Consider the following 70,731-nt stretch of genomic DNA (forward strand, 5'->3'; position numbering starts at 1 on the left):
AGGACAAAACGCTAGCAGCAGAGATTCTAAGGTCCTGAGAATGGAAGGAATGGACAAGTATAATAAAAGAAAGGCTTAAAGTTACTTGCTTGTCCAGCTCTCCCCTCTCCCCACTATCTTCTTCTGGCAGCACAGAAGCAAATGACCTTGTGAGTTAGAGACTACCGTATTTTTCGGAGTATAAGACGCACCTTTTTCCCCCCTAAAAAGGGGTGAAAATTTAGGTGCGTCTTATACACCAAATGTAGCCCCGCCCACCCACTGGCCCCCACCCCTTGGCCTTTGCCTCACAACAGTTACCTCCTTGCAAGCAAACAGCAAGAAAAAACACCTCCTTTCAGCTTCAGCACAGCCTAATTAGCACAGGTTGATTGGATCGGCCTCCCAACTCTCAGCTGATTTGCTCTCAGCTGTTTTGCGCAGGGCTCTGCTGCTTGCTGCAAGGAGGAAAATTGCTGGAGCAGATTTTTTTTCCTTTGTGCTAATCAAGCTATGCTGAAAATGAAAATGAAAGTAAAGGAGGCTGTTTGCTGCAACGAGGCAAAATTGCTCAGAGGCAGAGGCACATTTCTTTTTCTTCTTTTCCTCACCAAAAAAGGTAGGTGCATCTTATACTCCGGTGCGCCTTATACTCCGAAAAATACGGTATCTACCCTGAGCAGATTTCAACCTAGATCCTCCTGAGAATGCCGTCAACCGCACTACATGTCCAAACTAAGCACAAGGCATGTCCCATCCTTCCTTCATCTTATCCTGTAATACATCATAGAGTTCTGGAATAATGTAAAAGTGAAGAAGAAATCCAACTTGTTTGGCTGGTTGCCTAACCTCTTACTGGAAAGAGCCAGCAAACCTGCAGACCGGGTGGAAATGCTTCACCTGCAGTTTATATTAGTTGACTGACGTATAATCATATGCACTCACAGTATTTCCAGTCTCCAAGTGTCCACTTTACATAGTGAATAAAGTCTACTAGCAAGCTCCTTGTACAGGTACTTTTTGATTTACAACCATTCATTATCAACCATTCAAAGTTAGAATGGCCCAGAGTGACTTATGACCGATCCTCGCACTTACAACTGTCATAGCATTCCCACAGTCATGTGATCAAAATTCAGGTGCTTGGGAGGTAATTCTTTAAAAATTTCAAGTCGTGAACCCCCCACTTGTACAGAAGTATGAAAAGATTTTTGCAGGATATGATTTCTAATTTCTCTATCAGTGAAATATATCACCACATCTCTAGGCAGTTGTCTTTGTCTGGCCACCCAAGAGTTGACTCTGTAAATTTTATCTATTTTGTGAAATACCAAATCAGGACTAGCTTGTAAAATCTTAGCCAAGGCTTCAGAGCAAACTTGTCTCAAGTCCTGTCTCTCCTCCTCTCGAATTCCCCGAAGCCGTATAGCAAATTCCATCGCCCGGAATTGTATCATAACAATCTCATCTTCAATTCTCTGCATTTTATTGTCAACTTCATCAATTTTATAATCATTGTCTTTCATCTTGACATTAACTTCTGATTTAAATTCTTCAACTTTAAAATCAACTTTCCCAATAAATTCTACCAGGCCAGACGCCACTTCTGATATTTTTTTGGTCACCTTTTTTTGATTCTGATTCACCATGTCTTTAACTTCATTAATTTCCTGCATAAATTCCTGATGTGATTTTTGAAGTTTATCATCTATCTCCTGTTGGGATTTTTGAAATTTGTCATCCAAAGTTTTAGAAATAAATTCTTTTAAATCTCCCACATCAAATTCTTTTTTCTGAGTTTGTAACTGTTGAGCAGGGGGAGGTTGCTTTTCATGTTTGTGTGTGGGGGATCCCCCCCCTGACGCCTTCCCTTCCTGCTTCTTTGAAGCCATCCTGGCTCGTGATCTAGTTTTTCTGAAAAGGGAGGTTCCTTTTCCTTTCCCTCCTGCACAAAAACTTCTAAAAAAATCCCCCAGATTTAATCAAATAAAGACTGGAATAAAGCAAAGTCCAGTATTAAAAAGGGAGAAATTATTGTTTCTCTTTTAACAAGCAGGGCAACTTTGTAACAACTTGGAAACTTTGTAACAAAACAAGATAACTTCACCAATCCACATTCACTGGCTCGTTAACTCTGAGGCTAGGCGCCATATTTTTTTCTTTTCAAAGCACTTTCACTCACTCGCATTTCTCAAATTGAAAGTCAATAAAGTGCTGATACTTGCGTTTCCAAATTTCAGGATTCAGGTAGTTTCGCTGTTTATTAAAGCCGGTTCTTTCGCTTTAAGTTTCCTGCAGCCGGCTTGTTCTGCAAAAGCAGAATCGTCCCACGTCGCCCGGAGTTTCAGCAGGCTGGAAGGGAGCCACGCCTGTTCTCTCCCCAGAAACTTCCCTGGGGGGTCACAGGGGCTCAACCAGTGCCCTGCGATCTCTCTTCTTCAATCCTTTAGGATCTAGAAGTTTTCGAGCCGCTTCTTCGTTTCGAAGCGGCTCTACAGGCGGCGGGGCTGGCGGAGCTTCAAAGAGCGCCGCCGACGCCGAAGACAAGGAAACCGGAAGTCCTCCTAAAATGCTGAAAGCTAGAAAAGAATTTGGTTTTCTTGTTAAGGAATTGAAAAATTTACAGATACCCTTCCGGTGGGATGCACCAGCTGGGATAATTTTTAGATACAAGGGAGAAGGATATCGGTTGAATACCGTGGAGAAGGCACAACATTTTTATAGTACTATACTTAAGGAAAGAACTCCATCTCCACGTACATCTACAGTTTTGGAGATTAAGGAGAGTGAAGAGAGGCAATTGGAAGAACAGTCTAAGCAGGAATTAGAAACAGTGCAAGGTGCAGAAGGAGGTTTTTTGAATGAGCCCTTGCTGGATTCTTCTCCAATTTTGGATTTGATTCAGTTGGCTGAAGTGAAAGATCAACGTATAACTAGAGCTCAATCTAAGCTATTTAAACAACAGCAACAACAACAACAGGAAAGACAAGACAAGAAGGCAGTTAAGAGTACCGTACAAGAGAGTGGCGCTATGGGAGGAGCGAGATCGAAGCTTTCGGAGGAACTTCAAAGATATTGCTCCGCGCTCCAGAAAGAGGCCGATGACCTTTAAGTGTCTATCTTGGAATGTCAATGGGTTGAATTCAGCACAGAAAAGGAAGAAAATATTTACATATTTGAAACAATTTAATAATGATATAATATGTTTACAAGAAACGCATATAACTACTCAAGATCAAAAATATTTGATAAACTCAAAATTAGGAGTACATTTTATATCTTCGACTTCGCAGAAAAAGAATGGTGTGGTTATTTATGTAAATAAAAAATTAATAGCGAAAGTTATAGAAGCAGATCAAGATGGTAGGTTTGTAGCAATTGAATTGCTTACAGCAAATGGACCAATTCTTTTGATTGGAATTTATGCTCCCAACCAACAACAGGATTATTTTTATAAGATATTACATACTAAAATATTGCAATGGGACTATAGATCTATTTTAATTATGGGAGACTGGAATGGAGTAATTGATTCTAAATTAGATAAAAAGAGCTTGGCAAAGTCTAGAATTAGACTACCACAGACTTTTTTTGATATGAAAGAAGATATGGAATTAAAAGATGTTTGGAGAATACATAATTCAAATGTATTGGATTACACTTTTTTTTCTGATAGACATAGATCTTTTTCTAGGATTGACTTTATCCTGTTGTCAAATGATCTACTTGTTAAGACCAAAAGAACAAAGATTTTTCCAAGAACCTTGACTGACCATAGCCCTGTATGGATAGAAATTGAGATGGATAAGGTTGAGAGACGCTCTTGGAGATTAAATGAGAACTTGTTTAGATATGAAAAAAATATAATAGAACTTAAAAAGCATTTGAAAGAATTTTTTGAAATAAATTTGAATAAAGGTACTCCAATTGAAATTGTTTGGGATGCAAGTAAAGCTTATATGAGAGGGGTACTTATCTATATGAACTCTAAACACAGACAGTTCCGACAAAAGAAAAGAATCGAGTTGGAAATGGAAATAAAGAATAAAGAACAGCTACTTATTAAAAACCCAACAGATGAAAGAATTCGAGGTGCTATAAAACTTTTGAAAGACCAATTTCAAATGCTTATGGCGGAACAAGTTGCAACAAGCCTACAATATGCGAAGCATAATACATTTTGCAACGCTAACAAACCGGGCAGATGGTTGGCTTACACATTGAGGAAAAAACAAAGTATACGGACTATTGATAGTATTGATATTGGCGGGAAAGAAATCTTTCAACAAAAATTAATTAAAGAAGCTTTTGTGGATTATTATACTAAATTATATGCTAAAGAAGAGGTGCAGAATGGACTTATAGAAAAATATTTAAATGATAAGAGAATTACAAAAATTACTGATCAACAAAAGGAAAGAATGAATTATCCCATAACAGAGGAGGAGATAACAGCAGCAATTAAACAGTTAAAAACAGCCAAAGCTCCTGGCACGGATGGTCTGACTGCAGTGTATTATAAAACTTTGCAAGCTGAAATGGTGGGACAACTTAGAGACTTATTTTGTAACATTCAACAAGGGGGTAAAATACCCCCATCTTGGACAACTGCTTATATATCTTTGATACCAAAAGAACAAGTTGGTCCTAAAAAACCAGAGAATTATAGACCAATATCTCTTTTGAATACAGACTATAAAATTTATGCGAAGGTATTAGCCAACAGATTGATGCCAGTAATTCAAAAGGTGATTCATGAGGATCAAGCGGGATTTATTGAAGGCAGATATATGAAGGACAATGTAAGGCAAGTAATAGACTTATTGGAATATCTTGATAAGAATAAACAGATTCCTGCAGTGCTGGCTTTTTTGGACGCAGAGAAGGCCTTTGATAGAGTGGATTGGAATTTTCTATTAAAGACTTTAAAAAAGATGGACTTTGGGGACCAATTTATACAGGCAATCTCAGCAATTTATCAAGAGCAAAAGGCACAGATTATTATTAATGGAAGTTTGACGACAGAGTTTAAAATTGAAAAAGGAACAAGACAGGGATGTCCGTTGTCCCCACTTTTATTTATTTTAACATTGGAAGTCTTGTTAAACACAATACGGGATTCTAAAATTTTGAAAGGCATAATGATAAGGCAAGAGGATTACAGAATAAAGGCATTTGCAGATGATCTGGTGGTTACCCTATCACAACCAATGGAATCAATAATCTTGATGAATGACATTATACAAGACTATGGTAGAGTTTCAGGTTTTAGACTGAATTCAAAAAAGACCAAAATGATAGTTAAAAATATGACACAAGATCGTAAATATGAGCTTGAAAGGAGGGCAGGTTTTGAAATTGTACCTAAGGTAAAATATCTTGGAGTTCAGGTTGCAGAATCAAATTTGAAATTGTTTCAAAATAATTATGAGGTGTTGTGGCGAGAGGTCCAGAAAGATATGGAGACCTGGAAAAAGCTGCAACTGTCTTTACTTGGAAGAATAGCAGCAGTTAAGATGAATATTTTGCCAAGACTTCTGTTTTTGTTTCAAATGATTCCGGTGCTTAAAAGTGATAAACAATTGAAAGTTTGGCAGTCTGGTGTGAATAAGTTTGTCTGGAACGAGAAGAAGCCGAGAGTGAAACTGAAAATTATGCAAGATGTTCCAGAAAGAGGAGGCCTTAAACTCCCAAACCTACAGTTATATTATGATGCTGCAGCTTTAACTTTAACAAGTGATTGGTTTGGAAGTAAAAAGACTGGAATACTAAACGCAGAAAGTTTTGATCTCGAATTTGGATGGCATGCTTATTTATTTTATGACGACAAAGTAGATAAAGTATTTAAAAGCCATATACTTAGAGACTCCTTGATGAGAGTTTGGAAGAAGCACCGACTCAAATGGGATTACAAAATACCGCTATGGCTGGATCTTGGTCATACTTTGTGGAATACAAATATAATGTCACTCGGGGGGTTTTTATACAAAGAGGTTCTTTTTACAGATGCGGGCAGATGGCAGCTGAAGACATTACAGACACTGTTGGATGAAGGACTTAATCTAACTTGGTTACAATATAATCAATTACAATTGAGATGGAAAGAGGACCAAAAAACTGGTATTATGTTGCATGAGGAAGAATTGGTTAGACATATAAAAGAGAAAGGTCCAATGCATATTAAAAGGCTTTATAATGTTTTGCTAGAAAGGGATTCAGAAACCGAATTAGTTAAAGATTGTATGATTAAGTGGGCACAAAATTTTGAAGAACCAGTGATGTTGGAAACATGGGAAAAAATTTGGGTTCAGAATGTTAAATTTACACAGTCGCAGAATCTGAGGGAAAATTTCTATAAAATGTTTTATAGATGGCATTTAGATCCCAAAAAGTTGTCATGTATGTACCCTAATGTTCAGCCAAAATGTTGGAGATGCGAATGTTTGGATGCTACGTATTATCATGTTTGGTGGACCTGTAGGAAAGTTAAGGCTTTTTGGATAAAAATTTGGTGGGTCATGCAGAATGTTTTGAAGAAAAAAATTCAGTTTTCTCCACAACTGTTTTTATTGGGTATAGTTAAGGGTTTTACATTGGGTGAAACAAAATTGATATTGTATATGATAACGGCAGCAAGACTGTTGATAGGTAAATACTGGAAGAATGAAGCTTTGCCCACTATCGAGGAATGGACTGTGAAGATGGCCAGTTTTGCAGAGATGGCGAAGATTTCAGCGTATTTAAAAGATTGTTCACAAGAGACTTATGAATGGGAATGGAAAAGGTGGATAGAATATGTTCAGAACAAATATCAAACTAGAAAGTATCAAATAGTTTTTATTTGAAAATAATGTATTAGAAATATTTTAATGCAAAGGGATAAAGAGGAAAAACTTTATAGGGGGAGGGACGGGTTCAGGCTTATATATTAGTGTCATTAGTTATGAGTAAGTAATAGGGAAGTCTGGGGGGGGAGGGTTAGGGAGGGTTAGGGAGGATGGGAAGTTTGGGGCGGGAGGTGGGGGGTGAAAAAGGGGGTGAAAATGTAATTGTAAAACTTTTGCAATAAAAAAAAAAAAATTCAGGTGCTTGGAAGCCGGCATGTTTTTACAATGTTTGCCGTGTCCCGGGGTCCTTTGATTGCCATTTGGAACCTTCCCAGCCAGTTTCTGAGTAGCAAACTCACTGAGGGAGGATGAATTATCTTAATGACATTATTTAATTAACAGCTGCTGTGATCTGCTTAACAACTGTGGCAAAAAAAGGTTGTAAAAGCCAGGCATGATTCACTTAACAACCACTTTGCTTAGCAGTGGAAATTCTGGTCCCAGCTGTGGTTGTAAATTGAGGGTTACCGGTATGATGAGGTATGCTTTGTCGCAAAGGACTTAAAAACAAAGACCAGATTGGAAGGGATTTCTCTTAATATCTTGTTTCACAACACATCAGATGTTAGAGAAATAATTACTGCAGTACATCTACCGTGGGTCTTTATTGGTGAATTGGATAAGCATGCCACAAATATGTTTTGAACATGTCATTTACTTTGCCGTCTCACGTAGACATCTCTACTTCAAAGAAAGCAACTTTGAATGTCAGGAATTCACATATTTTTAATTCTGAGAATTTCTGAACACAGTATCCGGGAAGATAAAATATTAATAGAACGACAACTTAAAGCACTGATGCACATCTAACTTATAGTGGAAGTGTATCCAGTGAGACATTATCATGTGTGAATAAAGGAGTTGATAAAAAGGAAACAAGACAGATAAGGAAGGATGCACTGACTAGGAACAATGACGGAGTCTACTACATCTGTAGACTATCAGGTTAGAGAAGGCAAGTTTAATAACCTGGAAATCTTAGGGGAAAAAAAAATAGTAATAGCCCTTAAATTTATATACCGCCCAATAGTGCTTTACAGCACTCTCTGAGCTGTTTGCAATGTCAGCATATTGCCCCCAACAATCTAGATCCTCATTTTACTGACCTCGGAAGGATGGAAGTCTGACTCAATCTTGAGCCGGTCAGGATCGAACTCCTGGCTGTCGGCAAAGTTAGTCTGCAATACTGCATTCTAACTACTCTGCTACCACAACTCCTCCATATCTTCACATAACCACTATTGCCGAATATACTAAGATCCAAGAAGCTAAGTAATATCGGAAACACACCTAGCATTCTGAAAGCAGGGGGAAAAAAATTAGAGGAGGAAAAATATGTTAATCAAGACTATCAGACTGGGCTGAATAAGAGTTGAATTACCACTAGATGGCAGCAAATTGTTAGGAGGGGGGGTGTCTCTATCTCTGCTGCCATCCAACAATCTCCCTAAATTTTATAGTGCAAGGATAGCTCTTAGGAAAAGAAAAGAAAATATGAAAAAATGCACTGCTGTTTGTGGGTGTTATATCCAACCAGAGTGGAAGAGAAGGGAAGTCTTAGCATAGTTATTTAAGGCACTTCTGATCTGTGAGATACTATTCTTTCCCCACTTGGTACATAAAATGTATAGAAGCAGCTGTTAGTGTCTCTGGATGAAGGCATTGGGTGGCGTCTAATAACCACCCTTTGCCATTTCTCTGACATTTTTCTCCAAGATAAGAGGCATCTGTTTTTCTACTTTTGTCTCCAAGGACTTGAGAATAACTTTCACATTTCTCTTGGTGGTGATTTTTAGCTTATTTTATTGCTAGAGGTAGTGCAGGTTGCTCCTGCTAGGGCTTTTGCTTCCTGCTAGGTTTCTTTCCATAATTCTCCCTTCTCCCTGACTAGCTATATTTTCTAGACTTAAAAAAAACTCATTAGAAGGGAATTCCTTTGGGTTTTAATTGGGAGAGAGGACAATACAGTAAAGAAAGACCTTTTACACATAAGCCTTAACCACGGACAAATTCTTTTTTGAAAGGAAGTTGGAAAGCAAACCCCTTCCCTCAAATCTGAAGACTGAGAACTGAATGAGAACTCGCAAACAGAAACCCAAAATGTGTCACCATACCCTAGTAGGAAGTCATGTGAGAGGCAAAGCCCTGAAGGATGGAAAATCATGTGACCATGAGGAACAGTGGCCTACTCTTCGCACCCTGGGGCCCATCCTTGTTGCTGCGGTAAAAGGACTTGTTTCTTGAGTGTCGAGGCTTTGAAACAGTAATGTGGTCAGATGCCACATTTATGAATGATAAGTAGTCCGGGAAAGGAAAACAGGAAGGAAAGGGGTTAGTTCTGTTTAAGGCTGTTTAAGAGAGTCACTTTGATACAACGGCTAAGGCATCACACTAGGAACTGGGAGAGAATGAGTTCCAATCCTGCTTTGGGAATAAAGCCAGCTGGATGATTTGAAGCCAGTCACTCTTTCTCAGCTCTAAGAAGAGGACAATGGCAAATCACTTCTGTAAATCCTTGCCAAGAAAACTGCAGGAATTTATCCAGGCAGTTGCCAGGAATCAACCCTGACTCAAAGGCACTCACACACAGAGAAAATTACAGTGGAAGCCCAAGTAAAATGCTGGATATTTACAAGACAGAAGGCAAGGCTTCACCCCCCCTTCACCCCCAGCCCCCCCATTCAGCATAGTTACCTATGAGCTGAAGGATCCCTCTTCCCTTCGCTGAAGCTGTTGAAAACAAAAGAATGTGCAGGAGAAACAGATGCATGCAGATATTATTGCTGTCAAACAGGGATGCCTTTGAAGATTAACCAAAGATTACCTGCTTGAGAGTGGCTGCTAAGAGTAGATTTAACCTTTTTGATAATATGGAAAGAGGGCTTATGTCTCTTTTTTCCACACTTCAGTTATCTCTTCCCCTTGCCTCAAGTAGTTTCTGTGTGTGTGTGTATACACATTCCTCTGCTCTTTCTCCAAACAGTTAACGTCAGATTTCATTCATTTCATCCTATGGGTTGGGGTTGTTTGCTATTTCTGCTTGTTTCATGTGTTAGTGAAGTATAGACAACAATTTTTTTTTTTATTTGATTTATATGCCGCCCTTCTCCGAAGACTCAGGGCGGCTTACAATGCGTAAAGCAATAGCCTTCATCCTTTTGTATATTTTATACAAAGTCAGCTTATTGCCCCCACAAACTGGGTCCTCATTTCACCTACCTTAGAAAGGATGGAAGGCTGAGTCAACCTTGAGCCTTGGCGAGATTCGAACCCTGCAGTAATTGCAGGCAGCTGGTCTTAAGCAGCTTAATAACAGGGTGCCTCAAACCCTTGTACTACCAAGGCTCTTGGTTGGTTGGTATACAGGTAGTCTTCAACTTATGACAACAATTGAGCCCAAAATTTATGTTGCTAAAAGAGACATTTGTTAATGGGGAATTTTCCCCCATTTTAGGATCTTTCTTGCTACAGTTGTTAAGTGGAATCACTGTAGCTGTTAAGTTAGTAACACAGTTGTTCAGCCACTCTGGCTTCCCCTGTTGTCTTTGCTTGTCAGAAGATTGTAAAAGCTGATCACATGATCTCAGGACCCTTCAACCACCATAAATATGGATTGCCAAGCATCTGAATTTTGATCATGTGATCATGGGGATGCTGCAACAGTCTTAAGAGTGAAAAATGTTCATAAGTCATTTTATTCAGTGCCATTATAACTTTGAACGGTCACTAAATGAACTGTTGTAAGTCAAGGACTACCTATATTCAGATGGTTATTGACTGATTTTTGTACATGAGTTCCCTTATTTACAGGTAAATTTATGGGGATTGTCCCATTTATGGGAATTTACCTTTGGGGCAGTGTAGCTTCAAGGAGGAACACACACTTGCACACACGCATACTTTTATAAAAGTATGCAATCCACACAAATGATTATGCCAACTTGGTATGGAGAAGAAATTGGTGTTGTATAAGATCGTGTGTGTGTTTGTATTCTTTTCTGTTTACACTTCCTTTTGAAATATGCAACTCTGTTTGAGAAAAAAAACCCAAAGCAAAGCAAAGCAAACAAGGATACCAGTGTATTGATGAGCAGAGTTGAGGAAACTATAAAATGCAAAAGACTTCCTTTTAAACATGGCAATCTTGCCCAAGTGCTGACTATGGGGAAAAAAACAAACAGATTGCAACAAAAGTACATTGTAAAAAGGGATGGGTAGGGATGGGAGGGATGGGTAGCAAAGTGAGAAATTTGAAACATATTTAAAACACAATATACTTAAAATATTTTAGTTCCCTTTCTTACTTAAAAAAAAGCACTCAGAACTAACATAAATAAAGCAAGATTTTAAATGACAGCATTCACTCAAAGTATTATTGTAAAAGCTGCAGTCTAACTTCAAAAATAAAAACAACTATTTTGAAATATTGGCCCAAACAATGTGCTCCACCTCCTCTAGGCAAAGAAATGAGAGATAAGCAGCTCCATCCCCTATAAGGAGAAAGGAATGTCACCTTTAGTAGGGGGGAAATCATCATTCCTAAAAAAGACCATTGATTTGATCAAATAGGGGCACTTCTTTAAGTCTTGCAAGGTAAGACTGTGTGTAAAAGGAATTACTGTAACAATCGGAATAGATCACTTGAAATAAGACTTTGGCCTTCAACAGTTCAATCAGATCATTTCAGATCACAAGAGATGTCAAACCAGATTTAGAGAATGTGCGTTCATGCACGCCTGCGCTGTTAAGCCTTGCTGTGCTGGTGTAAACAAAACCTAATACCATTTGGTATTAATTTCAGCCCCAGTCCTTCACTTTCCCAAAACTATAGAGCTGGGTAGCCTCTGAGTTCAAATTCTCTTCTACTGTTTCACAGTCATTCCTATTTATTAAAAGTAATGTGAACTAAAGTGGTTAGCTGGAGGTCCCTAACCACTAGATTTTGTGTACAATTGGCTGCAAAAGAAAGCCAGTCTTCTTTTTAAAGAGTATTTCTGAGCTTGTGTATTTGGAGTTTTGTATTTGGGGGTTTTACTTTTCTAAGCCGCCCAGAAGTCACCACAAGAGAGTTGGGCTGCCATCTTTTTTTAAAAAATCAATAAGTAACAATAATTGTTAATAATAAAAAGTACCCATCTTGCATGTTCTGTCTCCTGATTTTGCAGTCCTAGAAAATGCAGAAATCATTAGAAGTTCAGGCACAAACATCTGACAGGACACATTACAAGAAAAAAGCCACTATTCCTACAAGGTCAACACAATCAAAGAGACAGATATTCCTGCCAGAGCCGAAGCACTAGCTTGTCTTGTGGCTAGGAAATAAGCAGATTTCTTTGATTGCCATTCACTGTCCAATACATTAGACTAGTTCTCCCTTCAACTTTCCCTGGCCTTAATTGGCCTCTGTCCAACAGCATCGTTTAGTGCCTTAAAATAACCCACTGCGAGGAAGGGAGGGAATCTTTGAGGTGCAAAGTTGAGGATGGCTAGGAGAGTTTCGGCCTTGGTTGAAGCTCCAATTTATTTGCACTGTCCCAGCAAGCGAGGTATTGTCTAGCTGTGCTATAGTTTATGGTAACAATTTCAGACTTTGTTTTACAGCCTTTCCCCTGAAGCCATCTGAGAAATCCACCTGTGTTTTTTTCATCCTGATAAACAAAAATGGAGAAGCAAGACGTTGCATGTTATACTTTAAACAAGCGGGTAATGTTTACCCACGATAAACATTAATGAGCAACGTTCAAGCATTTGTGAGATGCATTATGGGGTTGCGTATAAGGATGAAGGACACAGCGTAGCTGCCAACTATACTTGACTTGGGATTCCTAAAATAATATCAACGTGCAGCGCTGATTGTTTTTCCTGATCTTGTTGCCAAAACAGAGCATTGGATAGGACCTGAATGGCAAGTTCAGAGGGCCACAGAGTGCATGACTACAGCAATTCTGAGCTGTAATGAGTAACTTTTTCCACCCAGCTCACAGAAGGCTGAAACCTGATCTACCCCTCCACAGCCAGTTGTAATGCACCACAGATTTGAAGCTTTTGAGTAGGGAAGCGAGGAATTTTGGGAGAAGCAGCCTCGACACATGTAAAGGGCATCCGGCTGGGGAAAGCTAATGTTTTATGCAGATAGCGCTGCTGTTGCAGCCTTTAAACACTAACTGATCACTGCACTTCTGCCTGGTAGCAGTCACATGAAAAGCCACAGCCTATGGGAAGCGCAGCTTGAAGTCGGCCCAATCCCTAAAGAAAACCTGCCTGTTATTGCCGGAACAAGTGGTGTACACATTAATCCTAACTGAATGCTCAGGGTACCCACCCACAGCCTTTGCTTTGCTAGCTAAAGTTGCCTCTCAGCGGGCAGCCCGGTTGAGAATAAACTGTATTCCTGTTCTTCTGTGTTAAATAGGCAGGGCTAAGGAAAGAATAAGGCTTAAAACCATTGTAAAAGGTACTGTGTGTGAATGAGCCTGCCAGCTTCTATTGCCTCTCTGAGGAAAGTAGCATGATGGCCAAATCCTGCCTCTTCCTCTCCATGTTGGTTCATTAAATACCTGAGCAGATCCAGTCTTGAAGAGAGAAGAAATAAGTATATATAAAAAAAAATTAACAAAACGAATTAACCAAAAGAGATCAGTAAGAATATAGCTGTTAGGCCTCCCTCTTAGACAGCAGATGCTTTCCTTATGCATTTGTGTGTGGGGAGTGTGTGTGTAAACACACAATAGGACTGAATTTAATCTACTCTGTGTTTGCATTTCCACAGATCTTAGACTATTATACTCTTGCTAGCAGGAACATTCAGGCAACCGGGGGAATGTTTGCTTGCCCCTGAACTAATTTCAGTATTCCTGGTACTCCTTCAGTTCATTGTTTAAAGACAAATGGGTGGTATTTAAGATGAGTGGAAGGATTTACACTATTTTCAGTAGGCCAATTTTCTATGTCCTGAACGTGTGCTAGAAAAGGGATAAATATATTGGGCTTTCCTAAAGCCTAACACATTAACGCTGAAAAGTAAAATATTTGCAAATGAGTGGGTTTGCGCTTTTTAACAGGTACAAGAGGTAAGTTATATAAGAAAAAAAAATCCAATTATAGAAAGAAAGCAAAATCAGAACATGGCATATAGAATATGTATTTGGATCCAGTTTTGGATTTTCTCTGCATTTTATATTGCACTCTGTAGCAATTAGCCCTGAACCTGGGAGCAAAGCAAAGCCACTTAAAGGGACCTTTGCGAGAGGAGGGAAGAAGGTAGGAAGGACAAAAAAAGGGAAGGAGAGAAAGAGAAAGAGAAGAAAGGTTGCTGTAAAACAAAAAAGATGAAATGGAAGAAAGGCATCCCCGAACATGTTTAAATATATTAAGATAAAGATTGAATTAATACAAAATAAAATTAAGGAGAATGTATATGATTAAGAATAGAAAAAAATAGAATTTGAGGGTGAAAGAAGATACTGTTTAGAAAAATAAGAATAGAAAAATTAAGATTTGATTAACAAATATGGAAAAAGAACACTTTGGCAGAAACTGTAACTAAGGTAAAATATGTTTGGATATGATGAATTATATATATGATGTGATATGGTCAATACTCTATTTCAAAAAATATATGGGTGTGTATTGGGAGGGAAACAATAAAACTTGTCAAAAAAAAGGGGGGGGGACTTTGCCTTGCAAAAGCCAGAACGGTTAAATTTCCTGGAATATAAAAGCAAGAATTTGGAACAGGGGACTTGGCCAGTGGTTAACTCAATCATGAATCTGCTAGTTATCATAATACTAGACATGAAAGGAGCAAAAAAAAAAAAGTAGGCATTGTATAAAGGAAAGCCTACAGAGTGTCATCTGTTAAATTGTGTCAGTTGTGACTATGTAGAGACAGTTGCCTGATAATTCTGAGCAATCAAAATGTATCTTTAAAAAAAAATCAGCTCTTTAGGTTGAATTAATCAAAGGGATGGTTACATGCATATTCGGCAGGTAACTTGATTTGTCTGTGACTCACAGCTTAATGTGCGTGCAAGACGGTGTTTGAGGAGACAGTGATGATACCCACGGTGTTTGATCTCCAATGACTCATACATCACATGCAAAGTTGCCCAGGATAAATCTGCATGTGTGAACTAAATCTGAAGAAAGTCAATGTAGTATGCAGGGGAGGAGGACACAACCCTGATTGGATCTTAAAACAAATCTGTGTCTCTGAAGCATCCATATCCAATGCAAACGAAGGTTGTCCCAAGGAAAGGATTGGAATACACATTGAGACAATGACCATACGCTCAGCTGTTTTGTGTACACAGTATTCAGAACCTTTATGGCCACTCCATATCAAATATAAAGCCTGTCATAAATGTATTCCTGATAATGCCTGCATTGTGGTATATGGAAGTAGCTAAATGCTTAGGACAGAGCTGTTTTAATCCCTCCCCACAATCCACTTCCTATAAAAATGGGGTACACTGATCGTATCAGTAGCAAGGTCTCTATACGTATCTGTTTTTATCAACAAGATGTAGCTCTCGTTTTTATGTTTATTTTTCCCACTGTCCTTTTAAAAATTAAAATATAGCAAGTATACATTGAAAGAAAAGGTTTAAGGAAATATAAATCAAAGCGAACAGCAACCGTAGCATGAGGGGGAAAAAATGTGACTGGGTCATCCTGACCCTTATGCTAACAAAAACAAGTCTCAAGACAAGGAGGAAGGCCTGCTACTGGGAAGTGAAAATCTTACGCTCCGAATGAACTTTCGTAGAATCTGTCACAATATGGACTGCAACATAAACTGAAATCCAGGAAACCTTCTTTCTTGTAAGGAACTTGATCCATGTTTCCTAGAATCTACACCACATAGCAGGAGGAGTAGAAACAACCTTGTGGTAGGCTTCAATCAGGGCTTATGCAACAGATGAAAGGCTTCCTTATAAGGGCACAGACGGCAGCACCTGCCAAACAACTATCAAACAGCGGTGATTCCAAGTTCTTGGACCACGCCAGCCAACTGGGACCAGGTTTCTGAAGTGCCAGAGATGAGATAGCATGTAATGATCGCTGAAAGTGTTACCAAGTGCCATCCTTGAAGCCATTGGGTGCTGCTTTTTGCACTTCTTCAGCTTCCTATTGGTTGACATTCTGTAAGGCTATTTTCAGACTTGTTTCCAAAGCCTAGCCAAGATGCTAGCTTACATTTCAGCTTCTCCCCCCGCTGCCTCCTCCAGCCCTCTTCACCGTACCTTTGGATACAAGGTTTTGAACAAATATCCAGCCAAGGTTTCATAACATTATGTCAACTCCTGCTCTTATAGGGACAGCAAGACTCCCACCAATTGCGGTGTGCCCCAGAAGTACCAACGAGAGAAAAATAAACACAAGGCCGATACACAGCTTTTGAATGTTGAAAACATTGATCATGCCTCTTACAACCACTTGTAAGCTGTTCCTATTGCAAGTTAGAACAAAATGGTGGTGGTCACAGTAATAATCTGTTTGCCAAAAGCCACCTGAAGAGGTCCCAGAGGAGAACGGCGGACTTATTTTTCAGACTCAAAATCCTACTTCATCAAGGGGCAAGATATTTAGAAGGCTAGGAAGTCTTTGTGGTTTGGAGCATTGTCACCACAAGGAATTTTTTTTTCTTTTCTAAAAGATGCAAGCCAATCCCAAGAGTGTATGGTGAAGGTGGATGGAACTTGCAAAGATGGCTCAACAGATAGCCTTGATTAGAGAAAAAACACTAATTAAGTTTAATGCCTATTGGAAACCCCCTTTGGACTTGCACGAAACAGGGGAAAAAAAAGAAATTATGACAAATGGGTTTGACAATTAGAATAATAGAAAAAATGAGTTATATTGTAACTATAGTTTCTTTTAAATTTATTCCTATAACCATTGTAGAACAAAGACAGAAAATTTTATTTCTCTTCCCACCCCCCCACCCCCGTACTTTTGGCATTGTTCATTCTTTCCTTCCTTCCTTCCTTCATCTTAAATATTAGTGTTTAATCTTTCTTATTTAAAAATCCAATAAAGTTATTATAAAAAAAATTGAGTCACTCCTAGCACACGATTTCGATCATGACTGTACTCTTTTTAAGCCCTTATTTCAGCTCATAACGTCAGCCAGGTCAAGCTGCATTTAGGCCTGATCCCTATCTGTATTGACAATGCAGGTGACTGTGGCGCCATCAGCAAGCTTAATTAAAAGGCTCCTACCGTCATTACCCAGGTTACTACTAAAGTATTTCCTAATATGGGCCCATGACTAACTCTTGAGGAATGCCACTTCTGACTTATTTAAAACACGAAAGCACTTTGTTCTCCCTACTAATTTCTTTCCAGTTGCACAATATCTGCACAAAATGTCTGAATTTACAAGTGTAAACAGTAACAGTAGTTTTCCATTCTTCAACAAATCAGTTGTTTCGTTGAACCAAGGAAGCGATGGCTTTTCTTCACAAATGATAAATGTAAACTTTGATTTGGTGTTATCCAAAGCAAGGGGGCTCTGCCCACTTTGCCTTGATGAATAGAAACCGTCCACTGTTTTGAAAAACAAAAGTAGTCCTTGACTTACGACCACAATTGAACCCAAAATTTCTGTTGCTAAGTGAAACATTTGTTAAGTGAGTTTTGCCCTACTTTATCACTTTTTGCCATAGTTAAGTGAATCACTGCAGTTAAGTTAGTAACCAGGTTGTTAAATGAATCTGGCTTCCCCATTGACTTTGCTTGTCAGAAGGTCACAAAAGGTGACCATGTAGCCCCAAGACACTGCAGCCGTCATAAATACAAACCAGTTGCCAATTGGTGGGCAAATTTTGATCACATGACAATAGGGATCCTCCCTATGGTCACAAGCGTGAAAAATAGTCATGTCACTTTTTTCAGTTCCATTGTAACTTTGGTCAGTAAATGGAACTGTTGCAAATCAAGGACTACCTGTGAACCACATAGGCCCAAACATTTTGTCCTTGCAGGATCCATTCCATAAATATTTATCACACATTCACTTATTTTGACCTTTAACCATCAAATCTACCTACTTAGCCAACCTATTCTCTCATAGTTCTAAGCACAGATGCCAAGCACTTGGCAATCAATTTGATTTTGAAGTTGAAGTTTCTGGAGACGTTTTTTAAAAAAAAATAAAAAAAAATCTGATTTCTATTTAGAAATCTAATTCTAAATAAATGCCTTGCAACGCACCTTACTGAAATATTTTAACAGCCTGATACTTCTAAACGGCTGAATTAGAATTTCAAACTTGAAGCTCCAGGACATTGTTCTTAGCAATGAATTCCCCATCCACAACATCATAATTATGACACTGGATATTACAGTAAGGAAGATTTTCTGCCTGTCTCTCTCTCACACACACACGCATACTTGAAGCAAGATGTGCAGAGAAAGCCATAATATTACCATTTAGATGCAGTAGCACCTTATTCTAACAGTAATTCAAATGCAAGAGACAGGGAGAGAGAATTAGATGGTAGAAATTAGCAGGCTTCAGAGAACATTGAAGTAAAAAAAAAATAGAAAAAGACAATAGATAGAAAAAGCCTCAAATAACGTAAAGTGGTCTGGAAATGCCCAATAGCCACAATACATCAAATAAATTTAAAGGGAAGAAGGATGCAGCTAAATGCAGAGTGGTGCATACAATGGGATATGCCACATATCACATCCTAAATAGAGGCACTTTATATTGTATCCGTTTAACACAAGCCCCATCAATATATGTACATTCTTGAAAAAGTCTTTCAATCTTACGTAGTTACAAATATTTCTATTTTTTCAAAGGAAAATTTGGTTTATTTCTACAGCGTAAGCCTGGATGACTAAAACCCTCCTTGTCATTTTACCCCTAGACAAAGTACAACAAAGCCGTCCAAGGGTATAACAGACAGAAGCCAAACGTCTTATAATACAATACAACCAGCCAGTTCTTCTTTCCTTCCCAAAATACCTTTTGCCACAGCTGCTCACTGATGCTTTCAAAGAGCAATAAGCAGTCCATTAGCAACAGCTGCCCAGTTAACTCTTGTTTACACACTGTGTTGCCTTGTAATTTATCAGCTGCTTCTTGAACCTGGACACAAAGAATCATCCCGAATCTCCTTTGTGAGTAGAATAAGGAAACATCTTCTTTAAAAATATATGGACATCAGCAGTCCAAAGCTCTGTATTATGGTAACAAATGCCGGTTGGTTTCCTTGCTGTCACATTTTATGCCCACTGAAGTTTCTGTTGCAATTTGAAACATGTTGTATTTTTTTTTGGGGGGGGGGGGGGAGGGAAGAAATGGGGTTATTCAGCTCAATCTAATTGCTTATAACACCCTGCTGGCTGGACTCTAGGCAGAAGATCTGAAGTTTGCACAATCAGAACTCTCTATTGGGGGAGGGAAGCCATGTAAGTTTAGCATGGTCCTTGGCAGGGGTGAAATTCACAATTTTTCTCTACCAGTTCTGTGGGCATGGCAGAGGAAGGATATTGCAAAATCTCCATTCCCACCCCATTCTGGGGCTAGCCAGAGGTGGTATTTGCTGGTTCTCCGAACTACTCAAAATTTCCGCTACTGGTTCTCCAGAACCTGTCAGAACTTGCTGGATTTCACCCCCGGTCCTTGGTATGAGAAGCAAACCATAAATTAAAGAAGTTACCTCTGAGCACATTCCCACTCTCCCATGCCCGCAATCCTAACTGAATTACAGAAACAAGTGTAAAATGTACATCAGAGTTATGTAAGTCAACAAGCCAGTTCAACAAGCATGCAATTACAGAAAACAGACCCTTCTGCCCCATGTTATGTGGCAAAATTTTTCATTTGAAGCACACGGGCAGTAGAGGCTACAAACACATTTTAGACAAGCTACAGCTTTCAGCCTCTTTGGTTTACATGATGAGCTGACTGTTGACAGCATTCATTTCAAGCCACACTCCAGCAGAGCTGAGAATCAAGGCTCTGCTCTGGCTCATTCAGCTATTACTGCGGCCTTAGAACCATATTGTCAGGCTTTTGTGTTAAATCCAGGTCACCAAAATCAACTTTCAACTGACATAAGGCGATTAGGCAAAATGTTAACATTACTACTGAAATTCAACTTAGGCTGATCAACTCCATGGCTGAATCTGGTTCTTCGCTTCTTATTCTAACGTTATCATCTCTGGACATCAACATGCTGCCTGGGGACAACAATCAGCCTGCCAACAAGATCCTCAGCACTTGCCAAAATCCCTTCTCTACCAAAGTTTAAATCATTTGAATTGAAAATCATGCACAGGAAGCTGGCACCCTCAAAGCAAAGCAACAGCCTCAAGCATAACCAGCACTTTCAGCAATGCTTCTGGGCCCCACCTTATTCCCACAAGGATTGTTAAAAAATAGAATGGGGGGAGATGGTAGCTCAAAAGCTATGCTTTCCATTACAAAGACATTTTGTTATTGGCCACACTCAAGAAGGCAGCTGGTCTGACAGCACCGTTCATACCCTCTCAGAATTGCTGAGATGCCACTATTCTGAAAAGACTGAAGATCCCTTTCAATCAGAGGTAGACAACTGATAACATATGGATGCATCGATGTTGTCCCTCTACATTGTAGTCAAAATACTCCCTGAGGGATGAAGCTGAAATTCTCAAACCCAGCTTTCTTCTTTGGGTGATGTAGGTAGGGTGAAAGGTTGGTTTTAAGGGTGAAATTCATTTTTAATACTTCAGAAAGTTTAAGGCACTCACTGCATCCCTTGCTAAGGGAAGCTCTCTGTCACTAAAAGATATCATTCGAGACTCTGGAGAAAGAATTATGTCAGCTTTAGAGGTAGCACATATTGTTTCCTGGTGGAACCACAGGAAACTTTTTAAAAGAAAAAGAAAAAAAACCCAACAACTCAACAAAGGCAAAGTGCCACCACTCCCTCTGGCCTTCTCTGTAGGTTACTGGGTTATTCAGTTTATTCACCGTTGGCTCTTCCTGATCCTTCCTGGGCAGACTGCTCTGTTAAACTGTTCTGGCTAAAGAATGTGGCATCAAAGTGTTTATTTTTTTTTAAAAAAAAAAAAAACCTGCCATGTAACAGTAATTCTGAAGGAATGCAAATATAATACTGACAACTATTGGCTTGTATGCACAAACTCAGCTGGCAGTTGCAATGTTACCTGTTGTCTTCTTATAAATTCTTAATTATGAGATTTAAGAGACAGCTTCTATTTTTACGTTGAGGGTCTCCAGCAACAAAGAATTGAAAGGACAAAAAACAAGGACCAGTCAGATTAAAAAAGTGTTTTTTTTTATTTTTAAATTAATAAAAAACCTTCAACCTGTTTAAGCAAGATTCTGATTTTAAAACCTAAAAAATGTAGAACCTCAACTCTTAGCCTGCCACTGGATTGAAGGGAGCGTTCGGGAGCCTTCCTTCAACAGATCCATCTTCTATAATAGCTCGTGTCTCCGTGATGCATATGCCTTTGAAAATTTCAGCTGTTTCCCCTTCTGGATGAGCCTCCCCAATGCTTAAACATTGTCCTTTTTAAAGGGAATCAGCCCGAGAGTTGAAGGGGGAAAATTTTTCCAAGAAGGGAGGGAAGGAGGGAGGGAGGGAGGGAAGGAGGACAAGAAGATATTTCAGTTCATGGTAAGATACAAGTTTTAGTGATTTGGGATGTACCTGTTGCAGCCATCATGAAAGTTTCAATAGGCCAAAATGGGGAAATGTAGATAAAAATTTGTACTCAACTTAGAGCATCTTTCCCCTTCTTAAAAGAAAGGAAAAAAAAACAACAACAGCAGAAGAGAACACCAGCAAGGGGGAAAAATCCAGCCTGCTGCAAGGAGAAAGAGCTAGCTGGCTATCAAAATTATTTTGTTAGAGTGCACATATATTAACTCCTGTCCGAGACATGAGAGAGCAAAAAATAGACTTCTTATGTGTACACAAAGTTGTGGGCCAAGCTCAACATGCTGTTTGAAGAGGAAAGTCCCCAAAGTGTCTAACAGCAGAGGCATTTTGCCCTAATTTATTTATTATCAGATTCTCCTGTAGCTCACAGGAAAACTCTGTGGAGCAGCCTCTGCAGCATAAAATTAACAACAAAAAATCACCCCCACTTTGATGGAGAAGGGAGGCTGGATTCTTTCAGCAGATAATCTTCTGCCGAACAGGCCTGAGACAGGCCCATGTCTCAGCTGCAACTTCTTCCAGCCCTGGTCTCTTCATACAAGGACAAGGGCAGCTACAATTTTGGACGCGTGGCTTCCTTCAATGACTCTTTTCCCAAGGCCCCTCAACCCTCTAGCTGCTACAGGTATTGCCACATCCCCGGGAACCAATGGGAAAAGAAGAGGACAACAAAAACAAGAGAGCCCCCGATTTTTGAGCCCCCCCCCCACACCTACATGTTTCAAGGGAGGCACCTTTATCCTGTTTTCAAAGCAGCTGCCTCTCTTTCCAAGCAGCGTTCTTAGAATACCACCTGGATCTTTGCAATTCCGTTGCTTTCATTTGTGATGTATATATACATTAGATATATTTATATATTTATATATTATAGTTATATATTTTTTTTTCTTTTTAAAAAAGAGAAGAGACCAGTTATTAACTCTCCTGAAGAGCGGATAGGGGAAGAAAAGAAGAAAAAGAAGAAAAGGATCATGGGGATAACTGATGACATTTCATCAATTAAAAAAAAAAAACTATAAAATATTCCAGTGCGATCTTCAGAGAAAAAAAAATGCCCCCCCTCCCATTTCCCGTGCCTCAGATTTGCCATATCCTCTTCCCCCCTTGCCCCATCTTCTTTCCCATTCCAAAAACGTCAAGTCTTATCTCTGGCCATCCATTGCTGCCATGGCTTTCTGCTGGGGGGGCGCTGGCTGAGACACAGGAGGCCACATGGGCTGCTGATGGTGGAGATGATGGTGGAGATTGTGACTGGTGGGTGATGAAGGAGGGATCCAGGCAGGTTGGTGGTTGGGAGGCGAAGAGGCCCAGAAAGGGCTGAAGCTCCCTGGAGGAGAACATGCCATGGACGTAATGGGACTATTGCTGCTTTGGAGATTCTCTGAAGTCCGCAGCTTGGAAAACATTGCTAGAGCGTCTGGGAAATTGGGTGGTGTGGCTGGAGTATTGCTGGGTGTGCACATCTGAAGAAGACAGAAGAAGAACAGAATTATAGTTAATGACTCCATCACTTGATCAACATGGTATCAATATGGCAGCACTCAGAAACAGTATTTAAACTAGTCCCAACAACTCTCTGAAGATTCGGTAGTTTTCTCTTGCCAAACACATGATACCTTCTAGCTCAACCTTTTACATCTAACTCAAGTGAACAGACCCAAAGGTGCTTTTTTTGAGGAGGCAATTGGACTTTCGTGTTTTTTCTCTGAAGATGTTTCACTTCTCATCCAAGAAGCTTCTTCAGCTTGACAGGATAGTGGGGAATGGAAGGATTTATCTTCCTTGCAGACAGTTGATAATCTGCATCCTTTTAGATGGTCCTTGAAGCTCTTGGAGGTTTATCTTTGGCCTCAGGGTTGCCGCCCATCGCCGCTGCCACCTATCACTGCCTCCGTGCACCCCATTTTTGGCCTCCACACGCCCCATTTTCAGCCTCCGCGCACCCCATTTTTGGCCCATTCCAGGCGGCGGAAATAGGCAGTGGCAATCCCCACCACCTGGAACGGGCCAAAAGGAGGCCGAAAATGGGATGTGTAGAGGCCGAAAATGGAGCTTGCAGAGGTAGCGATAGGTGGCAGTGGCGATGGGCGGTGATCCCCGCAGCCTGGAACAGTTGACGGGCTGATCCAACCGCCAATCAGCTGCTCGTGCTAAATCAGGCTGTGAAGCTGACCAGGCTGTTTGCTGCAAGGAGGCAAATTGCTGGGAGGCAGATTTTTTTCCTCTTGTTTTCCTCTCCAAAAGCTAGGTGCGTCTTATAGTCCAGAGCGTCTTATAGTCTGAAAAATACAGTAAATCCTTCCATTCCCCACTATCCTGTCAGAGCTGAAGAACCTTCTTAGATGAAAAGTGAAACGCCTTCAAAGAAAAAACAAGAAAGTCCAGTTGCCTCCTGAAAAAAAAGCACCTTTGGGACAACCATGTCCTGGATGATTGAGAATCTCTACAGACATCAAGTGAACAGAGTTATAATTTACTGTTCCACATTAAAATCAATCCAGTTTGACCATCATCCTCTATTATGTATTCCACATTTGTTAATGGAAACTGAATAGAATTTTTATTGGCTAAATGTGATTGGACATAAAAGGAATTTGTCTTGGTGCATATGCTCTCAGTGTACATAAAATAAAAGATACGTTTTATTTTAGGAAAAAGATATGTTTTACTTTAGGAAAAAGGAAGAGAGGAAGAAGACACTATCTGTGGTACCCCTATATTCCGAAACAACTGGTCTGTAGAAGATAACAGCAGCAATAATTCAGAAATTAATAGATGTTTTTCATAAATTGGCTAATAGCTTGCTAGCTTTATCATTTAAAAATTCTTCTTGAGAAGCACAATTTAAAGGAAAAGAAAATCAGGCTGGAAAAAATATCAGGCTGTAGAAATAGCTGTTACAGCATCGATAATAGGGAGAAGAGCAAGGGGCACGTGTTTAAACCAATAGAAGAACAGCTTGGCCCATTGTCCCTTTTTTTGTCCCCTTGACCAATCTAGTTCTGATCAAAGCGCTAAAATCTTTCACTTGATATTAACATAAAAGCAATCTCATGAGTGATACTTTTCACAAGCCTGCAGTTATGAATAGTCAGGGTTAAGCAGGGTTTTCAAAGGATAGTTACTCTTCTGCTAAAGGAGGAAAAAACTGGCTCTCTCAAGCCTGACTTTTATGGCAAGAAAGTTTAAGATCAAAGCTTTAATTTGAAGGAAGCCTGAAAATGAATAAGGGAGGCAAGAGTGATTGACTGCAAAAGTATTCACACTAAAGCTAGATTCTAATGAATATATATAATCAAGCATATTAGGAGTTAAGTATTGCTGCCCAGATTATAAATAAATTGCAGGTGTTCCTGAAGCCGGTTAGTCAGTGGAAGTTAAGCGTTTTCTGCAACTGGAGAGAACTGATGACATTTCTATGGATTGCAAATCACAGGAATATTTTAGCTGCAAGGAGAAGCGTACGGGTAAGTTGTACTGCAAATTTTCACTGACCCACAACTTCTGACATAATTCCAAAGAATGAAAGAGAGTTCCATATTCTATGCCATCAAAGCAAAGCATGCAAATGAGCATTAATGCATACACTTTGCATAATTTCCATTAACACAAAAGTACTGTAGAACTGGTGATTTACAGTCATGGGCATCACCAATGAGTAAACTCGCTCTTACCAGGACACTTATATTTTCCTATGTGGAAAAGACAGCCCTCTTGTATGCTGTATCATAACCAGGTTCCACTTAGAGGGAGGGGGAATTCCTGGACTTGCCCTTGCACTGTTATTATTATATCTCATTAGCATCCCTTCTGGCCCTGGGTGCTGCAGTACACTTCTCAATCCATCGAGTCTCCTCCCTTCTAGCTCTCAAAAAGAAATGATACTTCTGAGAGATAAGAAACGGCAAGATATGGTGGAGTTTGGAATTATGCATGTAATGAAACACTCCCAATTAATTGCCCCATCCAGTTTTCAGTCTATTGTACGGCATCTTCACTGCGTCCAGCACTGCACAAAACTCTCCCTTGGTGACTCAATCGGGGAACTAAATAGTAGGTTTTGAATAGTTTAACCCAAATCAAATCATGTGGTCTTCTGGTGTTTCGGTGCACACAGGAACCAATTCAAACATTTTTGTTCTGAAAATAAATTCTGTGGTGGAGGAGGAGGGGGTTTCCTTGGGAAATGTCAGCAACAGCTGGGAAGGCAAGAAGACCTTGAGAAGATGGTGGAGGTGGGGTAGTGAACGAGCCATGTGAAGAGGGACCAATGCCCACCATCTTACTCTATTTGCCCTGTAACATCAGTCCGAGATCCTGCTAGGTAAAGCTTCTGCTACCTGCTAAAACAACCAAGAGTCCAGGGTTTTTTTCAGTTGAGCTGCAGCTAATCCAAAAGAGTTCAGCAGAAATTCTGTAGTACAATCAGTTCAGGTTTCAAAGAAAAGATTTTCTGTTTTGTGCACCTCCCAATTTCATCCTTCTACTTTGCAATCCACTTAGATGCTCTCTCAAGGATTCCTTTTACTAAAAAGACACTCTTGCGGTTACAGAAATTCCAATGAATTTAACAACTGGAGTGGTCCGGATCTTCCATTCTAATTTAGGTTCTAAAAAAGATTAGCTACCTGGACAATCAATTAATGATAACACTGTCATTCCAGTAGGTGAGAGAGTGGATGTTAAAAAAAAAAAATTAATCTACCACAAGAGTCAATCGCAGCAATTATTGTTCTCCCCAAAAAAACTGTCCGCAGAGAGACAGCCATAAAATGACTAATGTGATGGGGCACACCATCTTTCCTCTCACACTCTTTGCATTCTGTCATTCAATTCGGGATGCAGAAATTCATTTTGTGCCTGACCTCTGCATTAAAAGCTAACTATTCCAGGGCAAGGATGCCTTGAAATAAAACTAAACCCAATATAAAGATGCTTTAAGACTGCTAAAAGCATACCATACAAACCTACTGCTGGATAGTGATAAATGTACAATAAAAACATGTTAAGAATTATTAATCAAGGAGTGTAAACAAAGGATAACGTTTTGGTTCTATAAACTGCAGGACAAAAAAAGCCTGACCTGAACACTTCCCTTCTGCATTGAGCAGATTCCTCCAGAATGCTCCCATCCCAAGATTTAATGCCTTCACCCAAACTCTTTGGGAGGGCCATGCTTTTCATGCTATATGCCAGTGATGGTGAACCTTTTCAGCACCGAGTGCCCAAATTGGAACGCATGTGTGTGAATAGCCATGCGTGCGCCAAAGCACTAGAAAACTGAAGACCAGCTGGCCGATGAGCATACATGCACTGGCCACCTGGTCTTTGGGTTTCCTGCACACGCATGCGCACCCGCCAGCTGGTCTTCGTGGGTGCTGGAGCTGGCCAGCTGGTCTTTGGGCTTCTGGTGCTCCGGTGCGCGCAAATACCAACTGGCCGGTGTGCATGCGTGTGCTGGAAACCAGAAGAACAGTTGCTGATGGCTAGCATGCCCACAGAAAGGGCTCTGCGTGCCACCTCTGGCACACGTGCCATAGGTTTGCCATCACGGCTATATTCTATATGTGAGCCGTGGTGGCACTGTGGTTAGAATGAAGTACTGCAGTCCACTTCTGCTGATCACCGGTTGCCAACAGTTTGGCAGTTCAAGTCTCACCGGCTCAAGGTTGACTCAACCTTCCATCCTTCCAAGGTGGGTAAAATGAGGGACCCAGATTGTTGGGGGGCAATATGCTGAGTCTGTAAACAGCTTAGAGAGGGCTGTAAAGCACTGGGAAGCGGTATACAAGTCTAAGTGTTATTGCTATATTCTAACTGGGTATTTTAACACTGTTTTAGAAACATTCTGCTATTCTGATGGCACAGCCTGGACTTGGTCTACCACCCCGGCAAGTGTTCAGACCCCTCAATGCCTTCTCACTGTCTTTTAAAAAGCTACATTGAAGTCCTCAGTTTGAGGTGCACCAACTTGAAACAGCAAAGATGGAGGCCTCCCAGCCTACATCTGGCTGTTACACAACATGCTTAATTGTTGTCAGTGCTACCATCTATCTTCCCTGCTGGGTGAAATTCACACACATCCCTTTGTTTTGAGAATGAACGTAGGCCTGCTGTATTCAGTTTCCTAATTTTTATATGTTGCATCAACTCAACTTTTCTTTTTCTTTTTATAAATGAGGTTCTCTCTCCCTCCCCTTCACCCTTTTGAGAAAAAGACCCATTTTAGCTTGAACGGCACACTAAGAAAACTACCATTTCATTCTGGGTACTAGCCAAGGCTGAATCTATAGGGTTAGAGGACAGGCACAGAAGAACTGTACCAAACCGCTGTTCCGCATGCATTACCCTCATTCCTCCTATAAAATGAAACAGGTTGAAAATTAAGTGGATTTATATGCTCACCAGTCATTTACATTCAATGGCATACAGGAAAGCAAGTGTGCCCATTCCCCAACCCTACTAAAAACAAACACTCCCTGAAACTCTTCCAGCCAAGAGACTGAAAGCCTGCCAATAATGTATGCTTATTAAGCCTTGCTCACCCATTATGATGCACCTGCATAATGAGATGTACCCATTTATTTACACAACAGTGTCTTTCCTAAACAGCAACCAGTCCAGCACTGTCTTTCAAAAGATATGATCTGCAATTTCTTCATACCATGGGAATGGCTTCTGTATGTTTTCATTTACTTAGCAAATGTTCTATATGATCATTTCTGTACACAAGCTAGAGAACTGTACATCCTTTCATGGATTAAAGCTTATAGATTGAAGCTCAGTTGCCTCCTATGCAGTTGAGTAACAGCTACTACATGTTTCCATCAGCTGAAAGTATATTTTAAAAAAATCTTCATATTTTGTGTCCTTGGTCATATAAAACATTTCAGGGTGTAACTTTTTCTTCAACAGGCTAGTTCCAGGACTAGTTACAATTTCACCCTGTTCCTCGCTAGTATCCTGAATTTTTACTAAGCTGTTTACAGATTTTGCATTAACTTGTTTTAGACTTCTGAAAACCCTAGGATTCCCCAAACTTAGATATATGCATGGTGTGTATGTGTGCGTGTGTGTGTGTGTGTGTGTGTGTGTGTGTGTGTGTGTGTGTATACATATACATACAAATATATACATTACATACGTGTGTGTGTGTGTGTGAAAGAGTGAGTGATAAATCAAATGATGTAGTTGTTCATCTTGACACATGATTCTGGGTAGCAAACTATTTAAGAATGAAAACAATTACAACAAATGCAAAAAATTAAAATACGCAGCATAACATAGCCCACAATCTCTAATACAGCCAGGAGACAGGTCCCCTCACACACCTGGAGCCACAGGCTGAGGCTGTATTGTGGACAACGCTTTCAGGAATCACAAAGGCTGCAGACAGTTTCACTTCCGTCGTTTATCCTGCTCAGGTTCTCTCTACCCATATTCTGAATTGCTATCTAACCCTTTGCCAGGCTAAGCTAACAATGTGATATTTCAAGGTCAAACACAAGGAAGACTTCTAGGTGACTGAAAAGATGAGGCTTGACAGTCTTGTGACTTTAGGGACAGGCCCAGACTGTTTGCCCAGCAACAATATGGAAGTGCTTTGCCACTTTCTTCCTCTATTTGTTTGTTGTAGTTGTTTTACTCCTAAACTTGTAGCTTTCAGGTTTCACAGGGACCTCCTAACCGGGTGTCACCTAGGCTTCATTCTGCTCAGCTTTTTCAAATCGGCCAAGGCGAGCCAACTTTTGCCATTTGATTTCTAGCGATATTTAACCCCATTTCTTCAGTGTTGTTAACGCTGTATGGCCATTACTTCTTTGATGTTTTGTTATTCTTTATGGTACCAACTTGCCAGCTTAAATTCTGGGCAAACGTGCCCTTAATGCAAAAATTTTAGCCTTTCTTCACAAAAGACAGACTCTGGGGCTCATGTTGCCATTTCCCCCCAACCAGCAATAATAGAATAGTACATTACGAAAAACTAACATCAAACTCAAAATACAGTTGCATCTACTCTCTTTCTCTCTAGAAAGCTGGGGCCACGTTAACAATAGCATAGTGACTGAGCAGCAGCGTAACCACAACAAAACAGTTACAAAACAAGCTAACAGTGGCTCTACTCCATCTTGCTATTCTGAATGAGTTACAACCGATCTCTCACTACTCCTGTCCCCTCTCCAACACCTCCCTCCTCTCCAATCCCACATATAACTAGGCTGGGAGAAATCCATCATCGAAGAGGAAGTCTTTTACATTATAGAGAACCTCTGTTTGGGTATATACACAGACACAAATATATACATATGGGTGTGGGTCTATAAAGAGGTATGCAAACAAAATACAAAAAGTGAAGCTGCTTTTTAACTTTAGGAACAAAAGAAGCTTCCTGCAATCAGTCAGGTCCATGACTTCTCTCTCTTTTCCAGCTATGTCCCTTCACATAAATGCATTGTGGGTTAGGAGGACTGGGGCAGAGATGTGGGCTAAAGCAAAATCATCTGTTGCATATGTGGAATGAGCTAGAATGGACGTTGTCTTACCTGAACGTCCTTTTTCGGAACGCTGCGTATACACTCCAGCATAGCTCAGGGTTAAATCCTCATTTCTGCCAGCAACTGAGAGAACCTTTATTTAAATAACTTCCTACTCTGTGCTCTCACCACGCCCCTTTTGCACACAGTTCCCCAGTCTTGAACGAAGACACAGCGTGTTAAACACAACAAGTTTATTAAACCAACCAGAAACAAAACACACAAACCAACAAAAGAAACCAAATGGGTGGGAAATGGAGTGTATACGCAGCGTTCCGAAAAAGGACGTTCAGGTAAGACAACGTCCATTTTCCAGAACGCTGCTACTACACTCCAGCATAGGGACATACCCAAGCCTAATTCCCAGGGCCGGGCAAACCACCACTCCCCTCAGAGGAGCCAGAAACCACAGTTTGCAGCACTCTCCGACCAAAAGACGCCTCCGCCGAAGCGTAAGCATCAATGCGATAGTGCCGAATGAACGGCGACAAGGAAGTCCATGTGGCTGCTCTGCAAATGTCTAACACCGATGCCTGGGTAGCCCAGGCCGCCGAGGTGGCAGCACTCCGGGTCGAATGAGACTGAATTCTCGCAGGCACAGGGCGCGCCTGCCTCTCGTAAGCCGAGGAGATGCAGGCCTTAATCCAACGACCAATAGTGGCCGACGACACCTTCTTCCCCATCGAAGCTGGATGAAACGAAACAAACAATGCCTCCGTCTTACGAAAAGACTCCGTTCTGCGAATGTAGCGCCTTAGAGCCCTGCGCACATCCAGCGTGTGCCAAAGAACCTCACGGTGATGCCTGGGCGATGGACAGAAGTCCGGAAGAATCAGTTCCTGCGAGCGGTGAAACCAAGAGTTAACCTTGGGGGTAAAAGCAGGATCCAGTCGAAGCACAACAGTGTTAGCCTGGAAAATGCACAAATCCTTCCGTACGGATAAGGCCGACAGCTCCGATATGCGCCGTGCCGACGTAATAGCTATCAAGAAAGCCACTTTGAACGATAGAAATTTCAAAGAAATAGAACCCAGCGGCTCAAACGGTGAAACAGTAAGGGCCTGTAAAACCAGCGCCAAATCCCAAGAGGGATAACGGTGAACGGTGGGCGGCCGCAGGTTTGTAGCTCCATGAAGAAACCCCCTCACCCACGGGTGATGGGACAGGGATGTGTATGGAGGAAAGGAAAGCACCGTGGCCAGGGCCGCCACCTGACGTCGAAGGGTAGCCGGAGCCAGGCCTTTGCGCAACCCCGCTTGCAGGAAACCCAAAACATCCTGGATAGTCGCGGACGTCGGATCCACATGGGCCCCCGCGCACCAGCAGCAAAAGGCCCTCCACGAGGCTTCATAAATCCTTGTTGTAGAAGGCCTACGGGCCGCCTGAATCGTCCCAATCACCTCGTCTGGCAAACGGCCCTTCCTCAGGATAACGCGTTCAAATGCCAAACGGCCAACTGGAACCGCTGGGGCTCGGGGTGTCGAATGGCCCCTTGACGCAAGACAATCCGATGAGGAGGGATTCGCCACGGCGCCGACGTCGAAAGTTCCACGAGGTCCGCGAACCACTGTCTGCGCGGCCAGTACGGCGCCACCAGCAGCACCTCCGCCCTCTCCACCAGCAACTTCCGGATCACTCGCTGAATCAATGGCACTGGCGGGAAGGCGTACAGAAGGCCGGCCGGCCAACTGCATCTCAATGCATCTGTGCCCTCTGCGAGCGGCGTCGGAAATCGCGAGATGAACCTTGGGAGTTGCGCGTTGGCCGGGCTGGCGAAGAGGTCCACCACCGGCTGCCCGAAGCGAAGTGATGCTTCCTGAAACAGACTGGGAAGCAGCTGCCACTCGGCCTGATCGATCACTTCTCTGCTGAGCCAGTCCGCCCGAGTATTGGCTATCCCGGAGATGTGATCCGCTCGGATCGATGCCAGATGAATCTCCGCCCAGCTGAACAGACGCTCCGACTCGTGCATCAGTCTCCGCGACCTCGTCCCTCCTTCGCGGTTTACGTGCGCCTTGGCGGACGTGTTGTCCGTGAGTATTAGAACGTGACGGCCGCGAATCAGGGACTTGAAGTGTATCAGAGCGAGGCGGATCGCTCGTAGTTCCAGCAAGTTGATACTGTGAGTGCGCTCCGCCGGAGTCCATTGTCCCTGCGCCACTTGTGCCTCCATATGGGCTCCCCAACCATGGAGACTGGCATCCGTGGTGATCACGATCCGGTCTGGCTCCAGAAAGTTGCATCCCCTCCGAATGGCCGTCGACTTCCACCAACGTAGCGATAGGCGAACTCGTGGAGGGACCAGCACCCTTCTTGACGAATTGGAGCTGCGGTCTCTCTGAAAGGGGAGCAGGAGCCATTGCAATGGGCGAGAGTGTCTGCGCGCCCATGGCACAATGCGGAAGCATGACACCATCTTCCCCAACAACCGGGACAATGTCAGCAGTGGTACCGACCTCTGGGCTAAGATCTGGTCCAGGAGTGCCAGAATGCTTCTCACTCTGTCTTCTGACAGGAAGACCTGCCCCCTCCCAGAGTCTATCACCGTCCCTAGATGCAAAATCGAGGTTGAAGGAACTAGGTGGCTCTTGTCCAGATTGATAGTGAAGCCGTGCTTCCTGAAGGCCGAGATCACCTGCTCCATGTCTCGCACTGCCCGTTGTCTGGACGAGGAAAGGACCAGCACATCGTCCAGGTAACAGAGCGCCCTGACTGGAATGGCACTGAGTGTTGCCGCCACCACCGCCACCAACTTGGTGAAAGTACGGGGAGCCGAAGAAAGACCGAACGGCATTGCACAATATTGGTAATGACCGCCCGCATATTCGAAGCGAAGAAATTGACGATGCGAAGGCAGCACTGGAACATGCAGGTAGGCCTCCCGTAAATCCACCGACTGCATCAGGTCCCCTGGACGAATCGAAGACAGTATCGAGTGAAGGGAGTGCATTTTGAATCGACGGTAACGCACCGTACGATTCAAATCTCTGAGGTTGAGAATCCCTCGAACGCCCCCTGAAGATTTTGGCACCAAGAACAGGACCGAATAGAACCCGGTTCCTCGTTGATCCACCGGCACCGGTTCTATCGCCCTGATCTCCAAAAGGTGTGAGATCTCCTCCTCCATCAGGGTGCGACAGTCCATGGACAGGGGCACGGGGCATCTCAGGAAGCGTCGAGGAGGTCGATCCAAGAATTCTATCGCGAGTCCGTCTGAAATCGTGCGACGAACCCACTCGTCCGACGTGGACTGGTCCCACTGGCGATGAAAGGATTGAAGTCGCCCTCCGACGGGACCTGGAGTCGGTGAGTCATTTGCCCCTGCGATAGGGCTTGGAGTTGGCTCCGCGGTAGGGACGCTTAGAGGCAGGTTGAGGTCTGCCACGGTCTCTGAATCGTTGCCTGTCTGTGAAACGTTCTGACTGCTGGAACGGAGGTCTGTAAGTGGAGGGGCCTCCCTGCCCCGAGTAAGACCGAAAGGGCTGACGCTGCGAGTACGGGGTATAGCGCCTGTCTTGCTTGCGAGAAGAGGAAGGCATAATTTTACGTTTGTCTTTGTCCTCCACCAGGACCGGATCCAAAGCAGCGCCGAACAGGTGGGAGGCCCTATACGGAGCCGCCGCCAGCTTCCACTTGGCTTTGATGTCCGCCTTCCACGGGCGAAGCCAGAACAGACGACGTGAAGTAATGGAAGCTGCCATCGCCCGGGATGCAAATTTGACCGAGTTCAACGAGGCATCTGCTGAGTATTCCGTGGCGGCGATGATTTTATTGATATCATGCAGCATACGCCGCTCCTCTGGCGGCAGTCGTTCTCGGAGCTGTCGCAGCCAAATCAGAGATGCACGATTGAAGAACGACGTAGCCGTGGCCGTCCTGACCGTCCAAGCAACTGCTTGATGAGACCTGCGGAAAGCCAGTTCGGTACGCCTGTCCTCAGATTTTAGACCTTCAAGAGGATCAGACGATACCATTGACTGAGAAGTGAGACTAGCGACAGGGGCATCCACAGCGGGCAAGTCCAACAGTGCATCCAACTCAGGTGCCGAACAAAACAATTTCTTGTCCAGGTTACTGGGCGCGGTAGACGACCCAGGTTGGCCCCAAGGTGCCTGCAACACATCCGTGAAGAGTTGGGGGCACGGAATGAAGTCCTTTTCCTGCTTTACTTGTTTGAACAAGGCGTCGTGCGGGCCAGGCTCGGGTTGGGACGCCGGGGGTTGAGCCCCCACCGACCCCAAATTGGTTGTCTGCCGGGCCTTGTGGAGCAGGGATTTGAATAATGCGGGCCGGAACAAACCCGTGAAAGCCGGGGAGTCAGGAGGTAGGTCTTCATCCTCCGAAAACTCGAGGTCCTCTGGCGCCTCCTCCTCCTGATCCGAAGTTTCAGACGAATCAGAGTCCAGACGGGACGGGGAGCGGGCCCTGCGAGAACCCGCAGTCCCCAACCCCCCAGAGGAAGTCCCCGCAGGGGAAGTCAGTGCTGCTGTTTGAGCGCCAGCCGCCATAATAGATGCCAGAGCGGTGGAAAGCATCGACTGGAAATCATACTGAGGAGGGGGCGGTGGCTGATCCACAGGGCGAAGCCCCGCAGCCGTAGGTGTGAAAGTGGCAGAAGGTTGGCGTCGTGGAGGCGGTAGAGAATCCAGACCCACTAACGAGACGTCCGGCATCGACTGGGACACGCCTCTCTGCAACGCCAAAGGCCTGAGTTGGACCGCCCTTCGCTCCGGATCCTGGGGAGCGCAAGAAGACTGAAGCGCGAGCCCCGCGTCCCGGCTTGACGAGGAAGCGGAAGCCAGTCTGGCCTTCTCGTATTGTTTCTCCAAGGCCTTATGACGACGGAGCTCATCTTTGTCCGCTGAAGAAGACTTAGAAGACCGGGACTTGTGGCCATCTGCCTTGGACCGCTTGGCCGGCTGCTTTTTGCGAGATTTGCTTGCTCTGACCGGGCTGGCCTCCTGCTCCACGTCAGAGGAAAATGATGAATCCGCCATCATAGAAGCCAGGGGCCCACCTATGTGACCAGGGGGCGTGGCTTTTTTTTTTTTTTTTTTTTTTTTTTTTTAATTAATTTATTAATTTATTAATTTATTTGGTTAATTAATTGCACAGTCAATCAAAACTCTCTGGCTCAAGGAGAGAGAAAGTGACTGGATAGACCACTAACAACTTGGGTCGCAGCGCGCTCAGACACTTCAGGGCCCTAGCCCAGGCCAGGCAGGAGGGCTGGCTTTGTAGGGCAGATAGCCTTAAAGTCGCCCCCCCCCCCAGCCAACAGGGGGAAACAGCTGGTGGGGCCAATTAAATCTCCTTGACTTGGGAGAAGGTGCGAGCGGTGACACGCCTGTGGACGCCCCAGAATGGGCCCTCTGAAGGCGAACAAACTTATGGGAGTCGGGCCGCTCCACGCGGTCAGACAAAATGGCTGCCGCCCAACAATCAAAATGGCGGCCGCGCGGCTACAGCGCGGGGATGCTGCGGTCCCACGCGCTCTCCAACGGCCTCCGCTGCACCCCTGGCGCCTCTCCCTAGGTCGCCACGTGGAAGGGGTCTCCGGCCGCTTGCCCAGTCACAGGAGGGTGGCGAGCGATGTTCCGCCACGCCGCGCCCTCCGGAAGCCTTATAAATGCCGGAACGGAGCCCACGCGGCAATCCAACGGCTGGCCGAGACGCCGCCCGCAGGCACCTGACGGGACGGTCGTCTGAAAGGCTCCGTGGCGGTAGCGCGCCCGCTAACCGCCGTTTGCGATGCCCCGCCACTCGGCTCTCTCCCCAAGCAATCGGTGTGGGGGGGGGAGCGCAGCCCTCAGCCGACTCCACCGGCAGTTCTTAATCAGCCGGATCCGCCCCGAGGGGACAGAAACCGGCAGCTGTGAGCGCACGCAGGCGCTGGCTGGGACGACCTGGATCCCCAGGCACGAACCCAGCTAACAGCAGGCAGGCAGGGAAGCAAAATAAACCAATTTACAAAAGGGGAAACCCTACCAAACCGAAAATAAAGAAGGGGCTAATCAAAAATAAACAAAGGCCTAACGCTTACCTCGGAGCACAGAGAAAAACCCTCTCAGTCTGGCAGCAACTGAGAGAAAGACTGGGGAACTGTGTGCAAAAGGGGCGTGGTGAGAGCACAGAGTAGGAAGTTATTTAAATAAAGGTTCTCTCAGTTGCTGGCAGAAATGAGGATTTAACCCTGAGCTATGCTGGAGTGTAGTAGCAGCGTTCTGGAAAACAGACTTCCCTTGCCTAAGGCTCTCCAGAGATGTGATGGACTTCAAATCCCAAGCCCTTGGCCACATGGCATTATTGATACTCAACTTACCTGAAAAGAAACCAAATTGAAGGATATTTAAATAATATGGGTTATATAAAATTATCTTCTCTACAAACGTATTATTTTATAGTAGCCTTTCATCTGAAGGGCTCTAGCAAGCTTAGACCATGGTTCTGGTAAGTCAACGTTATAAACTGTGACTTGCCCATAGCAAGCCAATTGAAGGAAGGGGATTTGACTAGATCTGGGCCATAAGGTAATGTAACGACGTCATGTTGCAAAACAAAAAACAACATCAGCTCTGTGATAGGTAGACTAATCATATTAGCAAGCATCAGACTGCTTTTCCTTCCCATGTACAAACAAATTCAGCCAGCAGCTTGCATCATCACAAATCCTCTGGAGGGGCTGAAACAAAAAGACTGCACAAGTCTTTCCCTCATCCAGCTTTTTTACTTCCTGGTAAGCTGTGACCATTCCATTCTAATTATAACTTCTCAAACACAAAAACACTTTTTCTACTGTAGAAAAACACTTTTTCTACCTGGTGCTAGGATGATTTTTTTTAAATATATATATATATATATATATATATATTGGTGACATTACACCTCCTTTTTTCAGTGGGAGGTGGGAAAATGGTGAGGTCAGGTTCAGGAGGGGGAAAAATTGAATTATTCTCTATGTAAAAGAAAAAAGAAAAAATACGAGAGAGATGTAGAACTGGGGGGCTCCCCGACCCCCGGTTCGGGGATTGGCACCGGGCTGTGGCATGCCAGAAACTGGGCCAAGCAAACAAGCGAATCCCCATCCGCAAAACGCAGGCAGCATGTGAAACCACATCCTTCCAGTCTGCAGAAAAACCTCTTTCCAAAGAAACGGTCCCTGGTGCCCAAAGATTTGGGGGCCACTGATACAGAATATATCTGAGATATAGAAATACCAGAGATATAAAATTAAGCTGATATAGAACCAAGCAGAGCTAGATTTAACCATAAAACCTCACCAAATGACTGGGGGGCAACCATGCTCTCTCAAGCCAAACTACCTCACTGAGTTATGGGATAAAACTATGTGTACTGCCTTGGATTAGATGGAAGAAAAACACTAACAAAAGATTAGAAGAGAGAGAAATATTGGTCCAAACCCTGTTCCTCAATCATTTAAATTTTGTATTAAAATAGGTGATTAAAACATATGATTAAAAAGTGCCAGGGAGCTCTTACACATAGCCTTTGATGAGCAAAGGCATCTCACATGCAATCCAGGCAATTCCACTTTATTTGCATGGCATAAATCTGGCATTCTGTCTTGTGAAAGTAATTAAAACGAAAAGGATAGATTGCCTGTCCCGGCTGCACCACCCCCATCCTTCCATCTACTTTGGCCAGCCTGGAAGCAGCAGGCCGAGAATAGGAAAAATGGAGCCTGTCACAACAAAGAGGTTTCAACCAAGCGGAAGTGATTGCGTAATGCTCCACATATGTGGCTCAACCTTCCTGCTTGCCCTATTCACACATCAACAAAAACAATTCAATGGACTGAGTTCTGTGGCATCAAAAAGGCATCATCACTAACATTTATGGGATGGCTAGTCAACCACACTTCTCTTTGGGATTTTTTCCCCCTTGCTGCAAAGAATAGAAATGTTTAACTAAAGTCGCTCTATTCCCAATCTTTTCCAAATATATTGAGTTACAGTTCCTATAATGCCCAGCCATCATGGCCAAGAGTTCAAAGTACCAGAAGGCAAAACTACAGCTAAATAGGCAGAAAAACTAGGCTTGGCCTCTCTTGCATAAAGCAGCTTAATTGCCCATGGAGGGCAAAGTCTTCTTTAACAACAATAGGTGACTGAAACACGTAAAGCAATCCAAATAGGGAAAAATAGCCTTGAGCTTGTTATGTTGGTATTTATCTCTCGCGCACAGACACAAACATCCATTTGTATCTATGCACAGAGACACCCACGAACTTCACAGACAGTTACTTTTATTTCTGGAACTTGCCCTGGAAACTGCAAAACTCCCAACAGTGTCAATAACCAAGGAAATATTAATTAGCATTTCTTGTGTGAAAGCATTTATGTGTGCCAGAATGATCAAGTTACTCAATTGACTTTTCGTAAGTCCACATTGTGCTAGCACTATCTATGTGAGAAAACCACCATTTGAACCTGAAGCAACTCTGCATAATTAATGTATTGTAAAATAAAATTTACCTTTAGGGGGTTAAAAAGGGAGACAGACAAACAGACATTTAGAACAGACCAAAAATGGCTCATTACAGTAGTTTAAGAAGGATGCAAACATGCAGATGAGCACCCCAGCAAAATCAGGGATGGGAGACCAATACCATAACTAAACTAAATCAATTCCAGACTACACTATAACTGGAGGGTATAATTTAAAAGTTCAGAAAATTGAGGATTCCTGCATAAATTAGCAGATGAGCTTGCTTTCTGCCTAGTGTGGCCCTTTCATGCAATGAATTTATGAATGTTTGAAGATTCTAATCGATAAGCATCTGATAGCCAATGCCCCACAGAACTGCAATCAAATCACACCTTCCTTATATAGGCAATTATACACTTGTATGCATTTGCTATAAAATATTTTTTACTCCGGAAAGCTCAATTGTACAAAGGGGCAAACTGATCTTCTGCACAGAAGGAATGTGCTCCTTTCACACCAAGTTCCCGTTGTCCCTAACATTCAGGAAATGTTTTGCATAATACAATGTCATTGTGAACCACAAGAGGTTTGCAAATGTTGGAATGAGAAAATGTTGCAGTTGAACAGAAAGCAAACGTTACGCTACACTGTTTTGAGTTCCAAGCCAACACTAATTCCAAGTTTATTATGGATCGGTTTGTCCACTTGCTTGCTTTAAATCCAGAAAAACATTTTCAGTGACATCTGGCCTAAGCAAAGGGTTTTCCTGATATTGTTCTTTTGGCTTTGGATTTTGTTATCCATGGAAGGAAAGATCCTTTTTTTTCTCTCCCCATTAAAGATCACAGAGCTCTTCCCCGGCTTCCAGGTTTTGTCTGTGCATTTGGTCTTTTTGAGCTGCAGGATACAACCTTTATAACATGAAACTGCAGAGTGCAGGGCATTTATGTGCACAGCACTCAAAAGTAAAAGATTCCAGCATGGCTGAAGAGATTTCAACACCATCTCTAACGTATAAATTAAATTATTCATTCTAGCTTGCACCACTTCCTATTTATCAATCTAATGGTCTCTGGCCACAATCCATGAGCCTCTTCAGCAACTTCAATATGCTATTGCTTTTTTAACACAATTTGCAGGTCGGTGCGATAAAGCAAATAAGTGGCTGTACTGGATGGTAATCATTCAAAGCATACAGGAAGTATGATTAAAGGCAAATTCTCTTGACTTATTTCTCAGAGAAATTTAGTTGGTAAATAAAGCATTTGCCTTTGTCACATCCATTTATATCATTCCTGCTCTACCTGCTGGGAATTATGCAAGGCAACCAAGCTCCCGATCCCTTGCATCTTTTCAAATGCAGTTTGTATAGCCTAGGGCTCAGCCGTATGCAGCTCTTTGGGCCCTTTGCTGTGGCTCCCTGTCAGGTGATCCCACCACTGGCTGGCTCCGCCTCTTGCCCTCCCCTCCCAGTCACTCCTCGCCTGGCCTAAGAAGGTAAGGGTGACGGGGGGGGGGGGGAGCGGCCAGGACAGAGAGATACAGAGAGGGGGGGAGGGAGAGAGAGAGAGAGAGAGAGAGAGAGAGAGAGAGAGAGAGAGAGAGAGAGAGAGGGAGAGAGAGAGAGAGAGAGAGATGCCAAAAAGATTTTGTGGTCCCAGTGTTTTTTAACAACTGGTTCTCTGCCCTAATGACTGGCTGGGTAGGCGTGGCTAGGGGGGTCATGTGACTGGTGGAAGTGAATGACATTGAGTTGGCCACACCGAGCCTGGTTTTGTGGCTCCCGATGTTTTCTCTTCTGTGGGAAACAGGTCCAAATGGCTCTTTGAGTATTTAAGGTTGCAGACCCCTGGTATAGTCCCATGATCAATCTACTGAAATCAAAAGCAGGTGGAACAGCAAACGTCTCTCCTCTTGCATCAACATATGCTTGATTCCTATAAAATAACCTATACAAAAAGGCATCCCAAGCCAACAAAGGCATTTGTCATGTTTTGTTTAGATTGTCAACTATATGCCCCTTTTAGGCTTACAGATATTTAACATCCCTACTTGAAAAAACAGCCCAGTGGGAACTGAATCGCAGATTGTCCTATTTCCTCTTGGACTCTTAATGTATATATTGTGAGCAGAACCACTAAGTTTATAATTAAAGCAGTTGAGCTAAGAACCCGTTATATCAAACAGATTAGACCATCCTGTAAAGGCAATGTATTTTTCTGAATGTCGATTCTTTGCATTTACCATTGCATTTTCTTTTATCTAGTTTACCCTGGAATTAAATCCTGTTTATTTCATTTTTCTTTCATTCTTTTGATATGCTTGTAAGACTAACCAATTAATAAACTACCTACCTACTTATAAAAAGACCAAAGGTTTGTAGTTCCAAACTGCATTCCCAGACATTGACAGCAATCTGTATCTATTTGTTGTTGTTGTTGTTGTTGTTGTTAGTTGTGAAGTCGTGTCCGACCCATCGCGACCCCATGGACAACATTCCTCCAGGCCTTTCTGTCCTCTACCATCCTCTGGAGTCCATTTAAACTCACATCTACTGTGTCTATAAGGAGTTGAATGTGGCCTCCACACATTCTGAATTTCCTATTTTTCAAGTCCAAAATGAGAAGTCATGGAATCAAGAGTGGAACTTCTTGCCTTAACTGGCCCTTTTCAACGCCATACTCAAAGCAGATTTAACCAGATTAAACCATCTCAGATTGAGAGCTACCTAATCTCCACCTGAAAATCTCCAGTTAAAAGGGGGCCTTTACTATTGGATTTTCTCACGCCCCCCCCAAACCCCTCCCAACCAGAATCTGTCTTCCTGTAACTTGAATCCCTTATTCTGTATCCTAAAGTCTGGAAAGAAAGGAAACTGGCTGGGCTTTTTGTTTTTGTCCCTTGTTAGCATTTTGCCATCTTCACTTGGCAACTGAATTGATGGTGCTTTTCTCTTTCTTTTAATCTGGATGTGTCTAAAATGGCACTTTTTATTATTCTTAGCAGCCAACAATCTCAGTTCGCTCAGTGTGAGAAAAGCAAAACTCAAGAATGAGCTGAGAATCATCCAAACTAATCATTCTCAAAATGTAGTCTGGGGAGCCCTGGAGGTCCCCAAGACCTTCTCAGGGAATTCACAAAGTCAAATAGATATTCTCTGCGTCCTTTTGGTTCTTTTCCTGTTTTCAAGCCTCTACTAAACTTCTTGGCTTCTTTAGCTATCTTCAACCCTTAAACTAATTCACATATTAACTTGACAAGTAGCCATGGCCTTCTTTTAGTCTTCCTCCTTGTGCTGAGCTGAGTCAAGACATCCGAACCAGAGAGGAAATGATTAATCCCTCACCCTATGTCCACAGTTCCCAGCCCCCTGCAATTGGCTCCCTAGTAGAAAAGGCCCTGCAAAAATACTTGCATTTTTTCCTTACCGTGGAGTAAGGATTAAAATCCTTCTACAGCTGGTCTATTTACTTTTTCCTACCTGAGCTGGTGCAACTAGAATATAAAAATGTCTCAGCCTCTTTTGAGAGATATGGGAGAATGGCCAAAATACTTCCCCCCCTCCCCCTCCCCCCCCCCCCCCCGGTTCTCAGTTTCCTTTCCTAAACTAAGTCAAATTGTTATACCGGTAGTCCTCAACTCATGACCACAATCGAGCCCAAAATATCCATTGCTAAGCAAGATAGTTAAGCGAATTTTGCCCCATTTTATGACTTTTGTTGCCACAGTTGTTAAGTGAATCACTGCAGTTGTTAAGTTAGTAACACTGTTGTTAAGTGAATCTGGTTTCCCCATTGACGTAGCTCAGGACTGACAAACTGGCAGCCCACGGGCCAAATACGACCCATGCAGGCCATGCCCACCCCAGCTCCACAAAGGCAAAAAACATTCCGATACGTCACAATATGGCCCGCAATGCGATCGGGTTTTGCTTCTCAGAAGGTTGCAAAAAGTAAAGCACACATGACCCCTGGGTCACTTCAACTGTCAACAATTTATGCCAGCTGCCAAGTGTCCGAATGTTGATTCTATGACCATGGGGATGCTGTAATGATCTAAATATTAAAAAAAAGAGATTATCAGTTACTTTTTCCAGTGCTGTTGTAACTTTGAACCGCCACTATACAAAGGGTTTTAAGTTGAGGACTACCTGTACCTGTGTTGACTGCAGACTACCAATAACTTAGGTCAACTCTGATATATTCATCCATGGAACAGAATCCCCGTGTTCACTTTTATATTTTTATCACCAAAAAAAATGTAGGACAATTTTCCCAACTGATGCAAAAAAAAAAAACAGACATCTCCTTCCTGCCATTTCTTTTCTCCTTTACTTGATTGCAAGACAATGACGTTTAGCACGGGACGCTGCCAAGCCCTCACTTTTGCTTCTACTGCTTTGCTCTTTATTTTTTCAAAACCCGTTCTAGTTATGAGCTAAGCCAAAGTAACTTCCTGACATCATTTGTCAAGCTCATCTCTGGCTATACTACACCCATCTTCTTACCGCAAACATATTAAATATCCTTGATATTTTAAAATAATCCCTCAGAGGAGAGAGTCTGGAGTGTGTGTGTGTGTGTGTGTGTGTGTGTGTGTGTGTGTGTGTAAGGGGAAGAGACTACAATCCTTAATTAGGTTAGCAATAGTAATACCATAATGCATATGCTGACACAGTATCATGGAAAAGCTTGACTGTACTTGCTATTTATACAGCACCAATAATGTACACACTGCTTTGCAGAACATCATAAGTAAACACACAAATGGTACACACAAATAGTTCTGCCCCACAGAGATTACATCGACATTTCGACATTACAGAGAGTGAGGGAAGAACAATAAAAGGGTGGGACAAGAAAGGGAGAGTGCAATCAGATGGAAACTTAGGCACTTGTGCTGATTCTGCTAGAAATATTTGATAGTTTGACCAAGACAACACTGTAGGACACACATTAACACCTGAAAGTCTGCTCAGCTCCAACTACTTGAAGTCTGTTCTTTTGGAAGGAAAATGGACACCTCAATAAGGAATCAAAATGTTTCCCCAAAGCGCTGCTGAATTTATCAAACCTTAGCATAAAAATAATACAATGCACAACCTCCACCCAAAACTCTTTTTCGCTACATCCAAGGTAGGCTAATTGTACTCATAAATCACATAAACAGACCACGAGGTGATCATCTTGGATGGGGGAGAGCAAGAGGGAAACAGCTGAGTTTCAGTTTCTATGTCATATTTTCAATACCTTCATACTATAAAAGCTCTGTAGTAGAGATCCTCCATTTGCAAATGATTGTTTCTCTCCATTCACATTCAGATGCCAATCAAACTCAAGGGACAAACCTACAGAATTTCCTTAGTTCTATAAACTTCTCCTTATAATCACGTATTTAAAATGTATTTCTATTTTTGGCTTGTTAATAAAATCATCCCCAGCAAGGTTTATTTGCCGGTTTGTAAAAATGTTTTTTAAAAATACTGAAAATACAAGACACACAGGCAAATGGAAAAATAAAACAGTAAAAGAGCCAGTTTAACAAAAGGTACAAATGTAAGTTTAGGTTGGTGTTAGCATGTGTATGTGAGAAAGAGCAAGAGAGATATTTGTAACCTGACTTTTCCCCAATTGGCACTTAAGATAGTGAACAGCTAAATATATTAAATCTCCTAAGTAAAATAATAATAATAAATTTCCTCTGAATCTTAAAGGACATATCAACTGACATCAGGCACATGGACCTGAGGACATTGCAAGGCCAGGGAGGCAAAAGGTATCTTAAATTTCAAATATCTCTCCTGAGAAGAGCACAATTCCCAGATGACAGTCCTTAAGATGCCTTATATGGTTTGGCATCAAGTTTTATAGGTCAGTGTGTGTGTATCTATGTATGTGTTGATTATTTAAGCCTGCAAAAACAAGACAAGACACTGGAACTACTTTAAATCTGTTCAGGCCTTCACCAGCTAGGACCATTTTATTCTGAACTTACTGAAGTTTTCAATGGAAGCCCCATAGAGAGTGGTCACAGTGGCATAAAGTGGAAGTTATCAGGCCTGGATGACTCTGGTCAAGTGGACCTTTATCCATGAGGAAGTTAAATTTCCAGGGAAACCAGTATTTGACTCCAGCCTGAGAGTAACTGAGCTTCAAAGTCTTTGAACATATGCAATTGCTGGGTAGTTGGAAGTTATGACACTAAAATAACTAACCTACTGTCTATACTCTTCTGATGGAGGAATGTGAGTCTCCATTACAGTATCAAGAGAGGAAAAGTAAACTTAGAAGGGGCCAAGGGAACATTTGCTCACCATTAAATTCTAGCTAAGAAAAAATAAATTTTGTAATCTGTGCAAACTCTATTAAATGTGCCATTTTGTACTATTTTAGTATCCCGTTCACCACCAAAGCCTTTAGCAATTTTTGAGTCACTGACAGTCCTAGACAAGCCTACAGCCAACCAGTAATATTAGAAAGGAGTATGTGTGAGACTTCTCTGGATTGAGCACGAAATATTTTTTCTAGATGAATTGATATAAGTTTAACTGTCCGCTGCATCTATGAAAAGAAGTGAATAAATATATTAAATCTAAAGGGGCATACATATTAAGAGTGACATTACTATATACTGATGTGGGACGTGCAGCATCCAAAAGAAATAAGGGGGATCTGAATTTAGTTGATTTGCAGCTTCAACAGAGTTAAAAATAAGACGCAGAGCAATCCAGGATGTGTTCCTTGTCCGTGATACTATAAAGTACAGAATGAAATAAAATGTTTGGAGTGCCTCCCTCCTACATTATTACCTATCAGCCTTATTAAGCCTACAACAGAAACAAAGGGGCCAGGACAACTGAAGATTAGCCACATCTGCCTGAGACAAAAATTCTGTGGTTGTATCGTTAGCAATGTAGTTGTACCCCTTAGTTGTGTCTGAGCAGTGTTCCCTGATTGCTGCTGTCCTGATGTATGGATAACAATACCCATAGCCCTTACATATGGATAGGGGAAGATGGGAGCTGCAATATAAGATATGGCAAGATGACTATCATTAAGTGTTGTACCTTATGATTCTTGACGAAAATAATTTATGCACTTTATCTTCCTTCCCTAGTTTAGTGCTCTCCAAAGCTATTTTTGCAGATCCACGGTCTAACTATTGGGCCAAGAAAATAGCCATTCCTAAGCCTAGGATTCACTTCTTACTCCAGAAATCCAAGGACATCATAAATTCTGGAGCCCTTTAAAGATCTTGTATCCCCATTTTATGTTATTCATATCAAAGGGGATCATAATTTGGAATCTCAGCAATTACAATGTCTAGGTAATTCAGCTAAAGGATAAACCTGGCTCGGTTTTTGCAGGACAAATACATTTGATGAAATGGTCTCAAATTCCACATCACCAGTTCTGTAATAGCTATCAGCTTTTTGTTTGAGGAAATTTTAGGATGTGATCTATATTACATTTTTCAATCAAGACTTTCCTAGCCAATTTGAAGAAAACTGATGAATGCAAAGCGTCCAAGCACAAAAAAGAGAGCCCAATTTTCACTGATTTTGCCCCCTGATTTTCTTTAAAAATCAACACATTCTCTTCCACAATCTCAATGGTCTATCGATACGTAGAGGTCGCATCGCCAACTATTCATCCTTTAACTCAGTGTTTCTCAACCTCAGCAATTTTAATATTTGCAGATCTCAATTCCCAGAATTCCCCAAGCAGAACTGTATTAAAAGACTTTAGTGAATGAACTTTGGACCTTCTTTATTTAAAACATGATCTCTACTTCTGTTTTGTCCTCTGAGTTTGAGTTTTAATAGAGAGATTTATGCATTCTAATGTACCCACAACTTCTAGTAGATACAGATTTTACTTCCATAAATTTCTCTACAGCATCTTTACAAGAATTTCACCAACTGTGTATAATAATCAGTTTTCTCTAACAGGACAACCCCAGATTTTTCATTATAATTCCTGCTATTCCTTTCTACTGGCAAGAATACCTGATACCTATTATTTTTCATTTCCTAAATAAAGCATTTTGTAAAGTTTCTTTTCTGTTCAACTTTCTTAAATCTGTTTTGTTCACAAGCTATGAATTTCCTAATTCACACTGGGGAATGGCCTATAAGCAGCAAAAATGGAATTCAAAACTAGGCACCATGTTAGTCTGAGAAGCAACTGAGAAATGTAGATGAATAATGTTTGGGCAAATCATAACTTGAACATTAGTTTCCTGATTAATGTGTAACTGGTTATAAAAAGATAGGGGGAGGGAAGACTTGAGAAGATAGCCTTGCTGAGGAGACAGGATATCCTTTGTTTGCAATCTCTGTTAAACTGTCCCTGGCAAATGCAGAAACTGTAAACTCTTTTAATGCTCAGCAGTTGGGAGAAACATTCCAGAGCAAGCAAGAATGGGCCCTGCTGTCTCATTACAGTTCACATGCGGTTCTGTTTGGCCGAAATCTGCATCTAACACACAGATTTATGAATAAATGGGATGGCCTGGCAAAGCACACGATGCACACAAAGGAAAGAAACAAGATATTTTAAAATTGCCAGATGGGAAGATGAATTTTTCCTGCCTGTTGCGTATTTATTCATTTTGGGCTTTTCTTGTGATGTCTGTGTGCGTATGTAGGGAGGGGGAATATGTATTTCAGGTGGCAGATAACAGTCAATTAATAACAATAGCTTCCTTTGGGGGAATAAGAGAGACCAGAAATGTATTTGTTAGCAATATGCACAGAAGGATATCCAGCACCAAGGACTGGATATAAAACCAATTAAACAGCCTCAACTGAACTAGGTTCCCCTGCTGTGTGCTAAGCATTTCAAACACCTTGAATCAAGTCTGAAATCCTACTTGATTGAAGTTGTGCAAAGGGCTGCATAAGAAGAAAGTCTCGTGAATATTCTAAGCTGATTGGGGTTGGGATATTATTAACAGAGACCTCCAGCATTCACTGCAAGTCTATGCAAAAGGGCATCATCAGCTCATCTCCATACCAGCAATACCTGTTCAGAAATGCAAAGTGCAAAAATGCAGCCCCTTGGGAAACAAAGCAGGCTACCTCGGAGTGACTCTACCCCCCAGGAGGCAAAACACGCTTTTCAAAGGCACCCAAGCCCTACAGCCATGTTGCTGATCCCTTCCTAGCCACTGCTGCTGCCTCACTGGTCTTCACTTAGATTCCTTTCTTGCAAAGTTTCACAACCAAAGACATCTTGGTGTAGAAGTTCTGCAACTTTGGTTCTTGAGCTGCAAGGATTCCAATTGCTGGCCAAATAAGGGTTTTAAAACAAAAATGGGACAAGTATGGCAGGAAGAGCAAGAGTGATACAGAGGGGAAGACATGCAGGAAGGAAGGAACATGGGGTAATGGACAGCCTGTGGATTGAAAGCACCCCCATAATAGGCATTCTGAAGAAAACACTCCAGCCAGGAAGATATGTTATTCACTATGGCTGCTTCCAACAATGGAAAAGTCTTAGAATTTGGGCTGGAACTGTTTTCGTTACAACTTTTGTAGGAACGTCCATTTTCAGCAAGAACCCAGTCCCAGAATGCAGGGTGACCTCCACAGCACAGCTTTGAAATCATTAGGAATCATAGAAGTCAACCAATACTGAGGACAATGAGCCTTTTACTGGGGAAGGGGTAGGATTCCTTGCAAGTCACAAAGGAAACTGATCCAGGATGTTCACCCATGTTTCAAGCTCAATAGCAAATCTGAGATCTACTTTCACATTTAGGTTTAAAAGAGCATGCTTAAATTAGCTCACTGGCTGCTTGTTTTAGCTTCCAGGGCAGTTATGAATCATTTGTCACCACTTGGCAATCACATATAGAACATTTATCCCTTATACTAGTTTCTTATTGCACAGCTTGAATTTTCATGCCAGCATCATGCAATCAGTTTTATAGAGAACTTCACAGGGGGAAGCGGGGAGAAAATATACATGAACCTGCAATTTCACCCCCTGCCCCCCAGTAATATAAATAGAATCATCAAACTACATAAACAAATTCAAATATTCTGAAACCATATTATACTGTCTGGAAAGTCTGCCGTATTTTAGATGGCAGAACTGTAATATTTTTCTAAGCCAAATGCAAAGTTTCACATGCTTTGTAACACCTACTCTTCAGAATGGCAAAGCACACATTTTCATACTATATAGTATTCTCCAGCCTGCAAAAAGGGAGAGCAGATACTCATAAAGACTGCTGTCTACCAGACGACCCCACTGTCAATTACACTCTGAGGCAGCTTTCTATGATTCTGATGAATAACATAAAGTAGGTTATGCCCACTCTCTAAAAACTAAACAGAAAACCAAATGATGATAATCCAGGTTATCTAAGCAAATTGGTGAACATATTATGTTCCAGGTTTCTACTGTGTATATTGTTACATTGGTGGAAGAAGAAAATACATGAACTTCCTGTACATTGCTATATATGTAATTAAAAATTACACATTGTAGGCATTTCCTTCCAGACCTGGGTAGAAAAGCAGCCTTTTCAGATCCTTTAAACTATTTCATATAATGGCTGAGACAAGTTCTCTCTTCCCTTCAAAATCTGGATATGTTTTCTAAAAAAAAGCTTGCATTTTTCACAATTAAAAACCATCCAGGTTCAGGGATGAAATGAATGTTGTAGCTTCTGCATTATGTAGAAGAACCCTTTCTTAATCCAAATTATTGGCTCTAATAAAACTATTCCCCACTTGCTATATCTAAACTACAATTGCCCAGAATTTTCCCCCATAAAATCATACGAAAATAGTGCAAGACTTTTTGATAGAACACCAGTTGCAGAACACTGAAATCTGACAATCGTGGTCCTTGTCAATTTCAAAAAATTGCAGAAAGTTATTTTACATGAAATGCAGTAAAGCCTGTTTTCTGTATAGATTCTTTCAAGAGACTTGTAAAAACAAGCTATTTAGATGTTTTTACAATACAGCACACTGATGCAACCAGTAGTCATTTAGATGTTATTTATATTTTCCTAAAGTTTACAATATGTAACTTCCTAACACAAATTATACTTTCTCATTAACAAGTACTTCTAATGGAGAAATAGTCTTATCAGAATACATTAGAGATTTCTAATATTATCTAGTCAAAATATGAAATCTACAATTAAAAGCATTCATTAGTAGATAAGTATTGAAAATATAATTACATTGCTATATAGACAGAAAAATCTACATAGCCAACAACAAACAAGCAACATGAGAATTTTATGAGAGATTTATATTTATTTATTTATTTGCATTTCTAAAGCTATACATAAGCTTCAACAATAGACAAGTGAAATGCTGTAGCTTAGTCTGTATTTGCTATTATCTTTGCACACAATACTAGTTCACTTTCCTAAAAAAAAAAAAAACCCAAAAAACTTCTTTTACTTGCCAAAAAACCCTGCCCTCAGTCAAGGTCACACAAAGTTTTGCTCAAGTTTAGACGAAACACACTAATATACACTAATAGAGATGTGGAGGGGGTGTACCTAAAAGCTTGCCAGCATTTCCTCCTTTCTTCTAAACTCCCTGGATTTTAAGTAATTATGGAGTATAAAAATGGTTAAACAATTCCATATGAGGTAAAGACAGAGGAAGGAGGGAGGGAGGGTGAGAGAAGCAGAAGTCCTTGTTTCCTGGCAGACATTTTGGCTCTTGTTTACATTTGCAGTCTGTGTTTCTCTTGTTGCAGAGCAATATGGCTGTCTGTAGAGCTGACAGCTTTGAATGCACAACCACTGCTGGCTGCAGGCTCTTGTTCCCTCCCAGTATCAAAGGTTGTGTAAAATTATGCAGACGTTGCATATCCAAGACAAGGAGTTCCTCCTCGTATTTACATGGCTTGGCAACTCAAGCACTGCTCAGCGTGGTCTTTTATTTCTCTTTTAGACCTGCTTTCCAAGAGGTAGGGGAAAAAAAGCTAAGGATAGTTTGTATCTGTTCATGGAAACAAGAAAAGCTCAAGGCATTAAAACATACACACAGACTATTTACCTCATGTAAATTTCCAGTGCTCACAAAAGGAGGGGGGGGGAGGATTGTGAGGAATAATATGAACCTGAGAACTTTGAACTACTTACCATTTGATGATGGTGATGGGTGTTGGGAATGTTGGTTTCTTGAAAAAATGCACTCAAAGCCGTCTATGTTTAAAAAAAAAAACAAATACACAAGCCTACTGTTAGAACAAGGGGCCACAACTCCAAGGGAAACGTCAAGTCGGAGGGTAGGAACAGCAATGTATTTTTTTACAGGGACATTCTTGCCGGCCCATTACTCTCCCTCCTCTTCCCATTTTTTTAAAGCACTGATCTAGGACAATGCTAATTTTTCCTCTCCCTTTGGGGAAGAAAGGGGGAAAAAAAGGAAACTATAAACACGGCACACAAGAGGACAACATACCCATCGGTAATCATTGTCAGCCTCGAGTAGGTTTTCTAACCCACAAGCCAATAGACCACAGCACCTTTCCTTAGCTAGGTGCCATCCTCCAAATGGGAACGAAGTGAACTGTAGTCCAACACAGTAGGAAAAAAGCTGGTCGGGGAACATTTTTAAAATGTAATAAGAAAGTCTCTATCCCTAACACTTTAAAAAATTGGCAGAGCAACAAAAATGTGTAGTTTTAAAAGGCAACATGGGGGTGGGGTGGGGATTGGCTTCATGGCCGATTGCTTTCCTAAGTATAATGCTATGCCCAGCAGAAATGGACAAAGGCATTTATCTTTATTGATGCCAAGGGCTTGGCTGAAACCAATCTTTTTTCTCCTCATTGTGTAAATCAAAACAGAGGAGGCATTTAAAACGTGGCTAGACCAGGGAAGGATTCGGCCATATGTAAACAAACAAGACTCCTTTTAAAAGCAAGAATTTCTAACCACATCTCAACATGCTATCTAGTTTCTTCTCCAGCTAAATAAAGACCACACATACGAAGCAGCAAATTATTAGCAGGCCTAGTTCAGAAGCTAACGTCCCTAAATAATTGGGGGGGGGAAAGAGACTGCGGGGGGGGGGGGCGGGACAGTCTCCTTGATATTCCTTTGCTTCCAAATCGGGTGCCTCGCTCAGGAATGAAGTGAAGGGGGATGGGTGGGCAAGATAAAACCTTCACACTCAGCTCCACTCTTCGGGGTTTTTTTTTGTTTTTTTGTTTTTAGGAGATATGTGCACTTCCATGGAGGAATATTTTAAAGCTATTTATTCCATCTGAATGCTCGAGTCAGCCATCCACTCCCCCCCCCCTCAAGTAGGCTGTATGATCACGCGTTCTGCACTCTCGCCGCCTGGCCAATTCAAGATTATTAATGTTGTCCACTCGCTTCTCCTCCTCCTCCCCTTTTTCCCACGACCAGCAGCAACAACAGATTAGTCAACACGCAAAGGCCTAGCACATTCCTAGCCCCGGAAGGCACTCATTGTAGAAAGAGACAGTAGTTATTAAAATGGCTCTGATGGATTGTTTACATGCCCAGTGCCAAGGAAAGGCTCCCTCGCCTTACACCGGGGGGGGGGAGGAAGGGGGCAGGGCAGCAGAATATCCCTTAAACCACCGTAGCCACCACCGACCCCAGACCAAAAAAAATTAGTTAAGGCGTGGGAGGGCGGTCGTAGTGATTCTTTCCCCTCCCGCAAAGAAAGGCGGAGAGGGGAGAGACGGAGAACCAGAAAAGCTCGCAACGCACCTCAAATTGCCAATGTGCAGCTTGCAGTAGCTGCTTCGCTTGATCCGCCGCACAGCCCGCAGCCAGCACGAACTGGTTAATCATGACTTGATGCCGAAGCTCCTCCATATTCACCGACATGGCGAGAGAAGCGAAACCACAACACGGAAGGGAGGAGGAGAGCCAAACGCACTCAAGGTGGTGGCGGTGATGGAAGAGGCGGCGGCAGGGATACGTGTTTTTTGGGGGGAGGAAAAAAAATCGACAAAGGCTTCTTCTCCTCCTAGCCCGAAATGCCAGGCGCTTTCTCTGCTCCCAGGCTTTAAGCTAGTCCTCTCGCCGGGTTTGAGCCAAGCCGCCTCTCGGCCTCTATAGCTTCAGTCGGCAGGAACAAGGCTGTGTTGATATTTCCCCTTCCCCTCTCGTAGTTCTTCGGCAGCTAAACCACCACAAACAACAGCATCTAGGGGAGGAGCATGTGGAGAGAATCGGGGTGGGCAGAGGGGGAAGCCGGAGGTGCCTCAACGTTCGATTCCACGCTTTCTTAGCCCGCTGATTGGTTGCTGCAGTATTCTCTGCGTGTATGAACGTTCGATTCGAATCTTCCAGGCGGTGGATGTTTCTCTTTCTTGCTCCCACCCTTTCTGCCCCGTTGCTTATATTTCATTGGAGGAAGTAAACTCTCAGGTTCCTTGCTCATTGGTTAGCTTCAGTGTTTTGGCTGAGAACGGGGTCATTATTGGTTCTTTTTTTCTCGTAAGGGAGGGGTAAAAACTATGCTCTTGTTTGAACTGAACTGGAAATTCTACTCCCTTTGTTGATTGGCTGCTTTGCTCCCTCCTCCTCCCGTTCTTTTTTCCACTGTTGTAAAAAAAAAAAAAAAAAATAGAACAAAAAAAGTATAGCTATAGAGAACAAGTTCATTGATAAACTTCTGGGTGACAAATATACCCAGCTGGAAAAGCAAGGATGTGCAGCAGTGTCTCATTTCCTTTGAAAATACATAATTATCCTGAAAGCGAACTTTATCATATAATTGAAAAAAAGGTAGAACATTCACCGTTCTTATCGGAAACTACGCTCTCGCGAACTTCCGGATCCTTATTGCTCAGAGAATGAAGATCGGAAATGTTTTTTTAGAAATCTATATTAGTTTCTTCTACTTAAGTCATAATGGAATGAACTGGTACCGGTAGTAATAACTTCCTTTTGAAAAACCCACAGTTTTATAGAAATACGGAACTCGGGGGTTTTTTTCTCTCTCTTTCATTTTTCTTTTTTCTTTCTTTTTTTGACCTTGAATGAAAGAAAACTCAATCGCACGCCCAACATTTGCGGCCCTCTAAAATGGAGGCGGTCCCCTTCAGTCAGTTCCTGACAACTTTTTGCTGTATACTGGCAGATGTGAATCACAGTTAACATAGGTTGGACTGACATTATGAGGTGGGATGGAAAATTGACTTTTCATCTTAGGGGTCATTGCCTGGCCCTAACACGAAAAGGGCAGCTCTTAACAAAAATATCCACCACTTTATTTCAAAGTGTAGTCACCCAGGAGTGCTAACTACATATACAACTGCTTTTAATACATGGCAGCTCCATTTAGGAATGAGCCGAGTTTTATGACTTTTCTTGCCACCTTTGTTAAGTGAATCACTGCAGTTATTTTAGTTAACACAGTTGTTAAGTGAATCATGCTTCCCCACTGACTGTGCTTGTCAGAACGTCACAAAGGATGATCACAGGAGCCCAGGAAATGACAAACCGTCATAAATATGAACCAGTTGTCAAGCATCCGAATATAAGTCACGTGACCGTAGGGATGCTGCAACGGTCATAAGTGTGAAAAATGGTCGTAAGTCACTTTTTTCAGTGCCGTTGTAACTTTCAACGGTCACTAAATGAACTGTTGTAAATTGAGGACTGACTGTTGTAGTTTGCACTGACTTATATTTGGATTGGATTTGAGTTACCTTTTCATGAACCCAACTGGAGAAATCCTCTAATCTGTACACAACTTTTGCTTTTTTTATTCACTTGACATCAACTTGATTTTCTCCTGCCTCCAAATCATCAATAAAGCGCTAGAGGTTTCACACTGATAATAAGAGCTCTGTTTATTAATTCATTACATCTCATTTTTCATTCATAAATTCAAGACAGCGTATAAAGCACTCTTCCTCCTATGTCTTTTTGCCCACAAAAAATGGCATTCTAAAGTGTCACTGAGGGAGCGATTGGCCCAAATTCATTCGTTCATTCATGCCAATGTTGACTTATGCGTCCTGTGAAAATACCATATTATGTTTATTTTTCATACCAGGGTGTTGAAGCACTATAATTCCGTTCTGGGCTAATCATTTCCTGTAGATCAATTTATGACAGTCAAACATGCTGGGACAGGCAGTCTTTTGAGGAAGTTTGGTTACAGCCTGATCATGGGTATGCTTATTAGGGGAAGGGGGGGAGGAAACCTCCTGCCGCTCCCTAATTCAGTTGCACTTCTAACTCGAGTAAATGCAATTACGCAATAGTAACTATAGAAGCGAAAACTATTGAAGCAATACTGATCTGTTCCCATATTATTTCTAGAAATTCCTTTTGCCACTTACCAATCTTCATTGTCATTCATTGACAATGTTCCTGCATTAGCCATGCGTGGAAGGCACAAATCAGTATGCAGTGACTGCATTACCCAAGGCACAAACATCCTTCCCAAGCAAAAAGAGAGAAAGTGTCTCCAGGAACAGACAACAGTATCTCAGCAAGCTATCCGTGGTTTCCCATGTCCTAGTAGTTGGACAACAGGCATCTAGAGAGATCAGATTTGCCCCAGGAGAAGAGTCGGAGCATTTCATGGTGCCAATGATGAAAAAAGATAGATTTAATAATTCATATGACAGTGATGGCTAACCTTTTTGTCGTTGCATGCCAAAGTAGGAGGAGTGCGGGGAGGTCACCCACATGCGTACCCACACCCATAATTCAATGAGCCCCGCCCCCATACATGCATGTGTGCCCCCAAGCCCTGCCCCCACTTTTAACACGTGATGGCACGGTGGGCCTGGTAGGCCCATTTTTCACTCTCCCCAGGCTCCAGAGGCTTTCTAGGAGTCTGGAGAGGGTGAAACGGCCTTCCCCATCCCCCCGGAGGCCCTCCGGAGGCCGGAAACAGCCCATTTCCCAACTTCCGGTGGGACCAGAAGACCCAAAAATCAGCTGGCCGGTGCATGCATGCATGCTGGAGCTGAACTACGGCAATGCTCGCATGCCCACTGATATGGCTCTATGTGCCACCTGTGGCACCCATGCCATAGGTTCGCCATCACGGGCATATGACCTTGTTCATACCACACATTATCTGAGTCAAAGATGGGAGAATTATCTACTTCATGAGCATTCTAACCCAGTTAATCCACTCTGACAACTAGCGGTTTTACCTCAACACAGTCCGGGTTGTTTTTCCTTGTGAATTGCTCAAAGCCTTTACCTTCCTTCTACAGGTAGTCCTCGACTTACAATATTTCATTTAGTGACCGTTCAAATTTACAACAGAACTGAAAAGTGACTTATGACCATTTTTCATAGTTACAACCTTTTTGGCATGCCCATGATCATGTGGTCAAATTTCAGATGCTTGGCAACTGGTTCATACTTATGACCATTGCTGTGTCCCAAGGTCATGTGATCCCCTTTTGGAACCTTTTGACAAGCAAAGCCAATGGGGAATCCAGATTCACTTAAAAATTGGTGGCTAACTTATCAACTGCAGTGATTCATTTAACAACTGTGGCAGGAAAGGTTGTAAAATGGGGCAAAACTCATTTAACAAATGTTTCACTTAACAACAGAAATGTTGAGCTCAATTGTGGTAGTAAATGGAGAACTACCTGTATTCTCCATTGCAGCTAAGGGTTGGGGGATTGAAAGGGATGGGGTATGGGTAAGAAAATGCTGGGCATCATGGTATATTTTGGGAAGACAGCTTGCAGCCAAGCAATTTCATTTGAGCAGCTTAATCCAGTGCCCCCAAAACATGGAAAAACCTCTTGTTCTCCTTTTCTTTCTCTTCCTCAATAGCATAAAGGACATTGTGCCCATAGATGGGATTCTGGCCATCATCTTCAAAAGATGCGTCATGTCTGTCCTTCTCCCACAAGACAAAGCAAATTTCATCTGTGTAAAGTGTAAGTTTGTGAAAATACTGAAAACAACATTTAGGGAACTGGAGACCAGAGCCTTAGCCTTTACCTTATATGTCAACATGAATCCATCATGAATAATGATGGTGGATACCATCACCTGCCACAGGCAGGAGAGAAATGGTAAGCTTAAGTTTCATCGCAGGATGAAAATCACAGGAGTTGGCCACGTGTTGCTGTCAAAGGCAAAACAGTCACAAAGTAAACTATTCTCATCACAGCCCACCAGTTCCAACCTCAGAAGAAGATACAAACATGAATGATCCACAAAATCAAACAAACTATATTGAAGTTCTGCCACTTGATGTCAATGGAAATGATCCATCACCAACCATCGAACAGAAAATGAAGGCAGATCTTTCATCTCCATATGTCTGCTGTCTTCTGGGTGCCTTAAAATCAAGGCGGATAGGAAAGACGGATTAGACATTGGATTTGCTAATCACAGACCTTTCCTTCTCATCTACATAGGCACAAATCATGGTACTGCAGGGCAAGTTCTGCAGCATATCAGAAGAGACTTCATGATTTTGGGAAGAGGATGAAGTTTCTTGGAGTCCAGGAGATGTTCTCATCAATATTTATCATTAAAGATAAAGGCCTGGCAAAAGAATGGAAACTTTTTCAAGTGAACTAGCTGTCAAGTTGGTGCATGCAACAGAGGCTTGGGTTTTCAATAGCATTACTGAATCTTCAGTAATCTTCAAGGAAGAGGCTTTGAGGTATGCAATTCACCTCACTAAGGAGGGAAAGTAAGTCTTTGGGCAGGAGCGGACTAACTTCGTCAGGAGGACTTTGAACTGAAACACAAAAGGGCACCAGTGTTAAGGCTATTGATGAGTAACAAATTGGGAAATATTGGATTAAATACAGCCACAGTAGTTTGCCAAAGTAACAATGGAGGTACAGAGAGAAAGAAAAAAGGGAAACTGAACATAGGGAGTCTAGTCTATTATCTTAAATGTCTATTCTAACAAATGTATGAAAAACAAGCAAAATGAGATGGATATCATGAGACACAAAGGCAAGTATAATATAATAGGGTTTACAGAAACATGGTGGGATCAATCTCAACAGTGCTGCACTGGGCTTGAAAGGTACACATTATCTCAGAGGAGAAGGGAAAACAAGAGAAGAATTCATATAATGATGTTTTATATATAGAATGAGCTTACCTGTATAAAGTCCAGCTGAACTGATGGTAGCATGAGTACTGTAAACTTCTGGGTTAGGATAAAAGGGCAAACTAAGGGATATCTTGCTATGAGGCTACTGTGTTTCACTCAATCTATTTATTAAACTAGACAATAATCCTAAAAATCATGAACTGGTTGTGATAGGACATTTCAACTACCCAGACATTTGTTGGAAGATGAATCCTGCCAAATATTAGATGTTGCATAGATTCTTGATTTGGGTTAGTGATAATTTTCAAAAAGTTAAGCAGGAAACTAGGAGATCTCACAGAAGTCTGGTTAAAGAACAATCAAACATAATCCATGGATTTTAGAAAGGTTGGTTTTAATAAACAAAGAGAAACTATAAGGGAGAGGTCATGGGAGGAACAGCAAAAGTGGGGTATCTTGAAAAGAAAACTAAAGATAGCTCAGCCTCAAACAACACTGAAAGGTCTAGGAGAAGAGCCGTTATATCTCTGTCAATTATTTTTGAGGAGTTTAGAGAACTGGAGATGTCCCAGAGGACTGGAACAAATGCTCTTCTTTTCTTTAAGAAAAGGGGGAAAAAGAGGACCCCAGTAATTAACTATCAATGAGCCTAATTTCAATATGTGGTATTTTAGAGCAAATAATAAAAGAGGTCACTTGTAAGTATCTCGGAGACAATGATGCATTTGCTAAGAAGCAACATGGCTTTGTCAAAAAAGGGTCATGGTAGATAAATCTTGTCTTTCTTTCACAAGGTAGATTTAGAAAATGTTGTGATTATAATCTGCCTCAGTTTCACCAAAGCTTTCCACAGGGTTCTTCTGACATTGTCACTGATAAACTGTGATAATGTGATTTTGATGGCAATACAGTCAGGTGTATCCACAACTGGCTATTTAATCACGTTCGAGTCAGCACCGATGGCTCTATATTGAGGTGGAACACTGTAACCAGTGGGATTCCTAAGCGCAATGATATTCAACATTTTTATTAGTGGCATGGATGATAGGATTGATGAGCTCCTTGTCAGATTTTCAGATGATCAAAAGTTTGGAGGTCTGGCCAAGATCCAAGATGACAGAATGAAATTGCAATCTAATCTGGAAAGAAGAAAAGACAGGAACAAGATGTCTTTTCCAGAGGGGAAAAATATGAGATATTACATTTAGAGAGAGAGAAAAAATGTATGGAAAAAGGAGACAAAATAGCAGATTCATGGTTTGGAAGCACTGCATTGGAGAAGGGCTTGGTTATGGTCACTGACCGCTGACCAGCCAAGTGTGAGGCAGCTGCTAGAAGGGTTAATGCAGCCCTGGGCTACATCAGAAAAAGTGAAGTTCTTATTCCTACTATTCCCCCTACTCTACAATGGTGAGAGCACCCCACAGACTCCCATCTCATTCTTCCCCAGCTTCCAGAAGACTAATAAGGTCTGGGGGGGTGGGGTGCCTGCTGGATTGCCTAGGAAAGGGTTTTTTCACAAGGTAGGCGCAGCCATGCAATGCTTCTAGTCCATCTCACTTTTAGAAGGCTTGGATGCCAATGTTCACTTTTAAGGGCTCCATCCTGACCTATTTTTTTATTTGCCAGCACCTTACCTATTTGTAAAACCTGCAATAATATTAACATTTAAATGCACATTTTAGAGGCATATTTTATTAAAACGCCTAATCCTACACACCCACTTTAGTTTCTCGAGGCAGGAACTGCAGGAGACTATTCAATAAGCAGTGAAGCTTGTGAATATCAGGACACTCACTCAGAAGATGTGAATTCTGAAATTCACAAAGTTCAAATTCCCTCAAAGGTGCTTATTTTTTTCCTCCCATCTCCGGTGCTCCAATTTTGAGACTTTCTTCCTACTTTCTAAAAGGACAGTTTGCCCCCATTATTTCTCTTAAATGTTTTTTTTTTAAAAAGTGTTCTACTGCAACAAGTTTAAAAAGTGAAAAGCAGCAGCAGCAGCAAAAAAAGCAAGTGTTCAAAATACTATTATGCAAATAATTATTATCAAACAATTCTGATGAATTATACTTCACTATTGCATTATCCTGTCTGAGAAATCAGGGTGGACTCTATCATTTCTCTCATAGCCTCACTTGATTTTCACAACATCCTTGTGAGTTAGGCAGGGCTGAGAAGTAGGAGTGCCCTATGTTTATGCAGGAAATGTAGGGAGAGATTTAAGCCTGGGACTTTCCAGATCGTAGTCTGTTGTGGCCCGCCAGCGGCCTGCACGAATCGTTGCTGATCCCCACGATGAGGAGGCTGGTGTGGTGTCACGCCAGCAGCCTGTGCAGCCGGCGCTCAAGTCGGACAGCGAGGAGGTTGAAGAAGATGTGGTGCCAGATGCAGGGATTCAAAACCTCCAGAGGCTCCTTTAAGTGAAGAGGAGGAAGAGGAGGAGCCTCTTCTCAATGCACGAGCGCACAGAGCTGCCAAAAGGCAGGAGTGGTTACTCAGGAGGAGGTCTCCTCGAGAGTAAGGCTTGGGGCTAATTGGCCACTCCCTTAGTCTATTTAAGTTTGCACACAGCTTGTAAAAAGTTGCAGGAAACAACGTGTGTTCATTCGTCCGTTCGCTGATCATTGAGTTTGAATTTTCTCTGCAAACCTGGCTTCTAGGCTTTCTGCCAACTCTAGTAAGACTCTATTTTATCTGTGGAATTTCTGGCAGGTTGTTAAGAACGTTTTATTAACAGCCTGCATTTGCAAAAGACTGTGTTTTGAAGTAAACTGAGTTTTGTTCGGAGTTTGTATGTGCTACATTCTTTGGGATCCATAGCTGGGACAGAACATAGTCTGGCAGTCCAATCGCTTTACAACACTGGATGACCAGCAAAAGTACGATAAGTAACTTTCTTCAGAACAATGAAATTTTCATTTGCCGTGATTTATATAATTACAGGTAGTTCTTGACTTACACCAGAATTTCCATTACTAACCAAAGGGATTGTTGTGAATTGTGCCTGATTTTATGACCTTTCTGCCACGGTTGTTAAGCGAATTACTGCAGTTAAGTGAATCACAGTCATTAAGTGAACCCAGCTTTCCCTATTGACTTTGCTTCTTGGAAGCCAGTGGGAAAGTCACGATTATGCGACTCTGGAATGCTTCCAACAATCATAAATGCACACCTATGGCATAGTTGCCAACTTACGTTTTGTATTTATTTATTTAAATCATCCACAGTATATGCTTGCCAATCACACAATGGTGATTCTGGTTTGCCTGCAAGAATTAGAACAACAGCTTTAAGCAACGACCCATGGCACCCAAAGTAAGCAATAAAAAAAAGCCACAACAGAACTCATCTAACCTCCTGGCCAGAATGAAAACAGTTAAGGTTTTTAGAGCTTTGTGAAAGGCTAACAGGGTTGGGACCAGGGATGAAATCCAGCAGGTTCTGACAGGTTCTGGAAAACTGGTAGCAGAAATTTTGAGTAGTTCGGAGAACCGGCAAATACCACCTCTGGCTGGCCCCAGAGTGGGGTGGGAATGGAGATTTTACAATATCCTTCCCCCAGGAATGGGGTGGGAATGGAGATTTTGCAGTAACCTTCCCCTGCCACACCTGCCAAGCCATGTCCACCAAGCCACACAACACCCACCAAGCCACGCCCACAGAACTGTTAGTAAAAAAATTTGGATTTCACCACTGGTTGGGACCATCCCAATTTGGGTGGGGTGGGGAGTTTTGCTGTTCTGGAGGACAGGTGTTGCCACTGAGAAGGCAGTGTTCCATGATCCAACAAGATGGGATGGTTGATGGAGACTTCCGGTTGGCGCCGCAGGGACACAGACGGGAAATGGTGAGCTCCGCAGAGCTTTGCCAAAACCCCGTCTGCTAAGCTGCCGCCAACAGGTCTGCGGACCTCCCCTGTCTTGAAGGGACAGAGGGACAAGAAGAGACTCCTTGGGATGCCAAGAGGAATGGGCAGGTTCCTTGGGGCCGGAGGCTTTCCCTTCACATTGGCGGCAGTGGAACGACAGCCATGGCGGCTGTCCTGATCCTGCGGCAGCCGGGAACAAGGATCGTGCTGGAGGAGAGGAGGAGAAGTGGAGAAGAATAGAGAGCTAACGTCTCGAAGCCGGATGAGCGACACCAACCCAGGCAAAACAACACACATATTTGGACTTTAAAAAATAAGACCCCAAACTTCAAATAGCGGCTACAGAGCCGTGGGGCTTGAAGATTTAAAAGAAAAGGAAAAAAAATGGTATGAGGACCTGAAATAGTCTTTGTTTTATTAAATTTGGCTTAGAAGAATTGACTTTTAATAACCCAGTAAATTGACGTTGCTTTTATTTGGAACGGTTTGGAGAAATGTCTCCTTGGGAATTTACACCTTCGAAAGTTAACGAAGCTAATGAAGATAGACAGACAGATGGCTACAAAATTGCCATGGAGTCTGCAGTGACTAAGCAGGAAAGTGGATTGGAAATTAACAAGCCTTGGGGAGAAAAAAAATTAGGTGTGGCGCAGGAAAAAAAGACAGGAAGTTGATGCACTACACACGGAACACACATTATAAAAGCATTAAAGGAACATACAGAATTTTTTTTAATTTGAATGGATGAACTTTGAAATGGAACAATTATGGACAGATAGAAAAAGGAAGAAAAGGAGGAAATAAAGTAATAAATTTTAAATGTAACTGAACTGAAATGTAAAGATTAAAAGCCTAAAAGTATATATGATTTTTGGATAAAAACAGAAAAGCTTTTTGAGTAATAAAAATAGAAAATAAGAGATGGCAATTAAAATAGAGGATGATATACAGGTGGTTAAAAACAATAAAGAAGAGTATATATTATTGTGAGACAATTTTAAGAAAAATTTACTGCTTGATGTAATATGCTTTAATTTTAATTGGTAAACAAATGTTAATTTGATGAGTATGCTGGACTAAGGCTTTATTGAACAAACTATCAAACACACAGATATTAGCGATAAATTGTGATTTAATTTAATATATACTGGAAATGATGACTATTATGAAATATATTGAGAATTAATTTGAAAGATTGTGCTGTGACAATTATATGTTAAGGGGAAGTTAAAATAAGAGGGATGGATACCAACTAGATAAGAGTTTGAGACTCGGAGGAAAAATGTTGGAACTAGTTAAAATGCTGGAAATCAGCCAAATAATTATAGGAGAGTTGGAGCAGACTATGCTGGAAATCAGCAAAATAAGAGTGGGAGTCCTGGAGGAGACTCTGCTGGAAATCAGCCAAACATAATATGCTGGAAATCAGCCAATAAAATGCTGGAAATCAGCCAAACAAACAGGAGGAGAGTTGGAGGAGAATATGCTGGAAATCAGCCAAACAATGGAGGGAGTATAGGAGGAAACTATGCTGGAAATCAGCCAAATATAATATGCTGGAAATAACGATGATAGGCTTGGAGGAGATTATATTGAAATTAGCCAAAAATAGTTGGTGTTCTGGAGAAAAATATGTTGGGAACTAGCCAAACAGAATATGTTGAATAATAGCCAAATAACAGAGGGAGGTATGGAAGAAAATATGCTGGAAATTAGACTAAACAAAACATATTTTTGTGATAAATCTGTGTAACATGAAAAGAGTAATAGATGACAAGGGAGATAAAATCAAAGATAAATTGATAAAGTTTAAGATATTAAGAATTAAGGAAAGGGTCAAGAGACTAAGAATTAGAACTTTGCTTTATAAAGTGTAATAAGAATGGAGTGGTATAGAATTTGAAATCAAGATTTGTGGTGATAAAATTGTAAGGTAAATAATTAGAACAAGAGGTTAGAATATTGTTAAAAAAACTCTTTTTTGATACTGATGGAAAAAGATATAAAGTGGAGAAGAACAAGATATGATTAAGATTGATTAATAGAAATAAAAATGAGTGAGTTAATTTGAAATTAAAACTGTATTGATATAATAGATTTGTTTAGATGATGATGTTAGAATTTATATTAAAACTTGTTCTTATAGGTTTCGAACTTTTACTGTAGAGCAGTGGTCCCCAACCCCCGGTCCGCGGACCGGTGCCGGGCCGTGGAGTACCTGGCACCGGGCCGCGCAGCGGCCGGGGGACATGAACGCTGCAGCGCAAAGGCTCCTGGGCCGTGCGCAATGGGCCGTGCGCAAAAGCTCCTGGGCTGTGCTCCCACCCCTGCGCGCGCTCAGCGGGCCGCGGCGATAAAAAGGTTGGGGACCACTGCTGTAGAGCTTTGACTAAAAATTTTTCTATGTTTTGATTTTGAATTTTAAAAAGATACAATGGGAAATTGTGAATGGAGCCTTTTTAAAATGTAAGCAATTGTACCTATTCATGACCGGATCAAGACTTCGCTCTCGAAAGAGATGTATTTTAAGTGTTATGTTGGAAAAAATAAAAAATATTTTGGGAAAAAAAAGATGGGATGGTTGATAAAGGGACCCTGGGGCATGCCCTCCCTCTTAGATCTGATGGGCAGGCAGACACCAAGAGAGGCAATCAGAGAAACTATTCAAACTGTGTTTCAATTTCCAATTCATACTGTTGCCCCATAGTCAAGTTTAAGGCTACGTGGCCTTCTGAGCAAATTCTAATTCACCCTTGCCATTTTAAATTTTATATACTGGTTTTGTTTTGTTTTGTTGATATTTTACCTGTACTCTGCCCAGAGTCCCTCTGTGAAGCAGATGAGAGGTTTTAAAAATTGATACATAAATAAAAATCGTAGACTAAACTTTGTGTATTTGCTGTGTCCTGCCAGGTACCACAAAGGGAGGACAGTAGCTTTATTCAGCATGAAGAATCGAGAACTTTATATATTTGTTTGCATCTTCTGATAGAAGGGGGCATTCTGTGACTCCTGAACAACATGTTCACTTTTGGAGATCCTAAATTCAACGCTCAAAGCTTCAACCTCCCTAGCAACGTTAATGCTCCATTGTTCTCCTGAATGTTTCTCTATCTCATAGGGAACACAGGCTCTCTACCCGGTGTCACGAACAGGGTCTACTTTGCCACGAGATGCTGCAATCCGGTATGCACGATTGCGCTTCCCTATCTTGAAAGCAGCCCAGCAAAGCCATGAGACAAAAGAAGCAGGAATTGTGTATCACAGCTTTGTAAAAATAGGTGGGCAGAGCAAACAGTGGCAAACAACCTTATCTCCCTTCGTGTGGCTAGATTGTATTTGGTTTGTGGAGTGAGGGAGTGGGAGGGGGGGCAGCAATTGATTTGCTGCCTTTATATCAGCCAGAAGCAGAAGTGACCCAATTTCCCATGCTGCTGCTTTTGTCTTTTCTCTCCTTCAGCAGCACCTGGCTTGACTACTGCCGTGTATCTTTTAAAACAACTTGAAAAGGTTAAGTAGGTGGGAGGCTTATGGAGGAGAGTTTCAAATCCAGCTTCTAGCCAGGTTCTTAGAAAAGCGGGCAGCAGTACTGAAATCGGTGGAGAGACAAACCCTTGCTCTCCTGCACTTTCGCATAAGGGTAAAAAGTTGCATTTTTCTCACTTATTTTTAGCACTTGTTATGAGTTTTTTCCCCCACCTTTTGATGGTGTATATGCATTTTTGTGTTTTGTCTCTTTTTGGTTTTCCCCCCTGTTATTATATTAAAAGCATTTTACAAAAAGACATAAGGATGGTTGTAAGAATGATTCTTGCAGTACAAAACCAGAGGGAAAGAATTAAGAAATATACACTGTTCTTGCTTTCTCTTTTCTCTCTTCTCCCCCTCGCCCCAATAGCTCAAGACTAGTTGCGCTTTTCAGATGGCCTAGTTTCTTTATTGAGTTATCAAACTTATATAGTTCCCTTTAGTTCATTTTTATAAGATAAGCCTTGCATAAATTGAGGGCTTTGCAGTGATCTACAGCAAGTACTGGCACATAGCCAACTCATAGCCTGTTCTTAAAAAGTTAAGCAGGATCACACCTAGTGCACGGATGAGAGACCAAAAGGAAATCCCAGGGCCATCAGTTAGAAGAGGGTTAAAAGGAGGCAACAACTCCATATTGTTAACAGAGAAACCTATATCTATGTACCAGGGGTGAAATGCTACTGGTTCACTCTGGTTTGGGAGAACCGGTTGTGATTAAAAACTACCGGTTCAGGCGAACCGGTAGTAAAAAAAAAGCTACTGGTTCCTCTGAACCAGTATTTCTGATGATCAGCTGTGCCGCGCAGTTTAGCTTTTCTAGAAAGCAGGATTTCCTGCTTTCTAGCAAAGCTAAACCACGCAGCATAGCTGATCCCCCCTTGCTTTCTACTTACCTTCCCAAGCCTTCTTTTGGCCCATACTGTGCATGTGCCTGCGCACAGCTCACGCTTGGCACACAGCACGCATGTGCACCCAGCAAACCAGTAGCAAACTGGTTCAGATTTCACCATTACTATGTACCTTTCTGTGCAGAATCTTCCTTACCCCCTTCCCTTGAAAAAAGTTTTCCCCGTAATTTATTTACATCGGTATAGTTATTTTTGAAAATCATTATCCTTTCTGGGTTCAGCTGCCAAGTAGTTTCACAACAATGTAACTATGCAAATTACTTCTATTTATTTCTACATGTTGGTTCTCATTTTGTACCATACCAGAATACAGTTTGTTTGGTTGCATCTAAGTGAATTAATATAAATGTGGGTTATTCAAGAAACCATAATTAGATGGGCTTTACTGGAGTGTGTGAGTCATGAAGCATGGATGTTTTGTCTTTTGACAATAGTCCTGCATTTAGATCAGTAATTTAACATTAAAAAAATCCAGTGGACATTAAAACTTTTTTTCCCAATTAATTGTTGAGAGTTGCCTAGAGACATCATATGAGCCAGGTGGCCATATAAGTCCTGTAAATAAAAATAAATAAATAAATTCCACTGCCCTGCATTGAGGCAGAGCAATGGAAAAGGCTCTCTTGGGGGGCAAATAATGGAATATCCAATTTCAGACTCAGCCTTGGCTTTGAGAGTTTTGGTGGGGAAAAGTTAAGTGGTGGGACAAGCTACGTCACTTTACTTTCTGCATCCTCACTTCCTTGCCCCATCGACCTTCAGTCCAGTTGAAAAATATGTGCTTTGAAACATCTATTGCTTTGTATAATGGCGATGTTTTATCCTGTAGTAATCTTCTTCAACTGATAAGTCTGAATTTATTATCCCTGCTGCTGGCTCCACCTTCTGGCAAAACCTATACATAGAAAGTCTGAATTTGATCCACATTCAATTCTAAACAGTGAACAAATTCTAAAAATTAGGGAGCTTATTTACTTGACTTCTTTGTCTGCTCATTTTGACAAGGTGGGCAGCAGTACTCTGCAGAGGTGACAGAATGACTGTGGAAACTTGGAGCAGGTGCATTCCTAATTCAAGGCTGGGAAAAGAATAGCTCAAAAGGAAAGATTTACACCTTGAAGCTCATTGAAAAAACAAAAGGTGGTTTGATTTCTCTGTTCTGCATCTGACTGAATGTCTATGTAACATTTATCTGCAACTCAGTGGTGGGTTGCCCCCGGTTCGATCCAGTTCTATAGAACCGGTAGTAAAACCGGCAGGAGGCTCTGCCGACCCGCCACGACGTCACTACGGGTGATCTGCACATGTGCGCTCTCGTAGGAAAGGTAAGTAGAACCCACCCCTGCTGCAACTTATCAACATGTTGTTTTAGTTGTTATCTACCGTAGTTCCTGAAGGTGGGGCTCAGTTTCTGGAAGATTTAAAGACTGCCCTGACAATATGATGAACATGCAATAATGTGCAAGAGCCTTTATAAAGGCCAGCATTCAAAAGCAAATGCAGATTTCTTCTCCTGTGTTTAACTTCTGTAGCAACTGTTTTATGTAATTCAGTTAAACTAGAACTAGTTAGGCTTAACTGTAGTAAAGTACAGGAAGTGTGTGGCTGAACTGCATTTCTCGCTGCAAAAATATTTTTGGAAAGGATATTTTAAGAATAAGCAGTGAGTTTGCTTAAGGAGTAGGCTCAGCAGCATTTGTGAGGAGATAAAAACAGGCAAGATGATGGTTGCAGCATCACAACTAAATCCCTGTCCCTTTTGTATACTGAATGCATCTTTTCTGACTTGACACGCTCCAGTCACATGGATGTTGCTTGTTAGGTTTCGGGCGTCATTACTTTATTTGGTTTCGACTTAGATTGCTGTGTAGAAACAGCCAAGACCTCTAATGAAGCAGTGGAATAATGCATTTGGGACATCTTTGTGGTAATCATTTGTTTTGGCCTAGCCCAGGAACGTTGTGTTTGTAAAAATGTTCAGGCAAACTTCCCTAGAAATTTAAAGCCAAACATCCTGTCCTTGCCAGCACCAAGATGATGTTCCAGAATAGAGCAGATTAGTGTTACACAGGTTTCCAGGCTTGGCTTATGGCTATTCACTTGCATATTCGCAGCCTGTTGAGCCATGCAGATTGTGTAAATCTCCCTTACTTTCTACTGAGCTTTCCAAGTAGGTGAACCTAGAGCTGATGAGACACAGCTCTATTCGGGAAATCATTAGGGACACACACAAATCACGTCCAATCAAATACCAAGTTACAACAGGTTCTTGGGAATACAAAGAGACCCAGTGAATTTGAAATAACAGCAAAACTTTACTAGGGGTCTTTGGTGTTCTCTGAGCTTGTTTGTTTTCTTGCAAAAGTTTCATTATCCTAACTAGGTAACATCATCAGTGCTAGTAAGGAGTGCTGTTTGCTGTCAGTTTATAATCTGGTGTCTTGCCTGCCTGTGTGGTGGGGGCGGTCTTAGAGATTCCTTGGTTGGGCTGTTTACATGGCTCTTTGGCAGTTTCTTGATTGGGATATTGCTTACTTGATTGTTGGCCTTGGAGTTAATCTATGCTGATCTGAGTGCCGATTACTGGTGGAGAGGTGCTGGAATCCTTATCTCTTTTGGGCTGGTTGATTATCTCTTTTGCATAGTCTATAGATGTTGTTAATGTCTGTCTATTGATGGCTGATTTGTCAGAGTGCCAGGCTTCTAGAAATTCCCTGGCATTTTTGGACTTGGTCTGGTCAGATTGTCACATTTTCCCAACTGAAACTATGGTTTAATCTGCCTATATGTTGTGAAATTAAAGAATTTTTGTCATGTCTTCTGACTGCTAGTTGGTATTCATGGATGGGTTCTGCCAGTCTTCTACCTGTTTGTCCTACATAGTGGTTGTTGTAGTTCGTACATTTTATGTTGTAGCTGACTCCTGTTTTTTCCTCTGGGATTGCTGGGTCTTTTGGTTTGTTTAAGATTTTTTGAAGGACTTTAGTTGACTTGTGTGCTACGCTGATTCCATGTGGTTGTAGTAATCTATTTGTGGTTTCTGAGATATTTATGATGTATGGCAGTATAGTTCTTTTTAGGGCTCAGATTCGGGACAGCCTGGACTCCGATTGGGTAGCCTCGGATGGGATGATAGGGGCGGATCTTGAGAGTGTTATCCAGGAGGAGTTTGACCCTGTGGCTCCCGAGGACGTGGACAGGATTTTGGGGAGACTTAACGCTACCACATGTTTATTGGACCCGTGTCCCTCCTGGTTGGTGCTGGCCTCCCGGGAGGTTACACGAGGCTGGTTTCAGGGGATTATAAATGCTTCTCTGAGTGAGGGTGTCTTCCCAGCAGCCTTGAAAGAGGCGGTGTGAGGCCCCTCCTCAAGAAGCCTTCCCTGGACCTGGCTGTATTAGCTAATTACCGTCCGGTCTCCAACCTTTGCTTCGCAGGAAGGTTGTTGAGAGTGTGGTGGCGTGACAGCTCCCTCAATACCTGGATGAAGCTGTCTATCTGGATCCGTGCCAGTCGGGCTTCAGGGCAGGATACAGCATGGAAACGGCATTGATCGCATTGGTTGATGATCTCTGGAGGGCTCGGGACAGGGGTTGTTCCTCAGTCCTGGTCCTCCTCGATCTCTCAGCGGCCTTTGATACCATCGATCATGGTATCATGCTGCATCAGTTGGGAGGATTGGGAGTGGGAGGCACCGTGATGCAGTGGTTCTCCTCCTTTTTCTCTGACCGTATGCAGTCTGTGTTGACGGGGGGACAGAGGTTGACCTCGAGGCACCTTACTTGTGGGGTGCCGCAAGGGTCAGTCCTCTCACCCCTCCTGTTCAACATTTATGTGAAGCCGCTGGGTGAGATCATCCGTGGTTTTGGGGGTGGAGTGTCAACTGTATGCAGATGATACGCAGCTGTGCATTTTTACCCCAGACCACCCCAATGATGCCCTTGACGTGATGTCCCGTTGCCTGGAGGCCGTGCGGATCTGGATGGGGAGGAACAGGCTCAGACTCAACCCCTCCAAGACCGAGTGGCTGTGGTTTCCGGCGCCCCGATATAGCCAACTGATACCATTGCTGGCTATTGGGGAGGAGATTTTGTCCCCCTTGGAGAGGGTTCACAACTTGGGCGTCCTCCTGGATACGCAGCTGTCTTTAGACGATCATATGACGGCCGTGGCCAGGGGAGCTTTCTATCAGGTTCGCCTGATTTCCCAGTTGCGTCCCTTTCTGGATCAGGACGCCTTACGCATGGTCACTCACACCCTTGTCACTTCCTGTCTGGACTACTGTAACGCTCTCTACATGGGGCTCCCCTTGAGGAGCACCCGGAGGCTCCAGCTGGTCCAGAATGCGGTCGTGCGAGTGGTTATGGGAGCGACTCGTCGCTCCTGGGTAACACCTCTCTTGCGCGAGCTGCACTGGCTCCCAGTGGTCTTCTGGGTGCGTTTCAAGGTGCTTGTCACCATCTTCAAAGTGCTCCATGGCTTAGGACCGGGATACCTACAAGACCACCTTCTATCACCGAATGCCTCCCACCATCCGATACGCTCTCACAGAGAGGGCCTCCTCAGGGTGCCGTTGGCCAAGCAATGTCGGCTGGCGACCCCCAGGGGGAGAGCCTTCTCTGTGGGGGCTCCTGCCCTATGGAATGAGCTGCCCCTGGATATAAGAAGGATCCCCGACCTCCACGCCTTCCGTCGTGCTCTGAAGACTCTATTCTTCAATCAAGCCGGCCTGACCGAATAAATTAATGTTAATGGGTTTTAAATTGGTTTTAAAGGGGTTTTAGTTAAGGGTTTAAAAAAAACGGCCAAATTGCTTTAATTATTTTAATGGTTTTTAATTTTT

General features: G+C 42.2%; 1 protein-coding gene across 1 annotated transcript; it reads right to left on the reverse strand.

Annotated features, from left to right (window-relative positions):
* Positions 1-21,147: 21,147 nt before the first annotated feature.
* UBALD2 (UBA like domain containing 2) lies at positions 21,148-52,828 on the reverse strand. The gene is made up of 3 exons (XM_070937551.1): positions 52,270-52,828; positions 50,665-50,727; positions 21,148-23,022 (listed from the first exon to the last, which is right to left on the reverse strand). The coding sequence occupies exons 1-3, from the start codon at positions 52,387-52,389 to the stop codon at positions 22,702-22,704; spliced, it is 504 nt and encodes a 167-aa protein (XP_070793652.1). The 5' UTR covers positions 52,390-52,828; the 3' UTR covers positions 21,148-22,701.
* Positions 52,829-70,731: the final 17,903 nt, after the last annotated feature.

Source organism: Pituophis catenifer, unplaced genomic scaffold (genome assembly GCF_029215685.1).
Source record: "Pituophis catenifer annectens isolate HBS135680 unplaced genomic scaffold, rPitCat1.0.hap2 SCAF_2, whole genome shotgun sequence".
Classification (NCBI taxonomy): domain Eukaryota; kingdom Metazoa; phylum Chordata; class Lepidosauria; order Squamata; family Colubridae; genus Pituophis; species Pituophis catenifer.

Excerpts from the sequence above, each read along its gene's own strand:
- UBALD2 (XM_070937551.1), bottom strand. The coding sequence starts at position 52,389 with ATGTCGGTGAATATGGAGGAGCTTCGGCATCAAGTCATGATTAACCAG. Across the intron at positions 50,728-52,269 it reads CTGCACATTGGCAATTTGAG|ACGGCTTTGAGTGCATTTTT; the intron begins GTGCGTTGCGAG and ends TTTTAAACATAG. Across the intron at positions 23,023-50,664 it reads CCCATCACCATCATCAAATG|ATGTGCACACCCAGCAATAC; the intron begins GTAAGTAGTTCA and ends TGTCTTCTTCAG.